At 48.1% G+C, this 69,257-nt stretch overlaps 5 protein-coding genes across 5 annotated transcripts in view; 1 reads left to right on the top strand and 4 right to left on the bottom strand.

Annotated features, from left to right (window-relative positions):
* Positions 1 to 946, bottom strand: part of GPHA2 (glycoprotein hormone subunit alpha 2) — a 2,788-nt gene extending 1,842 nt beyond the window's left edge. The window contains exon 1 of the mRNA XM_070951289.1: positions 853 to 946. Within this exon, the coding sequence (XP_070807390.1) occupies positions 853 to 946 (94 nt within the window). The remainder of the gene's footprint in view (positions 1 to 852) is intronic.
* A 26,604-nt stretch (positions 947 to 27,550) lies between these two features.
* LOC139321907 (RNA-binding protein 4-like) lies at positions 27,551 to 30,083 on the top strand. Its single transcript, XM_070950842.1, has 2 exons — positions 27,551 to 27,613; positions 29,108 to 30,083. The coding sequence occupies exon 2, from the start codon at positions 29,133 to 29,135 to the stop codon at positions 30,081 to 30,083; it is 951 nt and encodes a 316-aa protein (XP_070806943.1). The 5' UTR covers positions 27,551 to 27,613; positions 29,108 to 29,132.
* A 6,316-nt stretch (positions 30,084 to 36,399) lies between these two features.
* SNX15 (sorting nexin 15) lies at positions 36,400 to 51,786 on the bottom strand. The gene is made up of 9 exons (XM_070951516.1): positions 51,662 to 51,786; positions 51,008 to 51,043; positions 50,171 to 50,291; positions 49,496 to 49,611; positions 47,747 to 47,936; positions 46,509 to 46,664; positions 44,139 to 44,396; positions 40,456 to 40,511; positions 36,400 to 36,423 (listed from the first exon to the last, which is right to left on the bottom strand). The coding sequence occupies exons 1-9, from the start codon at positions 51,758 to 51,760 to the stop codon at positions 36,400 to 36,402; spliced, it is 1,056 nt and encodes a 351-aa protein (XP_070807617.1). The 5' UTR covers positions 51,761 to 51,786.
* A 4,102-nt stretch (positions 51,787 to 55,888) lies between these two features.
* On the bottom strand, positions 55,889 to 61,361 carry ARL2 (ARF like GTPase 2). The gene is made up of 5 exons (XM_070950352.1): positions 61,285 to 61,361; positions 60,196 to 60,306; positions 59,906 to 60,068; positions 58,331 to 58,411; positions 55,889 to 57,054 (listed from the first exon to the last, which is right to left on the bottom strand). The coding sequence occupies exons 1-5, from the start codon at positions 61,347 to 61,349 to the stop codon at positions 56,920 to 56,922; spliced, it is 555 nt and encodes a 184-aa protein (XP_070806453.1). The 5' UTR covers positions 61,350 to 61,361; the 3' UTR covers positions 55,889 to 56,919.
* A 2,910-nt stretch (positions 61,362 to 64,271) lies between these two features.
* Positions 64,272 to 68,147, bottom strand: SAC3D1 (SAC3 domain containing 1). The gene is made up of 2 exons (XM_070950797.1): positions 67,580 to 68,147; positions 64,272 to 66,096 (listed from the first exon to the last, which is right to left on the bottom strand). Exons 1-2 carry the CDS (start codon positions 68,145 to 68,147, stop codon positions 65,636 to 65,638), a joined length of 1,029 nt encoding a protein of 342 aa, XP_070806898.1. The 3' UTR covers positions 64,272 to 65,635.
* Between the last annotated feature and the right edge of the window lie 1,110 nt (positions 68,148 to 69,257).

The following is a 69,257-nucleotide window of genomic DNA, read 5'->3' as shown; positions in this document are numbered from 1 at the left end:
CAAAACATAAAACATCCATCATCCACTACAATTGCAAGCAGTGTGTCGTTCGGTTACAAATCTTTTGTGCTTTATCTCACATTCATACTACTTTCTCATATTATCAGTCTAATACAGACGTCTTCAAACATGGCCGCTTTAAGCTATGCTGGCTGGAGAATTCTGGGAGTTGAAGTCCACAAGTCTTAAAGCGGCCATGTTTGAAGACCTCTGATCTAATACATATCTTTATATTATTATTCTCATTTATCTTTCCTTTAACCATGGCATTTTCATTCCATTAAAATCATCTCCATCTATTATATTATAACATCCATTTCGCATTTCGCATTTAATTTCCATGTTTTATTATCTAGTCATTGATAAAATAAATCCCATATTTTATAATCCAAGATCTCGGTGCCTTCCACCGTGCCCTTAAAACCTTCTTTTTCCAGCAAGCCGGGCTGGCCTAACATTTTTTAAAATGTTTTTAATTGTTTGTTATTGTTTTTAATCATGGGGCCAAATTTATATATATATTTTTAATTGTATTTTAATGTTTGTAGTTTATGTTTTTACTTGGCTGTTCACCGCCCTGAGTCCTCAGGGAGAAGGGCGGTATACAAATTTAACAATAAATAAATAAATAATATTGTTTATCTTCCTGTTCTCTAATTTCAAATGTCAATTTGCTCATTTCAGCACATTCCGTGATTTTCCTAATAACTTCATCTTGTTTGGGTATTTCCTCGTTTTTCCAATGCAACTAGGTTGCAGCATCCGTGCTAATGTTTCTCCTTTATTGCTCCCTCTGTCTCTCTCTGTCTCTCTGTCTGTCTGTCCATTTGTCAATCCCCCCCTGAAGCTTACAGTGCAGGTGGCAACCGAGTCTTGCAGCTTTGGGAGCCCAGACTTCTGTGGCCAACAGGCAAGAGAAGACGGCGGCCCAGAAGAACCTCGGCATTTCTGTGGAACCTCTGAAAAATAGAAGTTCAGTAATTAGCAAAATTCGAAGGTGCGAAGCTGCAGCAATAAAGATCACCAAGCACCAGTGGTGGGTATCAAAATTTTGTACTACTGGTTCTGTGGGTGTGGTTTGGTGGGTGTGGCATGGTTTGGTGGGCGTGGCTTGGTGGGTGTGGCAGGGGAAGGATAATGTTAAGGAATTCGCAGAGTAACCCTTGAGTAGCAAGGGTGTGCACACGATTGAGAGTAGTTACGAAGAAACACAGATACACTGAATTGTGTTTACTTTCAGGAAATAGTAAAGCACAGTCCAATAAACAGTCCAGGTCAAACACATATAAAGCAGGAGATAGCAAAACAACAGTCCAGGGATAATCCAATAACAAAGTCTTCTTACCAGTCGTCGTAGTCATTCACAATAAACAGTTCTTCTGGATTTGCAAACAGTAGCATACAGAGATATCAGAGAGCAAGAACAGCAAAGAGAAACAAACCATGTTTCTAGCTCCCTCTTAAAGACATTGGCTACAGAGCTAACCAATCAGGACACTGTGATGCAATACAGCAGTCTTAAAGCTATATTGAGGGTTTATATATTGCCAACCCGACAAATTAGTTAATAGTCATTTCCTAACAGATACTATAAAATCTCCATTCCCTCCCCAATCCAGGGGAAGGTTACTGCAAAATCCCCATTTCCTCCCAATCAGCTGGGACTCGGGAGGCAGAGAATAAATGGGGGCGGGGCCAGTCAGAATTTTTACTACCGGTTCTCCGAACTACTCAAAATTTCCGCTACCGGTTCTCCAGAACTGGTCAGAACCTGCTGAAACCCACCTCTGCCAAGGACGTCTTATGTAGCAGTCAGAAGTGGAATTCAGCCGGTTCATACCAGTTCGGGCGAATTGGTAGCGGAGATCGTGGGTGGGGCCACCCCACCTGCCCAGGTTCTATGCCATCCTATTTAGGCACGGTTTTGAGGCCGGGCACATGCATGGAAGATGCACATGAGAGAGAAGTGCATGCGTGGAAAGCTGGGCGCATGCGCAAAAAGTGCATGCATGTGTGAAGCGAGCATGCCCGCGTGGGGCGAACCGGTAGCAACAAAATGTGAAACCCATCGCTGGTAGCAGGTTCATGCTTTTGATCAAAACCAGTAACATCGGGGTTCAAATTTCTACCCAGCCAGCATTTCTTAAGCTGAGCCAAGCTACCTTACAAGGTTGTTGTTTCTCCAGAAAAATTATTCAAATCTTACATTCTGAACTCAGATTCCCAAAACAGAAAAATTAACCACGATTGGTATTTGATTGTGTCTCCCTGGGGAAGCTGCAACCCTGCAAGGACTGGTCGTAAGTCTTTTTTCAGTTCCAACTTTGAAGGTCACTAAACAAATTATTGGAACTCGGAGATCATTCTCTACTCCCTGTTGTTATACTACCACGTTGCTTTCTTCTGGACCAGATTAGCAAATACAGTAGTGGCCAAAATTGTGGAAACTTTTTGGGAAAAGTGTATTTTTAAGGTTTGATGGATTTTTTTTTTTTTTGGAGTTTCAAGATAATCCTATTCCACTGCTGGAATGGCCTGGGAACAGCCCAGATCTGAACCCAATTGAAAATCTATGGACCCGACTAAAGAAACTGGTTAATCAGAAGCGACTCAGCAATAAAACCCAGTTAATAGAAGCCATCATTCAATCTTGGTTTCACATGATAACAGCTGCAGAACTCAAAGACTTGGTTCCCTCCATGGGAAGACGTTGTAAGGCTGTCATTCAGGCTAAAAGTTACCCAACGAAGGATTAACTGACATAGTGATAATTTCTCTATATCTCATTTTTTCTATGGTGATCGTTTTTGTATATCTTGTTTTTTCTACGTGTTTCACTTTTCTTCTTTATATTGTAACTGCTATTCTGATAGCAAATCCTTCATAAAAGTTATTGCATTACATTCTTGATTAAATTATCTTTCCATTGATATAGAATTTTATGGTACTACTCCAAAAAAAAGCGGTGTTATCAGCTAGTTTTAGAAAACATACTTTTCCCAAAAGGTTTCCACAATTTTGGCCATGACTGTAGAATTAAGGACAAAATTCCTGACAATTAACTCGTGGAACGTCTCTTGACTTCAGAAGTTATGGATGCTCCGTCACTGGAGGCTTTTCAGAAGAAACCGGACAGCCACCTGTTCAGAATGATATAGATACTCCTCGACTTAGAGCCACCATCGAGCCCAAAATTTCTGTTGCTCACCGAGACAGTTGTTAAGTGAATTTTCCCCGTTACAATTTTTCTCGCCACAGTTGTTAAGTAAGTGACACAGTGGTTACATAAATCTGGCTTTCCCCCCTTGGACTTTGCTTTTAGGAAGGTCGCAAAAAGGGGATCAGGTAACCTTGGGATGTTGCAACTGTCATAAATATGAGCCAGTTGCCGGGCGTCTGGATTTTGATTGTGTGTGTGTGTGTGTGTGACTGTGGGGACACTACTAATGGTTGAAAAACGGTCATAGCAGGGCTAGCATAAACATCTAAATTCTATGCCAAGGTCTTAGCAGATACACTAAGTTGACTCAATTTATTATTTACTGTTTATAAAAAAAATATATTATATGTATATGAAATCTTATTCTGTTCACCGCCCTGAGTCCTTCGGGAGAAGGGCGGTATAGAAATTCAATAAATAAATAAATAAGTCATTTTTTTCCCCCATGCTGCTGTAACTTTGAATGGTTGCTAGAGCTGTTGTAAATAGAGGACTTTCTGTATCTTCATTGTAAAGGTTGAAAAGCCAGGGAGATTGTAAACTCCGGAGGACCGCAAGGCTCAGTGACTAAGACACTGAGCTTGTCAATTGGAAAGGTTGGCAGTTCGGCGGTTCGAATCCCTAGTATAGGTCTCCTGGGTGAGCAGGGGGTTGGACTAGATGACCTCCAAGGTACCTTCCAACTCTGTTACTGATAGGCTGGTGCAATTAAAAAATTAATATTTACACACACACACACACACACAGAGTTAAACTCTTCTTTCCAAGTACCCTCACTGCACCCTTTTCTAAACTTTTTTAAAAGCAGGGTCTCTTCTGTTGTCCTGAATGAGATCTGCAAGGATAAAAATGCAGAATTACCGTATTTTCTTGGAGTATAAGACACACTTTTTTCTCCCCTAAAAGAGGGTGAAAATTTGGGTGCGTCTTATATACCGAATGTAGCCTTCCCCTCCCGCTGCCCCCCCCCCCAGAAAATGGGGCACACAGATGTGGCAATAGGCTATGGCAATCCCTGCAGCCTGAAACAGCTGATCTTTGGGAGGCCAATCCAACCGACAATCAGCTGCTTGTGTTAATCAGGCTGTGCTGAAGATGAAGATGAAACGGGCTGTTTGCTGCAAGGAGGCAAATTGCTGGGAGGCAGAGGCAGATTTTTTGTTCTTGTGCTAATCAGGCTGTGCTGAAAATGAAAATGAAACAGGCTGTTTGCTGTTTGCTGCAAGGAGACGAATTGCTGGGAGGCAGATTTTTTTTTTTCTTGTTTTCCTCCCCAAAAAAGGTAGGTGCGTCTTATAGTCTGCAGCGTCTTATACTCCGAAAAATACGGTAGGTATTTTTCGGCAGTTCGTGGGATTTAGCATCTGCTCGGATGCCTCCGTCTTCCCTTTGAAATCCCCTTCCCCAGCTGAGATCCCAAAGTCGATCTGCATTAGATCTCCAGCCAACGGGACCCCCAACTCTCTTTTAGCCACTTACCCGATTGCCTGAGCGGTCTGCAGTTTTCACCTGGTGGGCTGCAGCCGGTTTGTTCTCTTCAGCCGTCTACGTCTCAGCCCTCTGAGCTCCCCACCCACTCACCTCCCTCACTTGCTGCCTCTTCTCACCTGGGCCCAGCCTTCCCCTTCCTCCTCTCTCCACCCACTTCTCAACCAGCCCTTCACACCTGCCTGCCAGCTAAGATTCAGGGACTCTGAGTTTGAAATCTGGGGATTGATGCTAATAAGCCTCTGCGGCTCAGAGGAGTCAGAGGAATTTAGGAATCCTCTGTGGTTCAGAGGAATTTAGCTGGATCTTTGGAGAATTGATGGAAAAGAAATGTAATGCCCCATTTAGGGGCAGCTTTCCAATTTTCCTGCTGGCATATCTTTATTTTTACGCATTTATTTATTTGTCAAACATGTATAAGATAACAGATATAAGTATAAATATGATTATGAATCAGGGGTAAAATGCTACCGGTTCAGGCCCGGTTCGGGCGAAACGGTAGCGATAAAAACTACCGGTTTGATTGAATCAGTAGTTAAAAAAAAGCTATGAACTGACGATCACCTGTGCCGTGCGGTTTAGCTTTCCTAGAAAACAGGATTTCCTACTTTCTAACAAAGCTGAACCGTGCGCCACAGCTTGTCCCTCCACTCGCTATTCCACTTACCTTCCAAAGCCTCCTTTTGGCTCATACTGGTCCTCTTGAACTGGTAGCTTTTTAAACATGCAGTGTGCGTTTGGTGCGCACTGTGTGTGCGCATGCAGCACACATTTTGTGTGCATGCATGCATGTTTGGTGCACACTGCACATTTAATGCGCAGTGAGCGTTTGTGTGCACGCATGCATGTTTGGTGCACACTGCACATTTAATGCGCAGTGAGCGTTTGTGTGCACGCATGCATGTTTGGTGCACTGCACATTTAATGTGCAGTGAGCGTTTGTGTGCATGCATGCATAATGCGCAGTGAGCGTTTGTGTGCATGCACGCATGTTTGGGCCACACTACGCATTTAATGTGCAGTGAGCATTTGTGTGCATGCATGCATGTTTGGTGCGCTATATTAATTTAATGCACAGAGCGTTTGTGTGCATGCATGCATGTTTGGTGCACACTGCACATTTAATGCGCAGTAAGCGTTTGTGTGCATGCATGCATAATGCGCAGTGAGCATTTGTGTGCATGCATGCATGTTTGGTGCGCTATATGCATTTAATGCACAGAGCGTTTTTGTGCATGCATGCATGCATGTTTGGTGCGCACTGCACATTTAATGCGCAGTGAGCATTTGGTACGCATGCATGCATGTTTGGTGCACAGCACGCATGCACGCCCAGCGATCCGGTAGCAAACCGGTTCAGATTTTACCCCTCTTATGAATACATGGAATGGATATGTATAAATGGGGACTGTAGGACAAGGATGGAAGGCACGCTGGTGCGCTTATGCACGCCCCTTACAGACCTCTTAGGGATGGGGTGAGGTCAACAGTAGACAGCCTACACCCGTGATGGCGAACCTATGGCACGCGTGCCACAGGTGGCACACGGAGCCATAATTATGGGCACATGAGCATTGCCCTAGCTCAGCTCCAGTGTGCATGCGCACGCCGGCCAACTGATTTTTGGGCCTTCAGGGCCCACTGGAAGTTGGGAAACAGGCCATTTCCGGCCTCCAAAGGGCCTCCGGGTGGGGGGAGGCCGTTTTCACCCTCCCCAGGCTCCAAGAACACCTCTGGAGCCTGGGGAGGGTGAAAAACGGGCCTACCGGGCCCGCCGTGCCATCATGTGCCAAAAGTGGGGGGAATGCGGGGGGTCGCACGCGCATATGAAGGGGGTTGGGTGCATTGAATTATGGGTGTGGGCACGCACACGGGCGATACCACTGTGCTCCCCCCGCTTTTGGCACGCGATGGCAAAAAGGTTAGCCATCACTGTCCTACACCATTTTTGACAGAGGGCAGTCCAGTCTCTTCTTGGAACCTTCCAGTGAGGGAGCTCCCATAACTTAAGAAGCAGGAAACCAAACCTATTTTCTGAAGCACAGAAGACAAGAAACAACGGATGGAACCGAATCAAGCAAGCTAGAATTAAAGGAGAAACTTTCCTAACAGTGAGAACAATTAACCAGTGGAACAGCTTGCCACCAGAAACTGTGGGTGCTCCATCACTGGAGGCTTTTAAGAAAAGACTGGGCTTCCAGACTTGTCTGAAATGGTATAGGGCCGTGATGGCAAACCTTTTTGCCTTTGCATGCCAAAAGTGGGGGGAGTGCGGGGGGAGTCACATGCGTGCGTGCTCACCCCCACGCATGCACACATGATGCCCAGTTTGTCCTCCCCAGGCTCCAGAAGCTTTCTTGGAGCCTGGGGAGGGTGAAAACAGCCTTCCCCACCCCACCTGGAGGCCTTCCGGAGGCCGGAAACGGTCCATTTGCCGACTTCCGGTGGGACCGGAAGGCCTGTTTTTCGCTCTTCCCAGGGTCAGAGCCTTTCTAGGAACCTGGGGAGGGCAAAAACAGCCTTTCCCACTCCACTGGAGGCCCTCCAGAGGCCAGAAATGGCCCATTTGCTGACTTCCAGTGGGCCCAGAAGGCCCGAGAATCAGCTGGCCGGCGCATGCATGCGCGCTGGAGCTGAGCTAGGGCAACGCTCGCATGCCCACTAATATGGCTCCGTAAGCCACCTGTGGCACGCATGCCATAGATTCGCCCTCATGGGTATAGGTTTTCCTGCTTGAGCAGGGGGTTGGGCTAGAAGACCTCCAAGGTCCCTTCCGGCTGTATTCTGATTCTGATTCTTCAGCCCAGTCTTCCTGTTTCGCTATCTACTATGTAGGCCAGACCAGACCTGCTCTTTCCAGCTGACTGAGAGGAGACTAAACTGGGAGGGTTTTTTTGCCCCCAAATTAATCCTCCCTTTGTCTGTTTCAGCACGCAATCCAACTGGAAAAGTTGGAGAAAGGCTGATCTGCCAAGTCTCCATCGCCTAAAGGCAGAAGCTCAAAATCCGTCCTGCAGAACACTCTGTTCTTTCCGACACGTTTATTATAAATTCTGAATTGTGCATATGTCCAATTTGCGTGTGTGTGTGTGTGTGTGTGTGTGTGTGTGTGTGTGTGTATTTGCTGACTCATGTTGCAACCTCTGAGTCCTGTTCTTCCTTTTATTTTTTGGGAAGGAATAAGCTGGTCAGGGCAGGGAACTGGTTTTGAGCCCCCTCGTATCTCCCTAACAACCCTGTGAGGTAGGCTAGGGCTCGGTGGATAAGAAGATAGGCAGTGCCTGTTTTCATCCAGCCTTTTCAGCAGACAACCAGGTGCCTCTGGGGGTCTCACAAGATCAAGATGGAGCCCTATCCCTCCCCCATAATCTGGTAGTCATTTTCATAAAGTCCAGGTCACTTGTGACCTTTGCACCTACACTGGATTTGAACGTGGATTTTTTTCCCCATTTCCTGTTCTTCCTTTACCACAGGTTTCTTAATCTTAGCACTTTTATGATCTGCTTCAAGATGGGTGGACTTCAACTCCCAGAATTCCCCAGTTAGCATTCTTCAAGATGAATGGACTTCAACTCCCAGAATCCCCCAGCCACCATGCTCCAAAATGGGTGGACTTCAACTCCCAGAATTCCCCAGTTAGCATTCTTCAAGATGAATTGACTTCAACTCCCAGAATTCCCCAGCCATCTTGGCTTAAGTGTGAGGACTTCAACTCCCAGAATCCCCCAGCCACCATGCTTCAAAATGGGTGGGCTTCAACTCCCAGAATTCCCCAGTTAGCATACTTCAAGATGAATTGACTTCAACTCCCAGAATTCCCCAGCCATCTTGGCTTAAGTGTGAGGACTTCAACTCCCAGAATCCCCCAGCCATCTTGGCTTAAGTGTGAGGAATTCAACTCCCAGAATCCCCCAGCCACCATGTCTCAAAATGGGTGGACTTCAACTCCCAGAATCCCCCAGCCACCATGCCTCAATATGGGTGGACCTCAACTCCCAGAATCCCCCAGCCACCATGCTTCAAAATGGGTGGACTTCAAGTTACAGAATTCCTCAGTTACCATACTTCAAGATGAATGGACTTCAGTTCCCAGAATTCCCCAGCCATCTTGGTTTAAGTGTGAGGACTTCAACTCCCAGAATCCCCCAGCCATCTTGGTTTAAGTGTGAGGAATTCAGTTCCCAGAATCCCCCAGCCACCATGCCTCAAAATGGGTGGACTTCAACTCCCGGAATCCCCCAGCCACCATGCTTCAAAATGGATGGACTTCAAGTTACAGAATTCCCCAGTTAGCATACTTCAAGATGAATGGACTTCAATTCCCAGAATTCCCCAGCCATCTTGGCTTAAGTGTGAGGACTTCAACTCCCAGAATCCCACAGCCACCATGCTTTAAGCATGCTGGCTGGGGAATTCTGGGAGCTGAAGTCCACTCGCCTTAAAGCTGCCAAGATTGAGAAATCCCTGTTCTAAGCCATCACATTTGAAAAAAAAATGGGGTGTTGCTGCCGTAAAGAAACACCATGGCTTGATTTTCCATTTTTTTGTGAAAAGGATGACTTTATTTTTCCAAACTGAACGTTTAGCATGGCGGAGAGGGTGGCCCTGCCAAGGAAGACGGGCACAGGCAGATCGATGTGCCAAAAGGAAGTTTCGGAGCTCTCTTGAAAGCAGCCGCCTCTGGCAAAGAATGAGGAGTTTTTAATGGACCCACCCTTTTGAGAAAGCCTCAAAAAGATCAAGAAGATTAATGGAGTTTTGGCAATGTTTCCTGAGCCATTTAGCTACTCAGCGACCGCCTTGGAGTTTGGCAGAGAGAACCACAATTATTCCATCTCGGATAAGCCGTTTCCACCGTGCTCCATCGCGGGAACTTCCTAGAAGTCGTAATAACGGGCCCAAAAGCTTTCACTATCAATATTTTATTAGCAAGGAGGACATTGTGGGAAGTTCTCAGGTCCTTGGGCTGGTCTCCAAGCCAGGCAAAGTTGAGAAGGAAGGCTTCGGCCTAGCCCGATTAGGGTGGAAAGACAGTTGAAGGCCGCAAATCTTCAAGCGGGCTGGATGGAGAATTCTGGGAATCAAAACCCATCCACCATGTCATGCCCCTGACGGAGCCTGAATCTCTGGCAGATGAGCTGGAACTGGAGCCGACAGAGATCGAGGAGGTGGCTTTGTTGGCTTGGGAGGAAAATGGGGAGGAGCAGGGCCAGGCCAGGGCCTTTCAGGATTGCGATGGCTTGTAGGCAGGGAGAAAGGAGGGCAGGATAACGAAGAGAGGCTAAGCAGTGAACATGAGAAACAGGCGATGAGCAAGAACCACCCCTCCTGATCCCTGAGCACGGAGAGTGGAGAGAAGGCGAGAACAGCGCAGACTGACCCGACTACTCAGGAGGAGAGCGTCCCTCCTCTCTTCATAAGGCACACCTGGGGACTGAGACTTAAGGAGACACTGTGGGGAGGGGCACTGTCGGGAAGAAATGCTGAATTCCTGGAGTGTTGAGTGCCGACGTTTGAACTTTCCTGGATTCCTTGCATTCTTTCTGGATTTCTTGCCTTGCATTGTGGTGCTCACAGCATTGGGCTGGGCTATTTGCAGCCAGAGGCTGCTTGAGGTGTGTATGGGGGTTTGTCATCACTCTGCTCTGGGACTTGCCAGAAACGTGGGAGCATTTGGAGAAATTTGGAGCAATAAAGGGGCGGTTTGAACTGCCAGACTGCCTGTGTTGTCGTGGGCCAGGTCATCACACCATCTTGTGTGTGTGTGTGTGTGTGTATTGTGGGAATATGCATATCGGTTCTCCTTTGAGAGCTGAACGCAACGAAATTTCATTTTAATGTATGCTGATTAGTGTGCATTTAAAGTGACAGTAAAGTTTTATTCTACTCTATTTTAAAATAGAATATTTCAATTGCTTTAATGACCGCCACAAAACAATGTTCATAAAATTGGATCAGTCATATAGAGATGGTTCTCGACTTACAACAGTCCATTTAGTGACCATTCAAAGTTACCATGGCATTGAAAAATGTGACATTCGATCACTTTTCACAGTTACGACCTTCATATTTACGACGGTCGCAGTGTCCGGGGTCGTGCGATCCCCTTTTTGTGACAATGGGGAAGCCGGATTCATTTAACAACCACCATGTGACTAATTTATCAACTGCAGTGATTCACTTAACAACCGTGGCAAGAAATGTTGTAAAGCAGGACAAAACTCACTTAACAAATGTCTCGCTTAGCAACAGCAATGTTGGGCTCCAATGCGGTCGTACGTCGAGGACTAACTGTACTTTGCAGGGGGAGAAAATGATCTCATTTAGAAACGGAGGCCAGCTGGGTGGGGCATTTCTTAAATGGATTTTTTTCTTTCTCTGGTTTTTTTTCTTCCCTCTCTCTCTCTCTCTCTGTTTTGTTATTTTTTGGGAGGTTTTTTTTGCAAGGGGTTATCGAGACAAAGATGGGCGAGACCCCCAAGACGGAGAGATGGAAACAGCCTCCGAGGAAGGACTCAAAAAGCTTTTTGCAAATCTCATGCAGCTGCCAAGGATTCCTGGTTGGTTCTTTTTCTTTCTTTTTCCGAGCAAACAGAACATAGAACAAGAACTAAATATACCGTATTTTTCAGAGTATAAGACGCACTTTTTTCCCCCTTAAAAGGGGCTGAAAATTTAGGTGGGTCTTATACACCGAATGTAGCCCCGCCCACCCACTGGCCCCCACCTTTTGGCCTCTGCCTCGCAGCAGTTACCTCCTTGCAAGCAAACAGCAAGAAAAAACAGCTCCTTTCAGCTTCAGCACAGCCTAATTAGCACAAGTTGATTGGATCAGCCTCCTGACTCTCAGCTGATTTGCTCTCAGCTGTTTTGCTCAGGGCTCTGTTGCTTGCTGCAAAGAGGTAAATTGCTGAAGCAGATTTTTTTTCCCTTGTGCTAATCAAGCTATGCTGAAAACGAAAGTGAAAGTAAAGCAGGCTATTTGCTGTTTGCTGCAAGGAGGCAAAATTGCTAAGAGGCAGAGGGAGATTTCTTTTTCTTCTTTTCCTCACCAAAAAGGTAGGTGCGTCTTATACTCCGGTGCATCGTATACTCCGAAAAATACAGTATATCATTCTCTTCAGCGGTGGGTTTCAGAAATGCTTATCACCAGTTCGCCGAGCACACGCATTTTTACTTCATGCACACACCTTCGCGCTTGCGCCTGGATTCAAAACTGTGGCTAAATAGGACGGCATTACATCCGGGCAGGCCCCCCTGTACTCGCTGCTACCGATTCGCCCGAACTGATGTGAACTGCCAGAATACCACCTCTGATTCTCTTGCTTCGCTTTGAATTATTAGTTTATTTTCCTTTTTAATCATATATATATATATATATATATATATATATATATATATATATATATACATATATATATATATATATATATATATATATATATATATATATATATATATATATATAATTACTAGGGACGCGGTGGCTCAGTGGCTAAGATGCTGAGCTTGTCGATCAAAAGGTTGGCAGTTCAGCGGTTCGAATCCTTGGTGTGCTGCGTAACAGGGTGAGCTCCCGTGACTTCTCCCAGCTTCTGCCAACCTAGCAGTTCGAAAGCAGGTAAAAAAAATGCAAGTAGAAAAACAGGGACCACCTTTGGTGGGAAGGGAACAGCGTTCCGTGCGCCTTTGGCGTTGAGCCATGCCGGCCACATGACCACGGAGACGTCTCGGACAGCGCTGGCTCCTCGGCTTTGAAACGGAGATGAGCACCGCCCCCTAGAGTCACGAACAACTAGCATATATGTGCGAGGGGAACCTTTTACCTTTACCTATATATAGGATTGAAAACTAATAATTTGTATTATTATGAATAAATCATTCTCTTGCTTTGCTTTGAATTATTAGTTTATTTTCTTTTTAGGATGAAAAAGGAAAATAAACTAATAATTCAAAGCAAAGCAAGAGAATGAGAGAAACAAGAAACAACATGAATTTTTAAAGCATGACTTGTGATATTAAGGCGAAATGCAGACGTAAACACCATGTGTAGTATTTCTAACCAGAAATGCACAAAGTCCTTTGTTGACCACAATTCACAGCAGGCATCTCCTTTTCATACAAGGGATATTTGGAAGCCCTCATGGCTACATTCACAATAGCACACTAAACCTGGGCCGTTTTACGCAGAATTGGGTGCACCTGGCATATGGTATGAATTCAATCTCTTTGGTTAGGTTACGTTTCCATGTAAAACCTTAGTTTCTCTCATCAGGGGAAAGATGTTGTGGTAACTGTTGTGTCCCCCACCGCCGGACGAGGCCTCTGCGTCGGAGGCAGAGAGGGAGGTAAACAGCAATGAGGCAGAGGAACAGCTGGAGCCTGTTCCCAACATGCGCAGAGCTGTCAGAAAACAAGAACAGCTCAAAAAGCAGGGTCAACTTGGAAGTAAAACTACACCTTGGAGGTGATTGGCCCCTCCCATAGGAAACAAAAGAGGAGCGAACAGGGGAGGGGGCTTTTGCAGGAAACAATTCGGTCGGTCGGTCGGTTCAAGAGTGGGAAGTTCTGTTCGTGACTCTAAGAGACTCTGTGCCAAGTTTTGCCTTACTCTGCATTTGGAAACAAGTTACGTTAAAGTAGTAAAGTAATAAACAAAGTAATAAATAAAGTAAAAGTGGGTCCAACTAGATGATCACTGAAGGGCCCTCTTTGTTCTTAATATTGTAGAAGAGAAAATGCTTGCAATTGTATCCAGCACGTAGGCAAACACATTCCTTTCAAGTAGGATTTTGTACACCAAGGCCCCTCAGTTGTCACAGATAAAGACAGTCTGGTGATTTACATTTTGAAGGTCAGAGAGACGAGATGACCATATTATTGTTTCAACAAGAAGATAATTTGAATCTATGCTTCAGTAACTTCTAAGAAGAATTATAACTGTTTGGCAAAGATAGTAACAAACTCAGTAATTAAGGTATGTCATTTTGTGTAACAAATGTCTTGTGATAATAAGAAATGCTGACTTCACAGAGTCCTTTGTTTGAAACTGTATAAATGCTTTGAGCTGAAAATCATAGGTCGTTCAGACCTCCTTTTTTGGTAGCGATACCAGGTCTGATCCTTTATTGCAATAAATAAATAAACTGATTCTGTCTGCCCTGAAGGGATGGTTCTGAATTCCTTCTTCCACAACAACGTGGCAGCTTGCCAAGCGAGATAAGGTCTGTGTTGATAAACATTCCTTTGAAAAACTGTTTGGACAGGCCTTGCTGACTGTGAATGAAAGGGATTCACAGTCGTGTAAATAAAAGAGGTTTTGCCGGGATCACTTCCTGCTTCCTGCTTTTTAAGGGAGCCTAGGTCAGAACAGTTTAACACAACTCAGGTGGGAGTAAAGGACAAAATGCAAAACTCTTTGGCTGTGGAAGTTCTTTTTGTTATTTGTAGGCTGGGTTCACACAACCTGTAAGTAAGTGGGTTAGTAAGTTGTGGGAACCAAGCCTTGTCTCGTTGAGGCTGTGTGAGTTCATATGTCTTGTTCAACAACCATTTGTATCCTAGGTAGAGGCAGATATTTATCTCTCTGGCCGCAATGAGAATATGACTGCTGAATAAAACTCTGTATTGGTGACAAGAAGGGCATCCGGCCAGTAAAACACTCAGCTCCATTCAGTTGCCCAGACTCTCTACCTGGCAAGAGATTATGGGGTCGTGAAAAGAAGATGATGATGATTCAACGACCATTTGTGTACAGGTAGTCCTCAACTTACAAACCATTTTGCAACTGTTTGAAGTTACACTGGCACTGGGGGCAAAAAATAACTTATGACCAGTCCTCGCACTTACAACTGTTAGTATCCCCATTGTTGCATGATTACAATTCGGATAATTGACAACCGGCTGGTACGCATGACAGTTGCAGCATCCCGTGGCCATGGGGTCACCAGATTTGCAATCTTCCCAGCCAGATTCCAATAAGAAAGTCAATGGGGGAAGAGACGGATTCGCTTAACGACCATGCGATTCACTTAACAACGGCAGCAATTCACTTAACAACCAGGGCAAAAAAAAAATGTCATCAAAGGGTACAACTCACTTAACAAGCTTCTCGCTTGTTACCAAGTCCCAATTGTGCTTATAACTTGAGGATTACATGTAGACTGCATGAATCACTGCAGAAAAATATATTTTAATAACCTTGGCAACTTTAAGACAGGTGGACTTCAACTCCCAAAATTCCCATGCTGGCTGTGGAATTCTGGGAATTGAAGTCCACCCCTCTTAAACTCCCTCGGGTTGAGAAACACTGCTGGAGTAATACAGGTAGCTCTCAACTTACAACAGTTTGTTTAGTGACCCTTCAAAGTTGCAACGCCGCTGAAAAAAAGTGATTTATATGACCATTTTTCACACTTACGACCATCCCCATGGTCACATGCTCAAAATTCAGACGCTTGGCCACTGACTCATATTTATGACCATCGCAGAGTCCCCGGGGTCACCTGACCCCCTTTTACGACCTTCCGAAGAGCAAAGACACTGGGGCAACCAGTTTCGCTTAACAACTGCGGTGATTCACTTAACAACCGTGGCAGAAAAGGTCATAAAATGGGGTTTAAATGAGCGGTTCAAACTCATTTGACGGAATTTCTCACTTCACAACGTAGCTTCTGAGCTCAATTGTGGTCGTAAGGCTACCTGTAATGTTGACCAATCCGAGTTGTGGGTGTTGTTGTAATGAGGGGGGTTGGACTAGATGACCTACAAGGTCCCTTCCAACTTTGTTATTCTGTTAATCAAACCAAGCTGTGTGCCATATGTTGCGCCAAAGCTCCTTGGGTGGGTCACTCTCAGAAATCTTTATTCTCCTTAGGCCAGATCCTTTGAGGAAGGGAAGGGGGGGATCTGTTTTCCTCCGCATCCGTTAGGTCTCATCCTGAATTGTGTAGATCACCAGATCGTTACGGATCTGCCGACACCTCCGCTTACCCTGGAGCCATCCGGTGGCCAAGGCCACTTTGTGCTTGCGAAGTTTGTACAACAAAGTGACCAGATCCTGCTCCGTTTGCCCGAGGGATTTCAGACTGGATTGCATATTGCAGTGACGCCGAGGAGGAGAAGACGAATCCTGGGCCGGGATCCTACGCCAACCTCTGATCTGCAGATCAAAATAAACACGGAAGCAGACGCGGGCTTTAAATAACCACAGGATTTCAACGGGGGGTGGGGGGCGAGATGGATTATTTGTGGGTCGGGAAATCATCTTCCTTTTCTTGGCGTGTGGTCTGTACCAAACCATCCTATATTTTTTTTTTCCTTTTAATCTTTGGGCATTGCAGGTTTACAGATTAACAGAGTTGGAAGGGACCTTGTAGGTCATCTAGTCCAACCCCCTGCCCAGGCTGGAGAGACCCTACACCATTTCTGATAGATGGCAGTCCAGTCTCTTCTTGGAAGCCTCCAGGGATGAAGCTCCCACAACTTCTGAAGGCAGCTTCTGTTCCATGGGTTGATTGTTCTCACGGTCAGAAAATTCCTCCTTATTTCCAGGTTGAATCTCTCGTTGATCAGTTTCCCTCCATTATTCCTTATTCTGGCCTTCAGGTGCTTTGGAAAATAGTTTGACCCCCTTCCTCCTCTCTGGGGCAGCCCCTCAAATATTGGAAGATGCTCCCCTGGTCCTTCACTAGACTAGCCAGGCCCAGTTCCTGTAACCGTTCATATGTTTTAGCCTCCAGTCCCCTCATCATCCCTTCCAACATCCTTTTCAGTTCAATCATGATGGAAGGGACCTTGTAGGTCATCTAGTCCAACCCCACACCCAAGCAGGAGACCCTACACCATTTCTGACTGATGGCAGCCCAGTCTCTTCTGGAATGCCTTCAGTGATGAAGCTCCCACAACTTCTGAAGGCAACTTCTGTTCCATGGGTTGATGGTTCTCACTGTCAGAAAATTCCTCCTTATTTCCAGGTTGAATCTCTCCTTGATCAGTTTCCATCCATCATTCCTTGTTTGGCCTGCTTTGGAGAATAGCTTGACCCCCTTCCTCCTCTCTGTGGCAGCCCCTCAAATACTGGAAGATGCTATCCTGCCTCCCCTGGTCCTTCTCTTCACTAGACTAGCCAGGCCCAGTTCCTGCAACTGTTCTTCCTATGTTTTATCCTCCAGTCCCCTCATCATCCTGGTTTCTCTTCTCTGCAGATATTCTAGAGTCTCCACATCTTTTTTTATAGTGTGGTGACCAAGAGATTCAGCCTAGAAATAAGGAGGACTTTTCTGACGGTGAGAACAATCAACCCATGGAACAGAAGCTGCCTCAGAAGTTGTGGGAGCTTCATCACTGCCATCTGTCAGAAATGGTGGAAGGTTTCCTGCTTGGACAGTGGGTTGGACTAGATGACCTATAAGGTCCCTTCCAACTCTGTTACTCTGTAAAGAACAGAAGTTGCCTCAGACGTTGTGGGAGCTTCATCCCTGGAAGCTTTCAAGAAGAGATTGGACTGCCATTTGTCAGAAATGGTGTTGGGTCTCCTGCTTGGTGGGGATGGGGGTTGGACTAGATGACCTACAAGGTCCCTCCCAACTCTGTTAATCGGAAGGACTAGGGGTGACAGGATGGCAGTCTTCCAATGTTTGAGGGGCTGCCACAAATAAGAAGGGGGGTCAGGCTATTTTCGGTTACTAACAATGAACAGAATTCTTATTCTGTCCTCTTAAGCCCTGTCAGGATTGTTTCCCACTTGAATGATTACTTCCTGTAGGAGAGGATGTGTTCTGATCTGATCATGTTCCTTTGCTGGGTAATGAAACGTCTGCATGAAAACAGCCCAGCTCGGAGAGCACCAAGGGGCCACCACAGTTTAGCCCTGAGCTACAGAGAATCCGTACTACACCCCACGGAGAATGAGGTTGTGGAGCTTTTGTATACATCACACCTGTTCTTACAATGCCACTGACGAGACTCTCCTCTCCAGGGGATGATTATCCATCCATCTATCCACCCATCCCTCATCTACGTCTGTCTGTCTGTCTGTCTATCTATCTCTTATCTATCTATCTATCTATCTATCTATCTATCTATCTATCTATCTATCTATATCTATCTATCTATCTATCTATCTATCTATCTATCTATCTATCTCTATCTATCTTCAATCTGTCTGTCTCTCTCTCTCATCCACCCCTCCTCTCTCTCTTTCACTCTCTATCATCCGTCTGTCCATCTCTTATCTATCTATCTATCTATCTATCTATCTATCTATCTATCTATCTATCTATCTATCTATCTTCAATCTGTCTGTCTCTCATCCACCCCTCCTCTTTCTCTCTCTCTATCATCCGTGTGTCTATCTATCTTCCATCTATCTCTGTCTGTCTGTCTCTCATTCACCCCTCCTCTCTCTCTTTCTTTCTCTCTCTCTATCATCCATGTCTGTCTCTCTTTATATCTATCTGTCTGTCTGTCTGTCTGTCTGTCTGTCTGTCTGTCTGTCTGTCTATCTATCTATCTATCTATCATCTATCTATCTATCTTCAATCTGTCTGTCTCTCTCTCTCATCCACTCCTCCTCTCTCTCTTTCACTCTCTATCTATCATCCGTCTGCCCATCTCTTATCTATCTATCTATCTATCTATCTATCTATCTATCTATCTATCTATCTATCTATCTATCTTCAATCTGTCTGTCTCTCATCCACCCCTCCTCTTTCTCTCTCTCTATCATCCGTGTGTCTATCTATCTTCCATCTATCTCTGTCTGTCTGTCTCTCATTCACCCCTCCTCTCTCTCTTTCTTTCTCTCTATCATCCATGTCTCTGTCTCTCTTTATATCTATCTATCTGTCTGTCTGTCTGTCTGTCTGTCTGTCTGTCTGTCTATCTATCTATCTATCTATCTATCTATCTATCTATCTATCTATCTATGTATTTTCCATCTATCTGTCTGTCTCTCTCATCCACCCCTCCTCATCTATCAATCATCTATCTATCTATCTATCTATCTATCTATCTATCTATCTATCATCTATCTTTCATCTATCTTTCATCTATCTGCCTGTCTCTCTTTCATCCACCCCTCCTCTGTCTCTCTCTCTCTCCTTCATCCATCTTTCTGTCTGTCTGTCTGATCCATCCCACCCACCCACCTACCCCTCTCTTTCTTCCTTCCATCTGTCTGTCTGTCTGTCTGTATCATCCATCCATCCATCCATCCATCACCATGTCCTGTCCCAGGTGGGCCCCCATCTCTCCAGGGCCCCTGTCTCTCCCTCCCCAGGACTCACAGCAGCTTCCTTCGGCCTTGGGGGGCTGCACCACTCCCCAGTGAAATCGTCCAGGATCCAGACCAGCCCGTAAAAGCCCGCCAGCGTCAAGAACCACAGCAGCAGCCTTTGTCCCAGCACTTCGGAGGGGAGCTGCAAGTCTTGTTCGTCCTGAGGCCCCTCGTGGTTCTCATCTGAATTGCTCAGGACCAAGGTGGGACCCGTCCAGCCCAGCAGGCAGGAGAAGACCGCCTTGAGAAGGGAGCTGCCCTCCTGGAGAGCCATTCAGTCATGCTTGGCTCTGCTGGGCTCTCAGCTGGGTGTGGACTAGCCGTGACATCACAAACCCCTGCAGAGGTGAGCTACCAGGCCTCAACCCTGGCAACTTTAGGATGAATGGACTTCAACTCCCAGAATTCCCTAGTTCAGCATAAGTGGACTTCAACTCCCAGAATTCCCTAGCTAGCATGTGTGAACTTCAACTCCCAGAATTCCCTAGTCAGCATGTGTGGATTTCAACTCCCAGAATTCCCTAGCTAGTGTGTGTGTGAACTTCAACTCCCAGAATTCCCTAGTTCAGCATAGGTGGACTCCGACTCCCAGAATTTCCTAGTCAGCATGCGTGAACTTCAACTCCCAGAATTCCCTGGTTCAGCATAGGTGGACTTCAATTCCCAGAACTCCCTAGCTAACAATAAATGTTCTAACTGATTTGTGTTTTGTATTTTGTATTTTACCTTTGTTCCGAATAAAATAAAAGTTTTTTTTAAAAAATAGGCCAAGACAGACAAGCTGGTTATGCAAGAGACTTGGGGTGGGTAGCTTGTATGACACCCACCTACCCATTCTTTGGTGCTGGGGGTGCTGGAAACGAGTGCAGAGTTTCCCAATATGTGATTTGGGCGACCCAGAAAAATTCTGACCTGCTCCTTTGCAGCATATCACTGTCCAAATATGTCTAGACTTGTCTAAATTCTTCTAAAATCCTCTTCAGGTGCCTCTCCCAGAAGGCCAAGGGATAAAAATTAAAAAAATTGCAGCACGTGCCACGACTGACCCCAAAGATTGTCTTTCTCTGCACTACATGCACCACTTCCGGTCGCCATGATACCAAAAAATAAAAATAAAAATAAAAAATGCTGAGAATTCTAAGAGTGCAGAGAAGAGCAACCAAAATGATCAGGTATCTGGAGGCTAAACTGTATGATGAATGGTTGTGGGAACTGGGAATCTCTCATGAAGAGAAGGACCAGGGGAGACAGGATAGCTGTTAGGATATGGTGTAAACCTAACAAGTTGTCCAGGCAATATATGTGTGCTATAATTTTAAATGTATTCTGTAACTTTAAGATGTAATACTGAGTAATTGTACTGATGAGTCATTGTAACTGACTGCTGACTGACTGCTGACTGCAATTATCCTAATTTTACTGTTGAGTCATTGCACTGCTGCCTTCACTTATCCTAAGTGGATAATTACTAGTGTAAACTGTATATAAGGAGGAAGCCGAGCTATAGTCATTGTTGGACCTGCTCTCATCATTGCTTGACTTATTGCTTGACTTGCTGGTTGGAACTGTTATTGTCGTGTGTGAAGAAGTGGATGGATCTGCTACCATCGTGATTTGTTACCAGCAGTGAATTGCTGTTTATTACCTACTGCTTTTTGTATGGTAAGAAGATATCTATAACTTCGGATTGATTTGAATGGTAAAGACTTGGATTAACTAAAAGACTATGTAATTGTTTTTCACTACAAAGTAAAAGCTTTGTTTAACCAGTTTGTATGTATTGTATTCATTGCTCACAGTACCGTTTCTCTGTGCACTTACTCTGCTGGTTGGTAACACAACAATATCCTTAACAATAGCATCTTCCAATATTTGAGGGGCTGCGACAGAGAGGACGAAGGGGGTCAAGCTATTTTCCAAAAGCACCTGAAGGCCAGATAAGGAAGAATGGATGGAAACTAACCAAGGAGAGATTCAGTCTAGAAATAAGGAGGAATTTCCTGACTGTGAGAGCAATTAACCAGTGGAACAGCTTGCCACCAGAAGTTGTGGGAGCTTCACCACTGGAAACTTTCAAGAAGAGACTGGACTGCCATCTGTCAGAAATGGTGTAGGGTCTCCTGCTTGGGCAGGGGGTTGGACTAGATGACCTCCAAGGTTCCTTCCAACTCTATTATTCTACGGTCTATATATGATGAGTACAAAGTTCAACAAAAGGTGGATAATCCTGGCCCTTGCCTGGTTGAAGTTTTGTTAGCATCGACTTGGCTTTTGCAGTGCATCAACCCCGGTTTACAGTCTGACTTTGCATCACATGCAGAACCATGGTGAGGGGAGGGTGGGGCAGTGGTGGGTTTCAAAATTTTTTACTACCGGTTCTGTGGGTGTGGCTTGGTGGGCGTGGCAGAGGAAGGATACTGTAAAATCCCCATTTCCTCCCAATCAGCTGGGATTTGGGAGGCAGAGAATTGATGGGGGCAGGGCCAGTCAGAATTTTTACTACCGGTTCTCCGAACTACCCAAAATTTCTGCTACCAGTTCTCCAGAACTGGTCAGAACCTGCTGAAACCCACCTCTGGGAGAGGGGGCTCGAAATATGGCTAAAACCACTGGTGGGATTCAGCCAGTTCGCACCTAATCGGGAGAACCGGTTGTTAACTTTCTAAGCAGTTCAGAGAACCGGTTGTTGGAAGAAATCTTATTTTGGTTTCTTTTCCACTTTACAGGGTTAATCCTGTAAGGAATTACAACATTCTGGTGTTGTTTCTAGCCTAATCTTTATTGCCCTGCTTACAGAAACTGCCTCTCTGGTTAACCCTGATTACATTGTAACAGCTAAGGCGAAGTGCCCATCGATGTGAGTGACGTCGAGTTGGTCACGCCAATATAGTTGCATGACCACCGAGCTATGCCTACCCAGATGGTCATTAGGGCAGAGAACCGGTTGTTAAATTATTTGAATCCCATCACTGGCTAAAGCCAATCATGGCTTATCGGCAGCCGTCTGGAATGGGGTTTTAAGCCGATCCGCCAAGATGGACTAATCTGGTGCAGATAAGCCTAGAATCGTGACGTCAGGAGACCATTGGCGACCTGCCCACTTGCCCTGGTGCTATGCCATCCTATTTAGCCATGTTTTGTAAGCCACACACATGCATGAAGGCCGCACATACGTGTGAGCAAAATGCATGCACCGAAGGCGCGCCCGCGCGCTCACATTTTCGGTGCGCGGTGAACCCGTTGGTAAACTTACGTGAAACCCACTTCTGCAGCAGACTTCCCGTGTGTGCATCACAACCTCACAAGGTTGCTGTTTGGCGCCATCCACCCCCCCACCTCCGAGGGGCACTTGTAATCTGGACCGTACACAAGAGGGCACAATCTCGGCCAAGTGGTGCCCGTCCACTGTTAATACTTTTATTTCCCGTATCTAATCTCTTTTCCTGTAGCTCACTCTTCAACGATATCGTAGACAGCCAAATTGAAGGCTTTGCTGTTTTCTCGAACCCGCTGGCAGGCGGGGGATTTGCAGCCGTGGTGGCGGGTGACGAGGCCGGCCTTGTGGTTGCGGACTAAGGTCATGAGTCTGACCAGCTCCTGTTCCATCCGGGAGAAAGTCTGCAGGAGTCGGTTTTTCAGCTCGTCTGAATCAGCCAGGGCATCTCGCTGCTGCGGAAAGGGACAGGAGAATAGGAGAAAAACGGAGATTTATAGATAAACAGAGTTGGAAGGGACCTTGGAGGTCATCTAGTCCAACCACCACCCCCGCCCAAGCAGGAGACCCTACACCATTTCTGACAGATGGCAGTCCAGTCTCTTCTTGAAAGCCTCCAGTGACAAAGCTCCTACAACAATTTTCTTAATCCGGTGCAGTGGAGACCCAAAAGAGGCAAGCAACGGGCCTCCCTTGTTCTCGGGGATGCAGTGGTGTAGAACCGTGATGGCGAGCCTATGGCACGCGTGCCACAGGTGGCACGCTGAGCCATATCTGTGGGCACGTGAGCGTTGCCCTAGGTCAGCTCCAACGCACCAGCCAGTTGATTTTTGGGCCTTCCGGGCCCACTGGAAGTTGGGAAATTGGCTGTTTCTGGCCTCCAGAGGGCCTCCAGGGGGCTGAGGAAGGCTGTTTTTGCTCTCCCCGGGCTCCAAAAAAGCCTCTGGAGCCTGGGGAGGGTGAAAAACGGGCCTACTGGGCCCACCGGTAACCTTTTTGCCGTTGTGTGCCAAAAGTGGGGGAAGCACAGGGGGGGAGGGGTCGCGTGCACATGCACAGGGGGGTGGGATTTGGGGGGCATTGAATTATGGGTGTGGGCACACACATGTGCCACCCCCCCTGAACTCCCCCTGCTTTTGGCACATGACAGTGAAAAGGTTAACCAACACTGGTCTAGAATGATGTCTTTTTCAAATTCAGCGACTTTTTAAGCTGTGTGGACTTCTACTCCCAGAATTCTCCCACCTGTCACGCCAGGTAGGGAATTCTGGGAGTGGAAGTCCACAAGTCTTAAAAGTTGTCAAATTTGGGAGACCGGTTGTAGAACAGTGTTTTTTTTTTTTCCAAACTTGGTGACTTTAAGCTGTGCGGAGTTTAGCTCCCAGAATTCCTCCGGCTAGCTGGGGAATTCTGGGAATTGAAGTCCACACAGGTGAAAGTCGCCAGGTTTGGAAAAAACACCGTTGCAAAATTCATTCGAGATAGATAAGGAAAGTGTGTTTTTTAAGTGTGATTGTGAGAAAGGGAACATTGTTGCTTTACACAAGTGTTCAAAACCTCCTTGGTTTTCCTCATTTCATGGTCTACCACAACGGAATACTTGTAGTCCTCAATTTACGACCTCAATTGAGCCCAACTTTTCTGTCGTTAAGCGAGACATTTCTTCAGTGAATTTCGCCCCAGTTTTTTTGACCTTCCTTGCCACCGTTGTTAAGCGAATTGCTGCCGTTGTTAAAGTTAGTAACGCGGTTGTTAAGTGAATTTGACTTTGCTTGTCAGATCCCCTTTTTGCGACCTTCTGGCAAGCAAAGTCAACGAGGAAGCCAGATTCGCTTAACAACCGTGTTACTAACGTTAACAATGGCAGCGATCTGCTTAACGACAGTGGCAGGAAAGGTCACAAAATGGGGGAGCAAAGCTCACTTAACAATCGTCTCACTTAGCAACAGAAATTTTGGGCTCAATTACGGTCGTAAGTCGAGGACTGCCTACATTTATTTGTTTGCCGCCCCATCACACCTCACAGTGAATCCGGAGCGCTTCCCTACCCCTGATGGCCACAAACAGGGCCCAGGCAGCGCTTCCCCACCCAGGCCCTTCAAGTCTTGAGCGGGGGACGGGGTTGGACTAGATGATCTATAATTGTGATGGCGAACCTATGGCATGCGTGCCAGAGGTGGCACACAGAGCCCTCTCTGTGGGCATGCGTGCCGGTTGCCAGCTGTTCTTCTGGTTTCCAGCTAGTCTTTGCAGGCGCTGGAGCACCGAAAAACAGCCCAAAAAACGCTCAAAAAACAGGAAACCAGAAGAGCAGCTGGCGAAAAAACCGTTTTTTGGGGCAGTTTTCGGGTCGTTTTCAGGCCGGTTTTCAGGTTTGGCCCGAAAAATGGTCCCAAAAAATGGCCCAAAAAATGGCCTGAAAATGGGCCAAAAAGTGGCCTGAAAAAAGCCCCAAAAACAGCCCTGAAAAAAGCCCAAAAAACAGCCCTGAAAACGGCCCAAAAAATGGTCCGAAAAATGACCTGAAAAAAGCCCCAAAAAACAGCCTTGAAAATGGTCCAAAAATGGCCTGAAAAAGCCCAAAAAACGGCCTTGAAAACTGCCCCAAAAATGGCTTGAAAACGGCCTAAAAAACAGCCTGAAAATGGCCCCAAAAACGGCCCTGAAAACAGCTCAAAAATGTCCCCAAAACAGTCTGAAAACGGCCCAAAAAATGGCCTGAAAACGGCCCAAAAATGGCCTGAAAAAAGCCCCAAAAACAGCCCTGAAAAAAGCCCAAAAAACAGCCCTGAAAATGGCCCAAAAATGGTCCGAAAAATGACCTGAAAAAAGCCCCAAAAAACAGCCTTGAAAATGGTCCAAAAATGGCCTGAAAAAGCCCAAAAAACGGCCCTGAAAACGGCCCCAAAAATGGCTTGAAAACGGCCTAAAAAACAGCCTGAAAATGGCCCCAAAAACGGCCCTGAAAACAGCTCAAAAATGGCCCCAAAACAGTCTGAAAACGGCCCGAAAAACGGCCTGAAAACGGCCCGAAAAACGGCCTGAAAACGGCCCAAAAAACGGCCTGAAAAAAGCCCCCAAAACAGGCATGGACCTGCCGGCCAGCTGGTCTTCGGGTTTCCGGTGCTCCAGAATGCGCATATGCACGCACACGCACATGAGTTCCGGTTTCGGCACTAGGTGCCGAAAAGGTTCGCCGTCACTGACCTATAAGGTCCCTCTTCCAACTCTGTTAACCCGTGGAAGTCCTGGGCCCTTCACCTTGGAAGTTCTCCTGCCTTCTGGGCTTTGGTTCCTGGTGAGCAATTTTGTCGCCAGCGCCAGCACCAGTGCCACCACCATGGCCGAGCACACCGCCAACCACTCCCACACCAGGGAGAGGGGCCCTTCTGCATCCTGCCCACCGGCGATGCCTTGGTGCGCGGCTGAGCCTCCCTGGCACAGGCAGAAAAGGCAGAGGGGGCCACGCATGGTGGAGGCAGGAGTGCCCGAGTGGTGCCTGCAGCCCACCTGGATGATGGGCTGTGAAGTCACAGATGGGGCAGCAGCTTTATTGGTTAGCAGGCTGAGTGACTCTTGGAGGGGGGGGGGTCTATCCTGCCAACCTCATGGCTTGGGGGGGGGGGCGGGGTGTCTCCGGTTGGCTTTGCCTTATCCTGGAGAGAGCCCCTTTTTCTGAGTCACAATTCGGTTCGGCCCATTTCATTTACACGTGGCTCTATTACAGAAGAGAATAAGAGTTGGAAGGGACCTCGTGGGTCATCTAGTCCAACCCCCCTTCCAAGCAGGAGACCCCCCTACACCATTTCTGTCAGAGGGCAGTCCAGTCTCTTCTTGAAAGCCTCCAGGGATGAAGCTCCCACAACTTCTGAAGGCAACTTCTGTTCCATGGGTTGATGGTTCTCACTGTCAGAAAATTCCTCCTTATTTCCAGGTTGAATCTCTCCTTGTTCAGTTTCCATCCATTCTTCCTTGTCTGGCCTTCAGGTGCTTTGGAAAATAGCTTGACCCCCTTCCTCCTCTCTGGGGCAGCCCCTCAAATATTGGAAGATGCTCTCCTGTCTCCCCTGGTCCTTCTCTTCACTAGACCAGCCAGGCCCAGTTCCTGCAACCGTTCATCGTATGATTTAGTCCCTTTGTTTTATGTTTTAATCTTTGTTGCTCTTCCCTGCACTCTTTCTAGAGTCTCAAAGTGTTTTTTCTAGTGTGGTGACCAAAACTAGATTCCAACTGAGGTCTTATCAAGTCATTATAAAGTTCACTTTAACAGATTAACAGGGTTGGAAGGGACCGTGGAGGTCATCTAGCCCAACCCCCCACCCAACTAGGAGACCCTGCACCATTTCTGACAGAGGGTAGTCCAGTCTCTTTTTGAAAGCCTCCATGCCAAGTACTTAATAGATGAACAAAGTTGGAAGGGATCTTGTAGGTCATCTAGTCCAATCCCCAACCTCACCTAGCAGGAGACCCTACAGATGGCAGTCCAGTCTCTTCTTGAAAGCCTCCAGGGATGAAGCTCCCACAACTTCTGAAGGCAACTTCTGTTCCATGGGTTGATTGTTCTCACTGTCAGAAAATTCCTCCTCATTTCCAGGTTGAATCTCTCCTTGGTCAGTTCCCATCCATTCTTCCTTGTCTGGCTTTTGGGTTCCTTGGATAATAGCTGGACCCCCTTCCTCCTCTCTGGGGCAGCCCCTCAAATACTGGAAGATGCTCTCCTGTCTCCCCTGGTCCTTCTCCTCTCTAGACTAGCCATGCCAAGTGTTTAACAGATTGACAGAGTTGGAAGGGACCTTGGAGGTCATCTAGTCCAACCCACCACCCAACTAACATTTCTGACAAGTGGCAGTCCAGCCTCTTCTTGAAAGCTTCCCATTGCCCCCATCCCAGGTTGATGCAGCGGCCAAACCGAACCAAAAATCCGCCTTTCCTCTCCTTCCCTCCACTCCAGACCCCCCACTCAAAAGGGAGTCTCTCCTTGGGGGGGAGCATTGACACCCTCCCTTGCAAACCCCCCCACCCCACCCTTCTCCCCCTCCTCCTCCCCCCCCTCCCGCAGCCGCTCCCACGTGCACAACGCGCGTCCACTTCTGATCGTGAGAACGCCTCCTCGGCCTGGCTTAAAGGAGGGGGGGAGAAGGAGGAGGGGGGGGACGGGCCTGTCCTCGCCCACCCCTCACCTACCCCCCCCGAATCACGTGAGCCCGAAAGAGCCCAACATGGCGCAGTCTTAGGCAGCTTCACTGTAGCCCAAAGCCCGGCCGGGAGGTTAAGGCAGACGGAGGAGGGGAAGGAAGAAAAAAAGAGAGAGAAAGAAAGAAAGAAAGAGGGGAAAAAAAGGAAGGAGAGAGAGAGAGAAAGAGGAAAAAAAAGGGCGGGGGTCTTTGCATTGCACGAGGAGGAATCCAAGCAGGTGAGTTGGGGGGGGGTGGAAAGTGGGGAGGGGGGCTTCCATGCATTGATGCTGCAATGGTGCAAAAGGCCGCCCACCCACCCACCAATTCCCTCCGCCCCTCCCCTTTTTGCAAATGGTCCCACATCGGGCCTGGCGTCCTCCGGTGCAATCCCGACCTTGCAACCGAGCTTTGCTCCGGGGACTGCGGGACCCATCTTCCCCTTCCCCCCCCCCGCGCTGCATGCATCGCCCCCTCCCCTCTTTGCAATCGCCTCCTTTCCATCACCCCCCCCCCCCGCCGCCTTTCAAAGCAAAGTTGGAAAGCGTGGAGTAAGGGGTCTCGGCCCCTCCGGACAAGGCCGACTTGGGATCCCATCATCCTCAGCCAGGAGGGTGGGGGGGGAGGATGGATGGCCAAGCAGCTGGTGAGGAAGGGAGGGGGGAGGAGGAGGAGGACAAGAGGATGAGGTTGAAAAAAGCGGGGGAGGGGGAGCTGGGAGGGGAGGGAGGGACATCTGGGGAGGAGGGGGGGTCCTTGGGCTAAGTTGGACCCAGATGTGAAAGGGCTGTAAAATGGAGTCTGGCTTTTTGGGTTGAGGGTCAGGGTGATGACTCCCCGTCATTGGGATTCTGTATGTTATGGGCACACACACACACATAGTTGGTCTACTGCAGAGTCCCTCAATCTTGGCAAGTTGAAGTGGTGTGGACTTCGACTCCCAGCATTCCCCAGCCAGCAAGCTTTCAGATGGGTGGACTTCAACTCCCAGAATTCTCCAGCCAGCATGCTTTAAGATGGGTGGACTTCAGCTCCCAGAATCCCCCAGCCAGCATGCTTTAAGATGGATGGATTTCAACTCCCAGAATTCCTTAGGTAGCATGCTTTAAGATGGGTGGACTTCAGCTCCCAGAATTCCCCAGCCAGCATACTTTAAGATGGGTGGACTTCAGCTCCCAGAATTCCCCATCCAGCATCCTTTAAAGTGAGTGAACTTTACTCCCAGAATAGATGCTGCCATAATGGTTTGTAAGTCTGAGGACCAGTCATTTTTGGGGGGCTGTTGTAACTTCAGTCTGCTGAATGAATGGTTATAAGTCAAGGACTGCCTTTAATATGTGTAGTTACAGCTGATGATGATGGAACTGCATGGACTCATAGACAAGGTGCAGTTAAATGATAGATTGGATGATGGGCAGCTTCCTACAAGCCAATAAATGGGATGACACCAAAATGGCGTCTACCAGCTTGCGATAAAATGGGTTGGGAAAGGAATGGCCCAGTTCACACAACACAGGACTGAATTAACCCGTTTTCTCGGTTTGTACAACACCCTGAATAAGCCAAAAGAGACCAGTAGACCAAACGAAGGCAACACAACCACTCCTAACCAAGATCAAAACAAACCAGCTTTTGGTGGGGACAGTCTTGTTCAACTGACCAGAGATAAGTGTAATGTCTGAACGTCTTTGGATTCACTCTTTTCCTCCTCTTCTTCCTTCCTTTCTTCCAAGGGATTCCTGGCAGGTGGGGTCCACCATGGTCAAGATCTTTGTTGGGGGGCTTTCTCCTTTGGTCACAGCCGAAGAGCTGCGGAAGCTGTTTGAGCAGTACGGCCAAGTCAACGAGTGCGACATTTTGAAGAACTTTGCCTTCGTCCACATGGAGAAGGAAGATGAGGCCCACCAGGCCATCAGCACCCTGCACAAGAGCGAGTTCTACGGGACCCACTTGACGGTGGAATACGCCACCTCCAAGATCCGCAACGCCACCAAGATCTACGTGGGGAACGTCTCGGCCAAGGCCACCACCGCCCAAATCCGCCAACTCTTCGAGCGCTTCGGCAAAGTGGTGGAGTGCGACATTGTCAAGAACTTCGCCTTCGTCCACATGGCCAAAGAGCGGGAAGCCATGGACGCCATCTTGCACCTCAACGACACCCCGCTGGAGGATCAGAAAATTTTTGTCACCCTTTCCAAGAGTAATAGTTCCCTCCGGGCCACCAAAGGGGCCTCGGTGCCCACTCCGGCAACCCCGACATCCAGCTACTACTTCTCCAGGGGACGCGTGCCCACTGCACCGGCCACCTATTCGCCCTACTGTGCCCGTGGCTGGTACGATCGGGAGTACTGTGATCAGTACGCGTACGAGCTGTACGACCGAGCCCGAGCAGCGTATGACCGAGCCCTACCCTCGGCCCCAGCTGCCTACAGAGAAAGGAGCCCCGTGGGGCGGAGGACATCTACCCCTACTGCCGTAGTGGCCCAATACACTGACCCCTATGCTGCCGTGGCGGCTGCAGCGGCCGCCGCCGCCGCAATGGCTGCAGCGAACCAGACGTACAGCCAAGCCTACAGCCAACCTGGGTACGCCGCCGCTTCGGCTGCTGCGACGTACTCTCAGTACAGTCTAGGAACTGCCTACAATGTGGCGGAGTACTATGAGAGGTACGCCAGTGCTTACGCTGACCAGTACGCCCAGACGTTCTGAGGGCGCTGCACCCTTCCAGTTGTAAGTGTCCAGAGATGCTCAGTTGCATGGGGGTGCAGGGAAGGGAGCGAGGGAGGCGGGAAGAACGAGGGTTCCTGTTTTTGCGGGTAAAAAATAAAAGACGCGAAATCAGCACAGCTGATTTCCCAACCTTCCTGGTTTTGTGAACCAGAGTTTCCGTGCAAGTGGTGGGGCGAGCACGCGGGCGTGCACGAAACTCCATTTGTGGAAACGGCAGGCGCACACGTTCTCCGCTCGCGCAAATGCAGCGACGTGCGTTGCGTTTGCTTTCTGCACACGCAAATGGGGATGCGCGCACACGCCCACCTGCCACTCCTGCGTCCTGGTTCCAAACGGTTCAAGGCCCAGGAGTGGGCTGCGGCCCGGGAGTTGGGGACCTCTGATCTAGGAGTCAGTGCAGCAAAGGGCCCCACAAGGCAGTTTGTTTATACCTGCTTGTAGGTCTGCATTCGTGTCCATCCGCTTTTCCTGGAGGTGGGAAAGCAGGCTCTGTCTAGAACAGGGGTCTCTAACCTTGGCAACTTTAAGACTTGTGGACTTCAGGTCCCAGAATTCCTCAGCCAGCTTTGCTTTAAGACTTGTGGACTTCAACTCCCAGAAAGCTAGCTGAGGAATTCTGGGAGTTGAAGTCCACAAGTCTTAAAGTTGCCATGGTTGGAAAACCCTGGTCTAAAAGATATCACACTGCTATTTCAACCACTTCTCCCCAAGCCTGGGAGTCCTCGACGTACAACCCCAATCGAATCCCAAAATCCCACAACTAAGCAAGGCAGTTAAATGAGCTGTGCCCCATTTTACAACCATGTTGGCCACTGCCGTTGTTAAAAAAGAAATCATGCGGTCATTCAGTTGAAATTGGCTTTCCCCGTTGACTTTGCTCGTCGGAAGCCGGCTGGGAAGGTTGGAAATGGCGGTCATAAATACTCTACACAGGGTTCTCCAACCTTGGCAACTTTAAGCCTGGCAGACTTCAACTCCCAGAATTCCTCAGCCAGCAAAGCTTCGGCCCCATCGCAGTTTCGCAAGGCAGGGTTGGCGTGGCAGTTCTTCGACCGGATCTGGGAGTTCTCCCAAATTCTGGGAGTTGAAGTCCGCCAGGCTTAAAGTTGCCAAGGTTGGAGAACCCTGCTCTAAACCATCCTAAATATAGGCCGGATACTGTAACCGTCATATCTGTAACCATCATAAATACAGGCCAGATGCCAAGAGCTGGGATTTTGATCACGGGACTCTGGGGATGCTGCAACGGGCGTGTGAAAACTGGTCATAAGTCAGGTTTTTTTCAGTGCCCTTGTAACGTTCGAACGGTCACTAAAGGAGTGGTTGTAAGTTGTGAGAACAGGTCCTGGCTGGGGAGCAGTGTAGTTCATTTGTTTCTAGAAGACCCTAGATCCATGATTGCAAACTTACGGCACGGATGCCACAGGTGGCACACAGAGCCATATCAGTGGGCACGCGAGCATTGCCGTAGCTCAGCTCCAGTATGCATGTGTGCGCTGGCCAGCAGATTTTTGGGCCTTCCGGTCCCGCCGGAAGTTGGGAAATGGGCTGTTTCCCGCCTCCGGAGGGCCTCTGGGGTGGGTGGGAAGGCCGTTTTTGCCCTCCCCAGGCTCCTAGAAAGCCTCTGGAGCCTGGGGAGGGTGAAAAAACGGGCCCACGGTACCATCACATGTTAAAAGTGGGGGGGAGGTGTGCGCACATGTGTGGGGCGCATTGAATTATGGGCGACCTCCACGCGCTCCCCCCGCTTTTGGCACGTGATGGCAAAAGGTTAGTTATCACTGCCCTACATTCTCCCCTCTTGTTCTTCCCCCCCTGTGGTATCCCACAAGCAACCAGGCAGACAGGTACAATTTCTGGGGTCGATACGGGTGTCGTGCGATTCCTAACGTACCCCTTAAACTATGTAGATTTCTTTGCAGGCTCTTCCTGGGCAGACTCGGAGCGATGCCTCCTGGCCGACCAGCTGAGCACTGACTTCCAAGGTTGGTGATGCTGCATTTTGTGTGTCCCTCCCTTTCCTTCCCCCCACCCACCTCCCCATCTCCTTTCTCTTCCTTTCCTTTTTTCCTCCCTCCCCCCCCGGCCCACGTTTCGATCCGATCCGGTCGAAGAACTGCCACGCCAACCCCGCCTTGCGAAACTGCGATGGGGCCGAAGACGGTGTTGTCCGTTGTCTTGGTTTTTTCCGAACTCTTCCCTTCCGGCCTGGAATGCCGCACAACCTTTGCACACAACGGCTCCCCCCTTCCGCCAGCTCCAATCTTTGCTTGCTGTGTGTTTTGCGTGCTAAGCTTCGATTCCCTGCCGCCACCGCCGCCGCCGCCACGATGCCGGCCTCTCTAAACCAGGCTTTTGGGTTTTTTTTTTTTTTTGCTTTGCTATATTCTTGGGTGCTCCCTGGTTTGATCGATATCGTTTCTTTTTTTTTTTTTTCCCCGTTGATTTGTTCTCGTTTTAATTTTGTAAAACCGGTTAAAACAAAATGGGGTTGTTGGCAGCAATTTGTTCGCTTCCCTCTCCCGCTGGTTTTTGAGATGTGAACGATTAAACGGCTTTCACAGAACCTCTCGCGTCCGCCTCGTCAAAATGCGCGTTGCAATCGCCCCTTCCTCGCCTCCTCGATCCGACTTCACCTCTACCGCCTGCTGCCCACTCCTTGTCTGCATGGGACGGAAGGATCCGGATTTGGGCCGCGTGGTGCACACACCTTTTGCGTGCTCCCACCGCCTCCGCCGCCTTCCTCCCCCCCCCTTCGCTTTCCAGAAAGACGGCCCTCTGCACCACCGCCTCCTTTCCCGCCAGGGGGATGCTCTCGCCACTAACCCTCCCTCCCCGGCCGTGAAAGTCAGCCGAACCGTTGCGCAATCCGAAGCCGTGGTCTTGTGTGAATTGCCGGATTCCGTCGCTTTTGGCTTTGAGACTAACCGAACACTGGCAGGCCACTGATGCTGTTTAACCCTGTTCCCCCCCCTCCCCCTCATTGATTTCTCTTTCTCTGTGGACAGCTGTTTCTGGAAGAAGCCAGGAATTTTGGAGGGCCCCCCCCATCTTCCAAGCAGGGAGAGCTGATCCGAAACCACCCGGCGCCTTATGATCTGCTGACAAGAAGCTGCTTCATCTACCCAAGGGAAAAATATCCTGTCCTTCTGTCACATTCTTAAAATAGGCATCGGAAAACACAGAACATGGTGTTCTGAAAATGGCCGTTCTCGGGTTCTTGATGTTCTCGGAGAACACCACAATCCAACGGTTCAGTTCTGAGTTACAGATCTTCCCCCAACAGTTGGGATGGCTGGTTTTGCATCCTGTATCCATCCTCGCCCTTCCCAAATCCATTATGAGCCACGGTGGCGCAGTGGTTAGAGTGCGGTACTGCAGGCTACTTCTGCTGGCTGCCTGCAATTTGGCAATTTGAATCTCGCCGGGCTCAAGGTTGACTCAGCCTTCCATCCTTCCGAGGTGGGTAAAATGAGGACCCGGATTGTTGGGGGAGTAATATGCTGACTCTGTAAACCGCTTAGAGAGGGCTGTAAAACACTGTGAAGCGGGATATAAGTCTAAGTGCTATTTTCCTTCCTTCCTTCCTTCCTTCCTTCCTTCCTTCCTTCCTTCCTTCCTTCCTTCCTTCCTTCCTTCCTTCCTTCCTTCCTTCCTTCCTTCCTTCCTTCCCCAGTTGTCAAATGCAGTATTGCAGGCTAACTCTGCCAACTGCCAGCAGTTCGATCCTGACCAGCTCAAGGTTGACTCAGCCTTCCATCCTTCCGAGGTCGGTAAAATGAGGAGACCCAGATTGTTGGGGGCAAGAGGCTGACTCTGTAAGCCGCTTAGAGAGGGCTGGAAAGGCACTGTAAAGCGGTATATAAGTCTATTAAAAAAATCCGGCCAAATGGGAGAAACAGGTAGTCCTTGCTTTATGACCAAACTTGAGTCAGTCCAGCATATGTTACTAAGTGAGAGAGGGCTTCAAGTGAATTTTGTCCTGTTACAATCTTTCTTGCCGCAGCCTTTAAAGGAATCCCTGCTTTTGTTAAATTAGCAACGTTAGTTGTTAAATAAATCTGGTTTCCCTGTTCCCCGTTGACTTGGGGATCGCCTGACCCTGGGACAGACACTGCAACAACTGTCATAAGTCCATGCCAGTTGCCAAGCCTCCGGATTTGGATCACATGACCATAAGGGACCCTAAGTCACTTTTTCCAGTGCCGTTGTAACTTAGAACGGTCACGAGGCGAATGGTCGCAAGTTGGAAGACAACCTGCAGGTTGGAGATCCAGACAGGCTGACCGACAGCTGGCTTGGAATTCTGGGAACCAAAGTCTCAAACTTCTGGACTCCTTTCAGAGGACAGGAAGCTGGTTTATAGTGCAAAATGGTTTCTACCCCTTCCTTCCTTGAGAGAAATGCAACCTCCACTATGGCGCTTTGGGAAAGATGGCTCTGTGTTTTTCAGGCGTCAGCTGCTGAATCACAACCTTTTTGGTGGGTAGGGGACCCGGACTGGCATTAAGGGAAGGAAGAAGCAGGAATTTGTTGTGGCCTGCCAGCGGATTCGGACAGTGAGGAGGTTGGGGAGGAAAATGGGCCAGTCCTGGAGTCTGGGGAAGGCTCTGATGAGAGCTCTGCGTCGGAGGCAGAGAGGGAGCCAGGGCCGTCTGACAGTTATCAGCTACCTTCAGAGTCAGACATCAGTGAGGCAGAAGAACAGCTGGAGCCTGTTCCCAGTGTGCGCATGCGCAGAGTTGCCAGACGAAGGGAACAGCTAAAGAACAAGGGTCGACTCAGGAGTAAAGCCACAGATGGACGATGAAGGGCCCCTCCCAGAGGGAATAAAAGAAGAGCGAAAGGGGAGTGGAGTTTGCAGGAGGCAATTAGTTCGTTTAATTGGTTCATGACTCTTCGAGACTCCTTGCCAAGTTTTGAATCGGCCTGGCAACTCTCCAAGCCAGATAAGGTCTGTGACTGTAAATTCTCCCTTGAAAGACTTTGCTGGATGTGAATGAGAGGATTATTAATAAAATAACTTAATAAAAAGGGGTTTTTGTCGGGACAAGGAGTCTGCTTCATGCTCTTGGGAAGCCTAGGTCAGAACAGAATTGGGGAGGGGAGCTGTATTTGTTTATTTTATTAAATATACTGTTTCCCCAAAAATATGACCTACCCTGAAAGTAAGTCCTAGCTCGATTTTTACATATGCGCTCAATATAAGCCCTACCCCCAAAATTTATTATTTATTTATTTTATTTTATTTCTATACCGCCCTTCTCCTGCGGGACTCAGGGCGGTGTACAGCCAAGATAAAACATTGCATAAATAAATAAATAAATAAAATAAATAAATACCCCCAAAATAAGTGCAAGAGGTAGGGCAAGGCGCATGGGTAAAAATGAAGCTAGGGTGGGGATGGGGGGTTGGAGCTCCCCTACTTACTGGGTCTTGCACACTCTGACACTGTCTCGACTTGCAGTCCTATTGTGGCCACTTGCCGTCGTTTGCGCGCGTCGCCCCTGGTCTCTGTTTTGCCGTCATGCCTTCCGGAAGGCTCTCTGCAGCCAAGAAACGGGCTCCGGATGGACATGACGGCGCCTCCCCAGCCTCCGTTTCGTGGTCAGAGGCCTTACAGAAAACCCTCTGCAGCCGATAACAGAGCTCTGGATCGATTCGGAAGAAGTGGGCTGGCAGCGGGCTCCTTCTGGGCGGAGCTTTTGGTGCCGCTGCCCCCAGGTAAGTCAGTAATTAGACCCTCCGAAAATAAGACCTAGTGTCTTTTTTGGTGGCAAAAATAAATAAATAAAAGAATTTTAATCCTCACTGTTTTTGCATCCTATATCCATCCTCGCCCTTCCCAAATCCATTATGAGCCACCATGGTGCAGTGGTTAGACTGTGGTACTGCAGGCTACTTCTGCTGACTGCCGGCTGCCTGTAATTTGGCAGTTCGGATCTCACCAGGCTCAAGGCTGACTCAGCCTTCCGTCCTTCCGAGATGGGTTTTTCTGCCTCATTCTTCTAAATCTAACGGTGGTGTTTTTTAGCTAACTTTGCATTGATGGTGCAACTCTTCCCAATGTCCCTTTTATTATTTGATTTTCCTTTTAAGTTTTATATTATTTGGATGCTTCTTCCCATCATTTGGAAACGATCGGCACATGATCCCTCCCCGAAAAGAGGACGCAACGGGAAGACAGACATCGTGTCATCGGCTAGAAGACTAGGCCATGAAAAACAGGATGTAAACAAACCAGGTAAAAGGCTCCAGACAATCTAATAAACCTGGTTACATGAATGGATGGCTTTCATTTCTGTCTTTTGGCCTTACTCTGTTTGGAAAACACAACCCATACATAGAACATTAACAGAATAACAGTTGGAAGGGACCTCGTAGGTCATCTAGTCCAACCCCCCCGCCCAAGCAGGAGACCCTACACCACTTCTGACAGGTGGCAGTCCAATCTCTTCTTGGAAGCTTCCAGGAATGAAGCTCCCACAACTTCTGAGGCAACTTCTGTTCTTTACAGATTAACAGAGTTGGAAGGGACCTCGTAGGTCATCTAGTCCCGTGATGGCGAACGTTTGGCACGCGTGCCACAAGTGGCACAAGGAGCCATGTCGCCTTGGCACGCCAGCTCAGCTCCGGTGCGCGTGCGTCGGAGTCTCTGGAGGGCTGGGGACAGCAAAAAAGTCATTTCCTGTCTAACCAGAAGTTGGGAAATGGGCCGAGGGGGTGGGGAAGGCTGTTTTCGCCCTCCCCAGATGCAGAGAGAGGATCTGGAGCCAGGTGAGAAAGAAAAGCGGGCCTACCAGGCCACCATGTGCTAGGAGTGGGGGGAAGGGGGGTCGTATGCGCAGGGCGAGGAGCATAGAATTATGGGTGTGGGCATACGTGTACGCGAACCTCCCCCGTCCCCCCCCCTTCTTGGCACGTGATGGCAAAAAGGTTAGTCATCACTGATCTAGTCCAACCTTCTGCTCAAGCAGGAGATTCTACACCATTTCTGACAAAATGGCAGTCCAGTTTCTTCTTGAAAGCTTGCAGGGATTGATAATACGATTAAATATGGGTATGATAAGGTTCTTCCAATTGTGCAAACCCACAATTCATATTAACCAGGTTACTTGTGTTGTGTGGCTACAACCAGTGAATGTAAAGAACACCTCGGTTCATCAGGAAGATACTCGCTCCCAGACTCTTCCTGGCAAGACATTTTCCAAAGTTCATTTTTGTCTTTCAAGCAGTTGAAGGAGGTTGGGGAAAAAAATGCAGAAATGCATGGCCGGCTGGGGAATTCTGGGAGTTGAAGTTCCCCGGTCTTCCAAGTTGCCAAGTTTGAACCCAAGGTGAACTTCAGCATCCTCAAAAGAGATTATTTTTCTGTACTCTGTCATTTTCTTCCTGCAGGTCTTGGAAACTTCAGACTTTTCGTAGTTTTATCTTCTCTGAAGATAGCGAGGGTTAATCTGGGATGTTTTGCGCCAGTGGTGAAATCCAATTTTTTTTACTATCGGTTCTGTGGGCGTGGCTTAGTGGGCGTGGTGTGACTTGGTGGGCGTGGCAGAGGAAGGATATTGCAAAATCTCCATTCCCTCCCCACTCCAGGGGAAGGATACTGCAAAATCCCCATTCCCTCCTCACTCCTGGGAGAAGGATACTGCAAAATCTCCATCCCCTCCCCATTCCTGGGGGAAGGATATTGCAAAATCCCCATTCCCACCCCACTCTGGGGCCAGCCAGAGGTGGTATTTGCCAGTTCTCTGAGCTACTCAAAATTTCTGCTACCGGTTCTCCAGAACCTGCTGGATTTCACCTGTTTTGCGCCCTGGGGATTGTAGTCCTCATGATTCTGATTTAAAAAGTGTTTTGGTTTGAATAGAAACCATTGGTTCTGTACCAGCTACTAAGAAGGGGGTCAAAAGTGAGGAGGAGCAGGCAACCTTAGATTTAATTTTAATTAGAAGTAGATACCCTGGAACCAGTTGGATCGTTTTAAAGATATTTCCTTACTTAAACGGAAAAACAGAACGACCATAGCCAGCCCAAAACAGTGGAAACGGAAACGACTTCCGACTTCCTGCTGGCTTCCCCAGTGACTTTCCTTGAAAGAAACTGGCAGGGACCATTGGAAATGAAAATCACACGACTGTGGCATTGAAGTGGCTGCAACTTTGCCAGATTTCAATCCCATAGGAATCCCGGGTGCCGGATTTTGGATGCATTCTGTAAATTAGTCCATTTGGGGTTGGTTCGTTCAAAAACGGTTGCTGTAGGATGCACCGTTTTGCCCAATTGAGGGTGACAAGCAGGCACAAGAGTTTTAGTACAGGGAATCCTCGACTTACAACCACAACGGAGCCCAAAATTTAAGTGAGACGTTTGTTAAAGTGAGTTTTGCCCCATTTTACGGCCTTTCTTGCCATCGTCGTTAAATGAATCACCGCAGTTGTCAAATTAGTCACACGGTTGTTCAGTGAATCTGGCTTCCCCGTTGACGTCGCTTGTCCGAAGGTCGCAAAAGGGAGTCGCTTGACACTGTAACCGTCGTAAATATGAGTCACTTAGCAGGGATCTGGATTTTGGTCATATCACCATGGGGAATGCAGCAAAGGTCTCAAATGTGAAAAAATATCGTCATTTTTTTTGGGGGGTGCCGTTGTTGCTTCGGTCAGTAATGAATTGTTGTAAGTCAAGGACTGGGAGAAACATTGAGGTGTCCGAGGCCAATTCTGCTTAGGGCAGAATGAGATTCTATCATCATCATCATCATCTTCGTTTAACGACCCTATAATCCCTTGCGGGGTGGAGTCAACTGAATGGAACTAGCAGAGTGTTTTACTGGCCGGATGCCTTTCTTGTTGCCAGTGCGGAGTTTTCTTCAGCAGATATATTCTCATTGTTCGATCCTAGGTAGAGGCAGATATTTCTCTCTCTGGGCACAATGAGCATTTATCTGCTGAATATAACTCCACATTGGAGACAGGAAGGGCATCTGGCCAGTAAACACTCCGCTCCATTCAGTTGCCCAGATTCCACCTCGCAAGGGATTATGGGTCATTAAAAGATGATGATGATGACTAAATAAATGATTGCAAATCGAGAAGTACCTTTATGTAACTTGCTATTGCATTAATTTTCTCCACCGTGGCAACTTTACGATGGGTGAATTTCAACTCCCAGAATTCTCCAGCTAGCCAGAGGAATGCTGGGAGTTGAAGTCTGCACAACTTATCGAGTTTGAAAAAACACTGTTCTAGAACAGGATTCTCCAACGTTTGCAACTTTAAGACTTGTGGACTTCAATTCCCAGCATTCCCCAGCCGGTGTGACTGACTGGGGAATTCTGGGAGTTGAAGTCCACCTTCTTAAAGTTGCCAAGGTTAAGAAACACTTCATTAAGCATTATTAAGCTTTATTGAAAATAGTTTGAGGATTATACTGAAAAAATTGGGTGGCTCTGACTAGCCACCTTCTCCAACCGAGTTCCCTCAAATATGCTGAGTCTGCAACTTTCAGAATCCTCACACCGCCATGGAGTTGTGTGAATCCGATACAACAGGTACAAGGAAATATTATGCAGTAGTGGCCAAAACTATGGAAACCTTTTGGGAAAAGTGTATTTTCTAAAACTAGCTAATTACACCACTTTTTTTTGTAGTACCATAAAATTATATATCAATGGAAAGATAATTTAATCAAGAAGGTAATGCAATAACTTTTATGAAGGATTTGCTATCAGAATAGCAGTTACAGTATAAAGAAGAAAAGTGAAACAAGATATACAAAAATGATCACCATAGAAAAAAATGAGATATAGAGAAATTATCACTATGTCAGTTAATACTTTGTTGGGTAACCTTTAGCATGAATGACGGCCTTACAACGTCTTTCCATGGAGGGAACCAAGTCTTTGAGTTCTGCAGCTGTTATCATGTGAAACCAAGATCGAATGATGGCTTCTATTAACTGTGTTTTATTGCTGGGTTGCTTTTGACTAACCAGTTTCTTTAGTCGGCTCCATAGATTTTCAATGGGGTGAAGGTCTGGGCTATTCCCAGGCCATTCCAGCAGTGGAATAGGATTATCATGAAACTCCAAAAAAAGTGGTGTTATTAGCCATCAAACCTCAAAAACACACTTTTCCCAAAAGGTTTCCACAATTTTGGCCACTACTGTAATTTATCCCAACACTGTTTAGCAATGGGAGTTCCAGTCGTAATTTGTGGTTGTAAATCCAGGACTATCTGTAGATTAAAAAGTATGAAAACGACCCAAGGAATCTTGTTAAAAATGTAATTAATTAATAAATTAAATTAATTAATTAAAATTTTATTAGCATAAAATTTGGTAACAGGCACACCTGGGTTGTAAGACCACAAATGAATTGGAGAAGCTGGATTTGCACCATCTGTGAAGCTGTAAAGAAAAATAATTCCACATAAAATTAACCGAATTTAGCGCATTACACAAACGAAGCAGAGATTTAGTGCTTGTCTGAGCTTATACAGGTAGTTCTCGACTTACAACAGTCCATATTTAATGACCGTTTGAAGTTACAACGGCACTGAAAAAAGTGACTTATGACCAGTTTTCACACTTACGCCCGTATCCCTGTGGTCACATGATCAAAATAAAGACGCTTGGCAACTGGCATGTACTTATGACGGTTGCCATGTCCCGGGGGGTCACGGGACTTTGACCAGCAAAGTCAAGGGAGAAATCAGATTACTAACTTACCATCTTACCATTCGCTTAACGACTGTGGCAAGAAAAGTCGTAAAATGGGGTGTAAAAACTCACTTAGCGACTGCCTCGCTTAGCAACAGAAATGCTGAGCTCCATTGTGGTCATAAGTTGAGGACTACCTGTAACCGGTATTTCTTAGAGTAATCATTAATTGCCATTCGTTAATCATTCATTCATTCAAATTGAAGAGAAATTTGGTCCCAATCACCATTAAATTGTAAACTTTCCCTCCACGTCCGATCTTTGATTTGAAATTCCGAGGATTATCATCCTGAATTCCACTTTTTTTGGCCCAAGCACGGGGAGAACCAAGCATAGTGTAATCTTCAAGAGATAAAACAGCTTGGAATTTGGGCAGGGGGTGTCCCAACACACTTGGGGGAGGCAACCGAGCAGTCGTGAGCGCTGCATGCATGCAGAAAAAGGAGCCGTTTGAAGGTAAGTAAAACAGCGAGGGGGGGAACAGCTCTGCCGCCCGATTTAAATCCGCTAGAAAGCGGAATTTCCTGCTTTCTAGGGAATATAAATCATGTGGCACAGCTGATTGTCGGAAATACTCATTTGGACGAACTGGTAGGGCTTTTTTTTGCTACCGGTTCGTGCGAACTGGTGCGAACCGGTAGCATTTCACCCCTGCAACTGAGTCGCCTTAAACCGTAAGACGGGCAGCAAAGAAATTTGACAATCAAATAAATAAATAAATGAACTGGAAAAGTAAACATAAAGGCTGGAAGCGTTCCGGGTAAAAATATGCAGAATTATTTCTCTCCCTGGACCAAACATTTCAGACCTCTTTATTCTCTTGCCTTCCGTTTTTTGGGGAGGGGGGGGTATTCCGTTTTGGGGGGAAGATATTTCTGCTCAATGATCTCAGAATATTTTCATCATTGAGAGAGAGAGAATATTTTCTCTCTCTCTCTCTCTCTCTCTGGGATGGTGTCGCTGTGGACGTCCACAGAAATTACTGGACAATCGACACGGATTCACAGCCAGCTCAAGAAACGAAGGCACTTCTAAAGAGGAGTTGCAAAAAAAAAAAAAATAATAATAATAATAAAGAATTCCTTCTCTAGATGTTTGGCTCTGCATTCATACAACTCGCTAATCTTGTTCCCCTGCTTGGATAAAGCCTGCCTGCTTGAAGTTTTTAACACGCAGGGACTTTGGCAAAACCTCTGAAGTGGAATCAACTGAAACTGGAATTTCCACATTCAGACAACTGTGTAAACCGAAGCCCTTTCGGACAACCTCGACTCCCCCTCACCCCTTTCTCAGCCCTCCCTGAAGGGAAGAGAAAGTCCCCAAAGTTATTTTTCGCCCAGGTTTAACGTTCAGAATCTGGGATTGAGGGCGGAGGAGGATTGGAAAAGGCCCAAACGCAGAACGGTAGGAAATAAATACAAGCGACTCGCGGCGGAATTGGAAGTCACAGTTCCAGATGCTTCAAATGTTGCTGGAAGATTTCTTCGGCCCTCTGGAGGTATTCCGCCGTCTTCTTCTTCACCGCTTCCCTGCGGGCTGGATTGGTATCGCCTGCGAACGGGAAGACATATTGGATGTCTTTTTGGTGGCTCTCACTTGGATCCCAGAATCATCATCATCATCTTTTAACAACCCCATAATTCCTCGAAGGGCGGAGTCTGGGCAACTAAATGGAGCTGAGTGTTTTACTGGACGGATGCCCTTCCTGTCGCCAATGCGGAGTTATATTCAGCAGATAAATTCTCATTGTGTCCAGAGAGAGAAATATCTGCCTCTACCTAGGATTGAACTCACAGCCTCCTGATTGTGAGGCGAGAGCTCCCTCTCTAGGCCACCCCACCACTCACTTGGACCCTGGAATCCGGGCAGCAAAAAAGCCCCCAAAATGTCAAACAGCAGCTCGAAGCATTTAGCAGAGTACAGGTAGTCCTCGGCTTACAACCACCATTGAGTCCAAAATGTAGGTTGTTAAATGAGACATCTGTTAAGTGAGTTTTGCCCCTTTTTTTATGACTTTCCTTGCCATCTTTTGCCAAGCGAATCGTTGCAGCCGTTTAAATTAGGAACACAGTCGTAACCGGTTTGTTAAGTGAATCCGGCCTCCCCATCGACTTTGCTTGTCAGACAGTCGCAAAAAGAGATCACGTGACCCCCTGGGACACAGCGACCGTCATAAATGTGAGTCGGCTGTCGGGCATCCAAATGTAAATCACGTGACAACTGTGGGGATGTTACAACGGTCTTCCTTTGTGTGAAAAATGGTCCTTTTTTTAGTGCCGTTGTAACTTCGGTCACTAAGTGAACTGTTGTAAGTCGAGGACTACCTGTTACAGGCGACCAGCTTCGAAGAACTGCCATCTCCTGGCCTAGCATCAATGGCTGCTTTCACACCACACACTCAAACCAGGATTGGTAAAAGACACAACAGCTACTCTTGCACAACACAATAAACCTGGTTAAGTGTTGACCATAGTTAATGATATTTTTTCCTTAGGTTTGCCTATTGCACCAACTCAGCCTGTTGGTTCAGTATCCATATTCACACATCACGCTGTTGTGGCCCGTCAGCGGCCTGTGCAGCTAGGAGCTGATTCTGCCAGTGAGGAGGCTGCTGTGGTGCTCCGCCAGCAGCCTGTGCAGCTGGCACTCGAGTCGGACAGTGAGGAGGCTGGAGAAGATGTGGTGCCAGAGGTGGGGATTCAGCCAGGGCCTTCAGAACCTCCAGAAGCTTCCATGGGTGAAGAGGAAGAAGAGGAGGAGCCTCTTCTCGATGCACGGGCGCGCAGAGCTGCCAAAAGGCAGGAGTGGCTCCTCAGGAGGAGGTCTCCTAGAGAGTAAGGCTTGGGGCTAATTGGCCACTCCCTTAGCCTATTTAAGGAGGAACGCCGATTGAAGCAATTTGCAGGGAACAACTTTGTTCACATACCTTCATGTCTTGTCTTGCTTATCTTATCAACTTCCTGCAAATTGCTTCTGGGCATTCTGCCAACCACAGTACGCTTTCAGTATTATTCTTTGAATTCTTGGCGGCTGTTAATGCAGTTAATTAACAGCTGTTGTTGTAAAAAACTGGTTTATTTAGTAAACTAAAGTTTAAAAGGACTTTGTGTGTGCTGCCTTCTTTGGGGTCCGTAGCTGGGGCAGAACATCACACTCAGACCGGGACTGCTACAAGACGGAGCAGCCAAGAACAGTTGCTACCTGGATTAAACTTTGGTTCCAGTTGGGCTCAGCGCTTCTCCAGGGACCAAACTTCTCTCCAGATTGGAAAAAATCCCAGAAGCCGAAGAGACCCACCTACTCAACTCAACGTACCTTGCAGACCCTGAAGGAGCAAGTCAACTCCGCTACGGTAGCCGCGAAACGCCCCCTGGTAGTCCTTGGATGCTTCGCACAACACAGCTTGCCGGATCCTCTCCGTCGCTTGGGGCAGATACCTGCCGGGATCTAATGTGGTACCTTCTGTCTCGAGATTCTGTGTCGTGTCCACGCTGAGCAGGAGTTCCGGTTTGGTCCCTGAGGCCTCCAGAGAAGCCAGACCTTCTCCGTGGGAGAGACCGGTGGCAGTAGAAGCTGGATCAGAAGGAAAAGAACAGATGGGAAGATGCTCAACTGGCTAGAGAAGGAGATGGCCAGAAGATCAACAAAGATGGTGAATGATCTGGAGGCTAAATTATATGAGGAACGGTTGAGGGAACGAGGTATGTCTAGTCCAGGGGCCTCCAAACTTGGCAGCTTTTAAGACTTGTGGTCTTCAGCTCCCAGAATTCCCCAGCTAGGATGGGGAGTGTCAACTCGCAAAGCATCCCTGGCTTCTTCGGGGGGGATGGAAAACCGGCGAAATGTCACAGCAGCCAAAGACAGATGCACATTCCATGCTTATCTCTCTCAAGGCTGTATCCCAGAGTTACCTACAGCAACCGAGGGGAGTGACCTCTACAAACCTCGAAATTGCTCTGTTGGCGAATGTGATTGATGACACGCCCTGTGGGGAGGGGGGAAACAGGGTCATAATTGGAGCGTAAATTATGTAGGGTCAGAGCTGGCTTGCTATCGTGAGTCTCCAGCCAAGCTTCAAAAGAAATCCAATTATTAGGAGCTTCATGTCGGCACATTCCCAAGTGCCTCCTTTAACGACTCTCATTCCATAACTAATTCAAGGTAGAGTCGGGGTGGCTGGATGGAGCTGAGCATTGTGGTGGCCTAGTGGTGAAGCTAATCGCCTCCCATTCAGAAGGTTGAGAGTTCAATCCTAGGTAGTGGCAGATGTTTCTCCCCGGGCGCAGTCCAATTCTGGGAGTTGAAGTCCACAAGTCTTAAAAGTTACCATGTTTGGAGACCCTGCTGGTTAGTCTAACAAAGAGACAATTGGGGGGGGGGAACATAATGGACATGTCTTCCAATTCTTGAGGGGCTGTCACAGAAAAGAGGGGATTGACTTAATCTCCAAACCACCTGAGGCCAGGACAAAATTAACGGATGGAAACTTATCACGGCAAGGTCCAACCTAGAACTAAAGGGAAATTTCCCGACAGTGAGAACAATTAACCAGTGGAACAGCTTGCCACAGGGGTAAAATGCACTTACCTTTCCTACCGGCTCGCTACCCGCACGCTGTCATCAACACATGCACTCGCTTCACTCACGCGTGTGCCATTGTCTGCGCATACGCAAAGCCTTTTGCACATGCTCAGAGGGTCAAAACCGGGACATGATGACGTCCTGGTTTTGGGGGGGGGGGGGGTTTGGAGCCTCCTCCCGCCGCTGCTACCGGCTCGCCGAACCACCTGCCACCAGCGCTACCGACTTGCACGAACCGGATAGAGCCAGCTGCATTTCACCACTGGTGCTCCATCACTGGAGGCTTTCAAAAATAGATCGGACAAACATTTGGCTAGGATGGTGTAAGGTTTTTCCTGCCTTGGAGGTTGGGCTAGAAGACCTCTGAGGTCCCTTCCACACCTGGGATTCTATGTTCCATGGGGAGATTCCCCCCTTATCCGTGTCTTGGCTCACAGACCACCATGCCTGCACATGGAGACGTACTGTTGGTGGATCTTCATCTCCCTAGCTACTGTTCTGACCTAGGCTTCCTTAGAAAGTATACAGCACAGTCTTCGTCCCGGCAAACCTCTTGAATTCAGACGGCTGTGAATTATTGTCATTCCCAGTCCGACAGGCTTCTCAAAACAGTCTTTCAGGGGAATGTTTATAAACACCCACCTCATCTCCTTTGGAATGCTGCCAGAAAACTAATTGCCAAATGCAGGACAAGGCCAAACTTAGCACAGAGTCAAACAGAGCTTTTACTGACCAGATGAACTCATTGCTTCCTGCAAAAGCTCACGTCCCGTTCGCTCCTCTTTTATGTCTTGTGGGAGGGGCCAATCATCTCCAAGCCTTACTCCCGAGTCGACCCTGTTTTCTTAATTGTTCCTGTCTTCTGGCAGCTCTGCGCATGTGCACACTGGGAACAGGCTCTCGCTGTTTTTCTGCCTCGCTGATGTCAGACTCCAGAGGCAGCAAAGAACTACCAGACGGCCTTGGCCCCCTCTCTGCCTCCGACGCAGAGCCCTCATCAGAGCCTTCCCCAGACTCCAGGACTGGCCCACGTTCCTCCCCAACCTCCTCATTGTCTGACTCTGCTGCCAGCTCTGCTGGCCGCTGGTGGGCCACAACACCTACCATTTTTGGAGAAGGGGTCAAAGAGGGCTAATTCTTGGACCGATAAGAGGCAGTGAGAAGGTGAGTCGTTCTTGGCTTCTTCTTCCTCGTCTTCCTCCCGGAAGGCAAAGAGGGCATCCAGATCTTCCTCTTGTTCCACAGCGTCCGAGGCCCCCTCTGTGGTAGAAGCATCAGTCAGTAGAAGCAACAGCAGCGCAACCTTCTAGTAAACTCCTCATCTACTAGGGAGATTATGGAACCGTAAGATTAGGTCCCCAAACGGCTGCAGGCATGCGATTCATCAGACCGAAATGTCGGCAGCTTTAAGATGGGTGGACTTCAACTCCCAGAATTCACCAGGCAGGAAGAAGGCAGAAAAAAGAAAAAGGAAGGGGAAGGAAAGGAGAGAAGGAAGGAGAAAAAGAATGAAGGGAGAGCAGGAAGGAAGGAAGGGAGGGGAAGGAAGGAAGGGGAAGGAAAGGAGAGAAGGAAGGAGAAAAAGAATGAAGAGAGAGCAGGGAGGGAGAGAGGGAAAGGAAAGAAGAGAAGGAAGGCAGAAAAAAGAAAAGGAAGGGAGAGAGAGAGAGAAGAAAAGAGAAGGAAAGGAGAGAAGGAAGGAGAAAAGAAAGAAGGGAGAGCAGGAAGGAAGGAAGATAAATAGAAGGAAGGCAGGAAAGAAGGAAAAAAGAAGGAAGGAAGGAAGGTGAAAAGAACGAACGGAGAGCAGGAAGGAAGGTAGAGAAAGAAAAAAGGCGGGAAAGAAGGAAAAAGGAAAGAAGGAAGGGGAAGGAAAGGAGAGAAGGAAGGGAAAAAAAGGAAAAGGAAGGGAGAGAGAAGGAAGGAAGGGGAAGGAAAGGAGAGAAGGAAGGAGAAAAGAATGAAGGGAGACCAGGAAGAAAAGAAGGAAGATAGATAGAAAAAAGGCAGGAAAGAAGGAAAGAAGGAAGGAAGGAAGGAAGGAGAAAAGAACGAATGGAGAGCAGGAAGGAAGGAAGGTAGATAGAGCAAGAAGGAAGGCAGAAAAGAAGGAAAAAGGAAGGAAGGCAGGTAAGAAGGAAAAAAGGAAGGAAGGGGAAGGAAAGGAGAGAAGGAGAAAAAAGGAAAAGGGAGAGAGAAGGAAGGAGAGAAGAAAGGAAAAAGAAAGGCAGAAAAAAGGAACAAAGGGAGACAGAAGCTGGGAGGGAGTGAGTGAGGAAGGAAGGAAGGAAGTGCTATTTCAACCTTTCTCATATTGGAATCAAGAGCCTTAAAGGGGGTACCTTGGTTCTCCATTTGGGGCTTAGAGACGCCATCTTTGCTGGCCGGCTCCGGATACAGCAGTAGCCCATCATCCTGAACCAGCCCCAGGGCCTCCTCACCCTGCTCGACTCCAGCCGTGGGCACCGGGATGAGAGGGAGGGGCAGCGAAGGCAACTCCCATCGCCTGGGACTGCTCTGGCCCTCTCCGCCCTGTAAGGACAAAGCAAGCCACTACTTTCACACAACCCAGGGAACCGAGGCACTGAGTTTGCCACCTTCTGGATTTGGGCACCAAGGGGAGTCAAAACTATGGGTAGTCCTCGCCTTGCGACCGTAGTTGAGCCTGGAATTATGACCATAAGCCATTGCGGCTGTAAGTCGGGAGAGATCATGTCACCAGACCTGATTTTTAAAAAAAATAATAATATTTTTTGCAGTGGTCACTAAGTGAATGTACAGTTGTTAAGTGAATCCATTCTCCGTAATGGGATTTTTGTGGGGTTTTTTTGCAGGAAAGCGGAAATAAAAAGAAATGCAAATTGATTGGGCTAAGCATGTTGCATCAGCTTTTTGGTAGAAAATTCAACGGTTGAGTACAGGGTATCAAACCGTATCCTGGTTTAATCCTGGTTTAATTCTCACCCCAGGAAACTTTCAGGTATGCGTGGACTTCAACTCCCAGAATTCCCTTTGAACTGTATGCACGTCAGTTGCCCCGGGGGGAATTCTGGGCGTTGAAGTACACGTACTTTAGGATTCATCAGATGGGGAAACCCTGAGTTTAAATGCAGAGGAGGTATTCAGCAGGTTCTGGAGAACCGGTAGAGGAAATTTTGAGTAGTTCGGAGAACCGGCTGGCCCCAGAGTGGGGTGGGAATGGAGGTTTTGCAATATCCTTCCCCTGGAGTGGGGAGGGAATGGAGATTTTGCAGTGTCCTTCCCCCTGGAGTTGGGAGGGAATGGGGTTTTGCAGTATCCTTCCCCTGGAGCGGGGAGGGAATGGGGATTTTGCAGTGTCCTTCCCCCTGGAGTGGGGAGGGAATGGAGATTTTGCAGTATCCTTCCCCTGGAGCGGGGAGGGAATGGAGATTTTGCAGTATCCTTCCCCTGGAGCGGGGAGGGAATGGAGATTTTGCAGTATCCTTCCCCTGCCACGCCCACCATTCGAAGCTACGAAGGCGCTGAAAAAAGTGACTTACGACCATCTTTCACACTTATGACCGTGGCAGCATCCCCAGGGATTTACATCCAGCTGCTTGACAACTGTCTCATAGTTATGACGGTTGCAGTATCCTGGGGGGGGGGTGGTCACGCGATCTCCTTTTGCGACTTTCTGACGAGCAAAGTCAACGAGGGAAGCCGGATTCACTTAACGACCAGGTGACTCACTTTAACAGCAGCAGTGATTAACAGACGTGGCAAGAAAGGTTGCAGAATGGGACAAAACTCACCGAACAAAGGTCTCACTTAGTGTCATAAATTCTGGGCTCGGTTGAGGTCGTAAGTGGAGGACCACCCTGTATTTATTTATTCATTATGAAATTTATTTGCTACCCGTCTCGGGTCCCAGCGACTCTGGGCGGCTTTTATAGAGTAAAAATTCAGGATTAAGGACCCGCTATAAACTTTGCCACCCAAAGCAGAGTCCCTGGCAAACCACGATTGTACAATGCACAGTCAGCCCCCCCCTCCTTCCCCACCCAACGTGGCTCTTGTTCGCTGAGCTGCCACGGGTCCAAAATAAACGCAGAATAAATAAATGAAGATACCCGGAAGAATTCCTTCAGCTGGGGGCTGTTATTTAACGCCGGGATAGGTATGGTGAAGTGGAGCATGTCTTCCGCTGCTTTTCGCCGCTCTTCAATCACCTCGGGCTCAAATCGGCCTGCGGAAGATTTGGGAGCAAGGTTTGAGAGATTCCTAAATGGCTGGGTGACGCGGGTGGCTCAGTGGCTAAGACACTGAGCTTGTCGATCGAAAAGTCGGCAGTTCAGAGGTTCGAATCCCTAGTGCCGCGTAACGGGGTGAGCTCCCGTGACTTGTCCCAGCTTCTGCCAACCTAGCAGTTCGAAAGCAAGTAAAAAATGCAAGTAGAAAAATAGGGACCACCTTTGATGGGAAGGTAACCAGGTTCCATGCGCCTTTGGCGTTGAGTCATGCCGGCCACATTACCACGGAGACGTCTTCGGACAGCGCTGGATCTTCGGCTTTGAAACGGAGACGAGCACCGGCCCCTAGAGTCAGGAACGACTAACACATATGTGCGACGGGAACCTTTACCTTTACCTTAATGGCTGGGGATTAGCGGCACTGTAATCCCCGGGAAGACAGCCGGTTGGGGGGAAAAGGGGAGGAAGGGAGCTGAACGGCTCCCCCAAAATCTGGTGATTTTTCCCCCCCCCCCCGGGCTGCAAAACCGGGCGAGGGGTCGTTCGTGGACTCACCGAAGACCTGAGCCCGCGGGAAAGCGGGGAAATCCTCCATGCGCCGGAAGAGGTTGCGATGGGTGTACGCCAGGTCGGCGTGCAGCTTCTTAAAGTCGCTGTATCTCTTCCAGACCACGATCTGCGGGATGCGAAGCGATTCAGACAACGGGGCAGTGTGGTGTTTCTAGATGTCGGCAATTTTCAGACGGGCGGACTTCAACTCCCAGAATTCCCCTGCCGGCATGTGGAGTCCATTTCATGCCGGCTGGGGAATTCTGGGAGTTGAAGTCCGCCCATCTTCAAGGTGCTAAGATTGGAGAAAACACCATTATCGTGCATCAGCCAGATCTCGTTTCTACACACACACACACCCCTTAAGGTATAAGAACCTCTTTTTCAACAATCTACCTCACAGGGCTGTTGTGACGGAAGAATATAGAATAATAGGGTTAGAAGGGAGCTTGGAGGTCTTCTAGTCCAACCCCCTGCCTGTGATAGGAGATTTGCAACTGACCCTGATCAGTGTCCTTGGAGAATTGGCAACCACAAACCCCGGAAAATGGCTGCTTGAGGCATCCACTAAGGGTGTTGTGTGTGAATCCAGCTGCTAAGCTCCTCCACCAGCCCACCGATCTTGGGACAGTGTGTTGTGCGAAGGGTTACTCCTGCCTCATAGCCTGACTAGGTGGCTCAGTGGCTAAGACGCTAAGCTTATCGATCAGAAAGGTCGGCCGTTCGGCGGTTCGAATCCCTAGTACAGGTGAGCAGGGGGTTGGACTAGATGACCTCCAAGGTGCCTTCCAACTCTGTTATTGTTACTGCCTTCCCCCTTGGCAGGCTGGGTCCTTCACGTACCTCCTTGGTGTCATCCGGATTCGCCTTTGAGACAAACTGGAAGGGGAAAAAAAAAAAAAAGAGAGAGATAAAACAGGAGGACAAAAAGTCAAATCGGCGCCTTTGCCAAGTTTTGCCTTCCCTGATGGTTGAAGAATGCCAGAGGCGCCAGGGAGTGGCGGTGGCACAGAGCAGGATGCCAGCTCCAAAGCAAGCTCCCTCCTGCATGTCCAGATGCTCTCTGGGGGGCCCCCAGCAATTGCAACCCCAGCAATTTCCCCCCCCCCTCTCAACCTCCCCACTGGCAGCCCCATTGCACCGCCTGGCGGTGCATCCACATTACACACATATTAAACACTCACACCTCTGCCAAGGGACAGGCTGGGGAGGGAGGAGGAGGGAAAGCAGCCCCCAACCCTTTTTGCAAAAAAAAAAAAAAATCAAATAAATAAATGCAAAAGGGAAAACCAGCTCCTCTCTGGTTCTCCCTCCTCTCTGCTCCCGGCTCTCTGCACATGCTCCTGAAACTATTTTCTCCTTTTTTTTTTTTTTTGCCTCTCTGGCTGCTGCTGCAACCCCCCCCCCCCCCACATTTGCATGCTTTTGGGGAGGGGGACCCCCCACCCTGCCTGGGGAGGAGGGTGGGGGGCTCCTCCTTGCAAACCCCTTCCTCACTTTAGCCGTGACTTTGTACTCGGTGTAGCCTTTGGGGTGGCTGCGGGGGTCGCTGACCGCGTAGGAGCGATGAAACTCCTCCTTCGCCCGACGGGACATCCCGGGAGCCTTTTTGGGCGACGCGGCCCCTTTAAATCCAGGGCTGGGGCCGAAGAGGAGGAAAAAAGTCCGCGCGCTGCCCGAAGGGGGGGGGGTTGTCCTGCAGGGCGCATGCGCATCCAAACCCTGCGTTTCCTCTCTACGGCGCTAATCCAAGGGAGCGTCTGCAAAGGACAACCCTGCGAGTTCGGCGTTTAGGGATCGTGAGCCAAGTTCCCGATTGGGCAAAAAAAGGCGAATGAGGATCGTTTTCTTTCCCCAACCTGGCGCCCCCTCAGGGGAATCTTGCAAAAGACCACTCCCCGAATTCCAACGCATTGGGGGAGGGGGAGGAGGGGGGAAAAGCTGGGAAGTTGGGCTTTCCACCTCCATCCCCAGCTGCAGAGTTTTACAGATTAATAAATTCTTTCTTTCTTTCTTTCTTTCTTTCTTTCTTTCTTTCTTTCTTTCTTTCTTTCTTTCTTTCTTTCTTTCTTTCTTTCTTTCTTTTTCTTTCTTTCTTTCTTTTCCTTTCTTTCTTTCTCTCTCTTTCTTTCTCCTTCCTTCCTTCCGTTCTTCTGTCTTTCCAATTTTCCATCTCTCTTTTTTCTCTTCTCTTTCTTTCTCTTTCTTTCTTTCTCCTTCCTTCCTTCCGTTCTTCTGTCTTTCCAATTTTCCATCTCTCACTTTTTTTCTCTTCTTTCTTTCTTTCTTTCTTTCTCTCCCTCGTCTTTCTTTCTTCCTTTCTTTCTTTCTTTCTTCATTCCTCCCTTCCTTCCTTCCTTCCTTCCTTCCTTCCTTTCTTTCTTTCTTTCTTTCTTTTTTTCTTTCTTTCTTTCTTTCTTTCTTTCTTTCTTTTTTGTATTTATATGCCGCCCTTCTCCAGAAGGACTCAGGGCAGCGAACACAAGTTAAAAAATGTACAACAAAATCCCATTTTAAACCAAATTAACTAATAAATAATCAATCCCAGAATCAGAGTCAGCCTATTTGCTTGAACAGCCAAGTCTTCAGGTCCCGACGGAAGGAGTGGAGATCAGGAGCTGTCCGGCTCCTTGGGGTATTGGGACCTTGGAGGTCATCTAGTCCAACCCCCCACGCAAGCTTGAGCTCGAGTTTCTCAAACTTTAACCTTGGGGGGGGGATATCGACTCCCAGAATTCCCCAGATTGTGGAGGGGGGGGGGCAGGAAGGATGCAAATCTTGAAAAGGAATAAATAAATGCAGGGAATCCTCGATTTACGACCGCCGTTGAGCCCCAAAACGCCTGCCGCTAAGCGATTAGTGAGCTGTGACCTGTTTTACGACACTTTCTTGCCACCATTGTTAAGTGAGTCGCTGTGGTTGTTGAAGATTAGGAACACGGTTGTTAAGTGAATCTGGCTTCCCACACTGGCTTTGCTTGTCAGGAGGCCGCAAACGGGGATCACAGTACCACGGGATATGGCAGTAAATAGAAGTCATTTGCCAAGTGTCCAAGTTTTGATCATATGACCTGCAGCGGTCGTAAGTGTGAAAAACAGTCAAGTCGTTTTCCTAGTGCCGTGTTAATTTGGAATGGTTACTAAATGGTCGCTAAATGAATTGTTGTAAATTGAGGACCATCTGTATGCCAAACCCACCATGGAAGAGGTGGATCACTCTATGCTGGCTGGGGGATTCTGGGAGTTGAAGTCCACCCTTCTTAAAGCATGCTGGCTGGGGAATTCTGGGAGTTGAAGTCCATCCATCTTCAAGTGTGCGAAGTTGAGAAACACCCATCTAGAGATTGCCAAGCTGGAAAAAGCTGGCTTATTCCAACCTGCACCCACATCTCTTTTATTAAGGAACAGGGGAAGAACTTTTGAAATAGAAAATATGTTTTCCTGCTTCTGGGATTGAATAAGCGGATTTCTTGCCCTCTGCAAAGTGGTATTATGGGTTATTTCAATGTTCTTAAGAACCTGGGGACAGTTATGCAACATGGAAAAAGATTATTTTTACAATAATAAACAAAGCAAATAATGAAACCCACACGCTGGCCTTCAGATTCAAATACCAAATAAACAAAACTGATCAGTTGGCTGATGTGGATGAAATTCAGAAGCTGTTCCCAGTAATTTTTCTGAATAATAATAATAATAATAATAATAATAATACATCCAGAAAAGTGAAGAACCAATGATTAAGGAAGTAAATAAAGGAGGCCTTTTAAAGACAACTAAAACAAAAGCAGAATATAAGAAAGAAGTAATTGAGCAGCGAGCTGAAAATTGGAAAAGCAAAGCTCTGCATGGCCAATACTTGAAAAGTATTGAAGGCAAAGCTGACCAGAAACTAACTTGGAACTGGTTAAGATCAGGAATACTGAAAAAAGAAACAGAAAGCTTTATTTTGGCAGCTCAAGAACAAGCCCTAGCCACAAACCGCATGAAGGCAAAAATTCAACATGTTACCACCAACAGCAAATGCCGCCTCTGCAATGAGAAAGAGGAGACAGTCGACCACCTGATCAGTGGGTGCAGCAAAATTTCACAAACTGACTACCTACAACGCCATGACCGTGTTGCTTAAAATCATTCACTGGAAATTGTGCCAGAAGTTTGGATTTGAGTACAGCAAAAACCACTGGGAACATCAGGTTGAGAAAGTGTTAGAGAATGAGAAACTCAAGATCTTGTGGGACTTTAGGATTCAGACTGACAGGCACTTGGTCCACAACACACCTGACATAACAATAGTTGAAAAGAAAAAAGTATGGTTCATTGACATTGCAATACCTGGTGATGCACGGATTGAAGATAAGCAGCAAGAAAAAATCACAAAGTACCGGGACTTACAAATTGAAGTTGAGCGACTGTGGAAAAAGAAATCGTGTGTTGTCCCGATTGTAATTGGAGCCCTCGGAGCAATACCCAAAGGGCTACCCCGCTATTTAGAAATCCTAAATTTGCCGGACTTGAACATTTTGACTCTACAAAAGACCACCTTACTCGGAACAGCTTACATCCTCCGACGATACCTTAACAGTTCCTAGGTCCTTGGTTAGGACTCGAGCTGCTGAGCTATTAACCAGCCTCAAAGGCTGTGAATCTCACTAAAGATTAACCAATAATAATACCATTAGCACCATTTTTAAATGTTCAGTTGACTGAGTTTCATGTTTAATGAATAAAATAAAAATAATAACAACAATAACAATACATCAAGAAATTGCAGCTACCTGCAATAACCCCAGCGGAACTGCAAAAAACTGCGCTACTCGGAACATCATATATTTTAAGAAGGTACTTGGTTGATACCTAGGATGCTGGCAGCAACCCGTATCAACCATTAGCACCAACTAATCGTGTTTGTGACACCTTTTGAAATGTTTTGTGAAATGACTGAGTTTCACGTTTAATGAATAAGAGATAATAATAATAATAATGCTGGTTTAAAATTTCCCTCTCCCTCCTAAACTTATATGGACTTCCTGCAGTGGTGAAATCTAAAATTTGTTACTACCGGTTCTGTGGGTGTGGCTTGGTGGGGGGGGGGGTAATGTGACTGGATGGGCGTGGCTAATTTTTTTTTTTAACTTTTAAAACCATTTTTTCTACCTCTTCGGCCGAAGAGGTGGTAAAAAAATGCTTTTAAAAGCCTCTGATGATCCCAGCTGAGTTGCCTGATCGGCAGAGGCTTTTTTTTTCTTTTAAAACCATTTTTTCTACTTCTTCGGCTGAAGAGGTTATAGAAAAAATGCTTTTAAAAGCCTCTGACGATCCCAGCTGAGCCGCGCGATCGTCAGAGGCTTTTTTTTTTTTTTTACTTTTAAAAGCATTTTTTCTACCTCTTCAGCCGAAGAGGTGGTTAAAAAATGCTTTTAAAAGCCTCTGATAATCCCAGCTGAGTTGCCTGATCGGCAGAGGCTTTTTTTTTCTTTTAAAACCATTTTTTCTACCTCTTCGGCCAAAGAGGTTATAGAAAAAATGCTTTTAAAAGCCTCTGACGATCCCAGCTGAGCCGCGCGATCATAAGAGGCTTTTTTTTTAACTTTTAAAAGCATTTTTTCAGCCGAAGAGGTTGCAGAAAAAAAATGCTTTTAAAAGCCTCTGACGATCCCAGCTGAGCCGTGCGATCATCAGAGGCTTTTTTTTTTACTTTTAAAAGCATTTTTTCGGCCAAAGAGGTTGTAGAAAAAATGTGTTTAAAAATAAAAATAAAAAATCCTCTGATGATCGCGCGGCTCAGCTGGACATGGGGGGGGCAGGGATTTTTGCTACCGGTTCTCCGAACCACCCGCCACCATCGCTACCAGATCAAGCGGTCCAGTCCGAACCGGGAGCATTTCCTGGACTTCCTGTTTCGTCCAAGGATGCTTAATACGCGATGGTTAAATCCATTTTTAGACTAGAAAGCAACAGGCCAGCTTTGCAATCAGGTGGCCAACCTAACCACGAAAGAACTAACCGACTAAAGAAACAACCAGGTTTTTAGGAGCATGAATCTAATCCTTCCCAAACCAGTTGTGGGAACGTAGCCCAACCTGGTTAAGCATGTGCAAACCTCGAACCCAGAACAGCGAAAAGACCCCAGCCACACACAAGCCGACTCCAAAACCGACTCTCTTTAAAACAGCCACAGCTTTATTGGTCTGCTCTTAACACAATCCCGTGCGGAGAAGGGGGAGATAACAGAAAAACCATGGATTTCTCGCCTACCCTACCCCCACCCCCGCCAGCCACAGGATGGATGCCACGGGCCACACCAAATGTGGGTGCAAACACTGATTTTTGCAATGGGTGTGGTTTCAATTGGACCCAGATCCAGGGCCAAAGATGGGCCTTTTAAGCATTGGTCAAAATACAGTCTTTAAATTGATGTTTTTCAACCTGGAAGATGGGTGGACTTCAACTCCCAGAATTCCTCCGTTTCTCAACCTGGGCAGCTTGAAGATAGGTGGACTTCAACTCCCAGATTTGGAAAATTCTGGGAGTTGAGCTGGCTAGGGAATTCTGGGAGCGGAAGTCCACCCAACTGGCTGGGGAATTCTGGGAGCTGAACTCCATCCAACTGGCTGGGGAATTCTGGGAGCTGAAGTCCATCCAGCTGGCTGGGGAATTCTGGGAGCTGAAGTCCACCCAGCTGGCTGGGGAACTCTGGGAGTTGAAACCCCCCATCTTCCAGTGCCCAAGATTGAAAAACACTGTTAGAGCCTCTCAATCCGCGGTGAATATCCGGCTTGAGATGTCGTCCAACAGCCAATCGATGCCCGCCAGAAGATTTTCCCCGGTGTAAGCACTGCAACCTCGGATGCACCAATGGTGGGTTTGGATGCTGTCGAGATCCAGGGCCTGGGGAGGAAGCAAAGAGAAAAATGAAAAAAAAATCACCTTCCATGCAAGGGTCTCCTGTTGTCTGGATGTTGTGGCCTGTCGGTCACCGGCCCCTCCAGCAGCCGAATCAGAGGAGGAGGAAGTGAGGGAGTCAAGGTCGGCATCAAGGCAACCTGAGAGCTCCGAGGGGGAAGCGGGAATGGAGCTGGCAGAGAGAGGTAGATAGAGGTGGAGCCTGGGCCGTCCGTCAGCCCTCAGATGGAGAGTCAACAGCCCCCAGGTCTGGAGGTGGCTGATGAGGAAGAGGAGGAACAGCTGGGTCCAGTGCCTGATGCACAGAAGGCAGAGGAGAGGAGAGCAGTGGAAATCTATTGGCCGGTCCTTGGGACAGAAGAGCAACTTCTGCTAGCGAAGGCCCACCTTAGCTCTAGGGATAAAAGGCAGGAGCAGAGATGAATAGATGCGGCACACAACTATTCATCTCCCTGCCGGACGGACTTGTTAACCTGCGGTGAGAGAGAAACTTTTTGCCGGGGCTGCCGGCGCTCCTAATTAAAGGAATCATTGATTTAACTTCAGAGGGTTTGTCGTGTTTGGGGAGCTGGCTCAGATCGCTGGAGATATTTTTTTTTTGTTGTTCTGTGTTTTTTCCCCACACCACTAATAAACCACTGAACTGCAATTTAGCAACATAAACATATTAAACCATATTGTTCCTATCAGGGGTGATATGTAAAATTTGTTACTACCGGTTCTGTCGGCGTGGTTTGGTGTGTGTGTGTGGGGGTAATGTGACTGGGTGGGCGTGGCCAACTTTTTTTTTTTTTTTTAACTTTTCAAAGCATTTTTTTCTAATGCTTTGAAAAGCCTCTCTGCCGATCAGGCAACTCAGCTGGGATCGTCAGAGGTTTTTAAAGGCATTTTTTTTTTACCACCTCTTCAGCCAAGAGGTTGCAGAAAAAAAATGCTTTGAAAAGCCTCTGACGATCCCAGCTGAGCCGCGCGATCATCAGAGGCTTTTTTTTTTTTTACTTTTAAAAGCATTTTTTCTACAACGTATTCGGCTGAAAAAAATGCATTGCAGAAAAAAATGCTTTGAAAAGCCTCTGATGATTCTAGCTGAGTCGCGGGATCATCAGAGGCTTTTACTTCTTTTACTTTTAAAAGCATTTTTTCGGCTGAAGAGGTTTGTAGAAAAAATGCTTTTAGAAGTAAAAAAAAAAAAAAAGGCCTCTGATGATTGGGCAAACCGATTGAATAAATAAATACACAAACAACCTGCCATAGTCCTTACCTCCTGGATGGCGCTGGGACTTAACGCACCCGGCAGGTCCTGCTTATTGGCAAAGATGAGAAGCGTGGCACCAGACAAACGCTGTACAGAGAGAAAGAGGAAAAAAACCCAAACAATAAATTTGCCAAATCTTCTCACTACAGGGGGCAGCACACCAAATGCCAATTTTTGGGAATTGCAGTCCTAAGTCCTAAAGCGTTGCTGGGGAAACGTGATCACTTTAAGATGGGTGGACTTCAACTCCCAGAATCCCCCAGCTGGTATAGAAAGTAGAACAGCTCCAAAACTTGCTGGGTTGGGCCACAATGAAGCAGCAGCCCAATCCCGAATAGGTTTCTTCGACGGGGTCTCGGCAGATGCTCTCAGTCTTGCTGGAGTTGATTGGGACTGGATGGGAGACCACAAGGAAATCACAGGGATGACGACGATGACGATGACAGGGGATCGGAGACTACATTGCCAAGAATATTATTTTTTTGATACTTTATGTATTTGTATCCCTTTATTCTTTTTACAAATAACTCAAAGGGGAAAACATACCCAACGCATCTTCCTCCTCCTATTTTCCCCACAACAACAACCCTGTGAGGTGGGCTGGGCTGAGAGAGAAGGACTGGCGGGAATACAACTCACCAGTTGTATTTAAGGCGGGACTAGAACTCAGTGTCTCCTGGTGGTTGGCCGAAATTCACCCTCTCGGCCTTCATGATTAAGGCGGTACTAGAACTCACCATCTCCTGGTGATTGGCCCAAAATCACCCTATTGGCTTTCATGATTAAGGCAAGACTAGAACTCCCAGTCTCCTGGTGATTGGCCCAACGTCACCCTGTCGGCTTTCATGTCTAAGGTGGGACTAGAACTCCCAGTCTCCTGGTGATTGGCCCAACGTCACCCTGTCAGCTTTCATGTCTAAGGTGGGACTAGAACTCACTGTCTCCTGGTGATTGGCCCAACGTCACCCAACTGGCTTTCATGTCTAAGGTGGGACTAGAACTCACTGTCTCCTGGTGATTGGCCGAAATTCACCCTCTCGGCCTTCATGATTAAAGTGGTACTAGAACTCACCATCTCCTGGTGATTGGCCCAAAATCACCCTATTGGCTTTCATGATTAAGGCAAGACTAGAACTCCCAGTCTCCGGGTGATTGGCCCAACGTCACCCTGTCGGTTTTCATGTCTAAGGTGGGACTAGAACTCACCGTCTCCTGGTGATTGGCCCAAAGTCACCCTGTCGGCTTTCATGATTAAGGCAAGACTAGAACTCCCAGTCTCCCGCTATCTAGCCTGATGTCTTCCCGAAATAAAACTGGTTACAAATATAAGTTACATTTATATCTATGAAGAGACTAGGAGTCTGGGAGTTGAAGTCCACATCTCTTAAAAGTTCCCACGGTGGAGAAACACCCCTCCAGATGTTTTAGGGAATCCGCCCCAGAATTCCCAGAGTTCTCTGCCCTGGCCAAGGAATTCTGGGAGCGGACGTCTCCAAGACGCTGGAAGGCATGCAATGCCCCCCCCCCATTCCAGAGGAAGCCGCCCCTTCCCTCCCACCGAACCCCGACGAGGTTGCCCACCTCCTCCACCAGGAGGGTCTCCAACTCCTTCTTGCAGTCCTCCATTCGCTGGTGGTCAGCGCTGTCCACCACCCAGATGAGCCCGTCGGTGCTCTCAAAATAGTTGCGCCAGTAGGAGCGCAGGGACTTCTGGCCCCCCACGTCCCAGATGTTCAGCTTGAACCTGTGGGGAGGGGGAGAGAGAGAGAGAGAGAGAGGCATGGCGGAGATGGGAGAGGCAGGCTAAAGGGGAAGGAGAAGCGGGGAGGAGGAGGAGGAGGAGGAGGAGGGGAAGGTGCCAGAATCCTCACCCGCGATGCTCCAGGGTCTTGATGTTGAAGCCCAGCGTGGGCGAGATGGTGTCGATCTCATCCCCGTTGAACTTTTTCAGGATGGTGGTTTTGCCGGCGTTGTCCAGGCCCCTCAGGGCAGGCCGAGTCAAGGGCAAAACGGGGTTCCAAAGCAGGACCCCGTGAGAGGAAAGGTGCCAAGCTCCCAGCACAGGAAGACTGCAGGGCGGGGAAAGGCACGCCTCCCTAACAGATTGACAGAGCTGGGAAGGGACCTTGGAGGTCATCTAGTCCAACCCCGCCCAAGCAGGAGACCCTACACCATTTATTAACAGATTAAGAGAAAAACAGAGCTGGGAAGGGACCTTGTGGGTCATCTAGTCCAGCCCCCAGCCCAAACAGGAGAGTTTACACCATTAACAGATTAACAGGAAGGGACCGTGGAGGTCATCTAGTCCAACCCCCAGTCCAAGCAGGAGACCCCCACACCATTTATTAACAGATTAACAGAAAAACAGAGCTAGGAAGGGATCTTGGAGGTCATCTAGTCCAGCCACCAGCCCAAACAGGAGAGTTTACACCATTAACAGATTAACTGAGTTGGAAGGGACCTTGTAGGTTATCTAGTCCAGCCCCCAGCCCAAGCAGGAGACCCCCACACCACTTATTAACAGATTAACCAAAAAACAGAGCTGGGAAGGGACCTTGGAGGTCATCTAGTCCAGCCCCTAGCCCAAGTAGAAGACCCTACCCCATTTGTGACAGTCTCTTTTGGAAAGCTTCCAGTGACGAAGCTGTCTCTTCCCCAGCATTTCTGCGCCTCTAAACCTAAGGGGCGAGCATCCCTGGGAAGCCCAAAGCATGCAGAGATGGAGCCCAAAGCACTCTGCCCATGCACAAGGGCACTCTTGACCAGGCGAGTGGGGAGATGGGAAGGCTGTGCCTGGGGAGGGAGGGAGGGAGGGAGGGAGCCCAGCCCAAAGCAGCTTCTCTTTCCTGGGATGCAAAAGTCACCCCCCCCCCTCCCGCCTTTCCCATCCTCAGGCCCCCCCCAATCCTGGCTTCCCCCCATTTGCTCCTTTTTTTCTCTCTCTCCTGGCGGAAGGATACAGCATCAGCAGCCGCAGCTCCCGTTCCTTCTGCCGCATTTTCTTCAAGATGCTCAGCAGCCCCATCGCCCGCGCGGAAGCCTCTGCCCGCGCTCGCTCCGCCCACCGCCGGGATTACACACGCGCGTGGCTCCGCCCCCTCCGAACTCCGCCTCCGCCAATCAGAAAGGCCGGAGGGGGAGGGGAGGGGCGATTCCGGCTGTAGAAGAATATAGGGGGGTGTGTGGAAATGTAAAATATACACTTCCGGCTCTCAATCGCAATTCTGCTGGTTCCTGCGGGGCAGGCCAGAAGACGGCGGCCGAAGGGACTTGGTGTGTGTATGAAGCAATTATTGTATAGAATGCACACACACGGTTTTGTAGAGGCTTTGTGTAGATGGCAAGCAAAGAGATTGAACAAAATAACAAAGGGACCCTTAGAGGTCTTCTAGTCCAACCCCCCCACAAGCAGAATTTATACATTACGAGAAAAGTTATGTATGTTATGTATGTATATTTCCATGTGTGTGTGTCATATATATGTATATGTATATGTATATGTATATGTATATGTATATGTATATGTATATGTATATGTATATGTATATGTATATATAAACACACATAAATTAAGAAGACAAACACACATATATACATATACATATACATACATACATACATACATACATACATACATACATACATACACATACATACATACATACATATATATATATATATATATATATATATAAAAGGAAGAAACAGCTGCGATCACACATTGCTCCTAGAAGCACGAAGCTGAAAACACCAGCCTGAAGATGACGAATGAGACTTCGTCGAAACGTCGCCAAGACACTTCCAATTTTACGCAGGATAAAACCCGAATAACCAAAGACCTACATACAAACACCCGCGAAAACCTCAGAAAACATATATGTGTGTGTGTGTGTGTGTGTGTGTGTGTGTGTGTCTTTTTCGTAGGCTTTTATGTGCATATTCTTTCTAGCCAGGTTTTATATATATAGTTATGTATGTATAGTTATATATACTAGTCATTTGTGTTGAGTACTGTCTAAACAAAGTTTTCGGTCTACTCAGAAGTAAAAGCTTTCTATCAAATTAATTTGATATTTTCAAATGGGTGGAAAGATTTTAATGAGGTTTAGTCAGGTTTTTTCCATCAAATCTGTGCACCTTTCACTTCAAAAAGGAACCTGAAGTCGAATCTGCCCACAAGTGTGACCTCACCCCTTTTCTCCCCGTGGCCATTCAACGATGAGTCCCGCCCTCTTCCGGGTAGAGAAGACCAATCGCCAAGCCGGAAGATTGTCAAAGCTACCTCAACGTAGATCGCCGAAACTTTAAAGAGATACGTGCTGTGGCATTGAGAGTTTAAAAAGATGATTTTTATTTTTTTTTTTTGCCGGGGAGAAGGGATTATAGACCCAAATTAGGAAGAAGAAAAAAAAAATCTCAGTTCTGTCTAAATTCGTTTTGTGACGTTTAATTTAATGCAAAAAAAGCAAACAGAGATGTCTGCTTATGAATTTTTTTTTAGAAAAGGCACCCAAGTTGGTTTACATTTAAAATCACCCAATTGCAAAAGGTGCGTCCTATACTCCAAAAAATACAGTATGTGAAAAACTGGTTAGAAGTCACTTTTTTTTCAGTGTTATTATAACTTTGAATAGTCACTAAAAGAATTCTTGTAAGTTTAGAACTACCTTATATTGATTACTTACTTTCCAGGTCATTTTTCTCAGCATTATTTTGGGTTTTATCACAATTGATGGGCAGCGTGTTCTTAGCCTGCCTACATATTCTGTTCTCTCTGCACATCTGAGCCAGTTTGTTCCATCTCATTCACCCACGAGAGATTGAGACAGCAGACACTAAAAATCTGAATATGACGTGTTCTATGGAGGCATTGCCCTAAATCAGGGGTCAGCAACCTGCAGCTCTGGAGCCGCATGTGACTCTTTCACCCCTCTGCTGCGGCTCCGTCACTCAAAATATGCGTCACAACCGCCAATGTGTGACACCCGATTTATTGAGTTTTTCAACCCCCGGTAGGCCAACCATGGATAAATCCAACAAAAGAAAAGTTTCAGAAGAAAAAAGAATGTTTACTTCAACTACATAGGCTAGTTTTGTGGCCGCTCAAGAAATAGTCAGGCACGGGAAAGGTTTTTGTGGCTCCCGGTGTTTTCTTTTCTGTGGGAAACAAGTCCAAATGGCTCTTTGGGTGTTTAAGGTTCCAGACCCCTGTCCTAAATTGACTAGCTTGGCCATCCTGGTCGGTGGTGAAATCCAATTTTTTTTTTACTACCGGTTCTGTGGGCATGGCTTGGTGGGCGTGGTGTGGCTTGGTGGGCGTGGCAGGGGAAGGATACTGCAAAATCTCCATTCCCACCCCACTCCAGGGGAAGGATACTGCAAAATCCCCATTCCCACCCCACGGGAAGGATACTGCAAAATCCCCATTCCCACCCCACTCCAGGGGAAGGATACTGCAAAGTCTCCATTCCCACTCCACTCCAGGGGAAGGATACTGCAAAATCCCCATTTCCTCTCCACTCTGGGGCCAGCCAGAGGTGGTGTTTGCTGTTTCTCCGAACTACTCAACATTTCCACTACCGGTTCTCTGAATTGCTCAAAATTTCCGCTACCGGTTCTCCAGAACCTGCTGGATTTCACCCCTGATCCTGGTCCTTGGTGCCTTTCAGATGTGCTTGTTGGAAATGTTGGCACCTGTAAGACCCACTGTGGAGTGTGTCAGACTGAGGACCCAGACAGAACCAACCGTACCTCTTTTGATGAATGCAAGAAACAGGTGGAAGGGAGTAAATGGGTATTTTATTTAATGTAGCACATTTTAAAAGACTCGGTTCCTTCCTTTTTAGGGAAATAATAAATATTCCAGAGAAAGGAGACTCTGGAAACGGAAGTGGTCTCTTTTAAGGGTGGTTTCGTTCCATTAAAAAAAAAAAACTGAGGCAGAGTGTTCCACAGGCAATGTTTTTATTTGGTTTGCAACTGAAGTCTCTTCTACTGACCTCTTGAAGGGAAAAAACCCCGTAACACAGAATGCTCAAACACCATTTGTGTGAAGCGTTGAATAGCATCAAAGGTTTGAAAGAATTACAGAATTGGAAGGGACCTCGGAGGCTATCTAGTCCAACCCCCTGCTCAAGCAGGAAGGAGACCCTCAACCACGTTCGAGAAATAGCTCTCCAAAAGTTTTGAACCTGGGGAAACCTCCTCCAAACAGCAGCTGCCACCTGTTTTTTCTTCTTTCAGAATTAAGAAACATTTTTCCAGCTGTGGATACTTTTAACTACAGCTGGCCAGTGAAGGATGCTGGGAGTTGTAGTTCATCAGCACCAGTGATGCAGCCATGGAAAGGCTGATGAAATACGTTTTCCCAGGTTCCCCACCACTGAACTGCTGGGGAAGTGCAGCCACATCTGGAAAACCTGAACAAGAGAGTAGCCCAATCCTATGTTTTGCACGATTATTCCAGTGTGATAAATAGCATTCACAACAAATAAAAGCACCGATATGTCTCTGTAATACAATGTTATTCAACCTCTGCAAATTTAAGATGGGTGGACTTCAACTCCCAAAACTCCCCAGCGTAAATCATGCTAGCTGGGGAATTCTGGGAGTTGAAGTCCTTATACTTAAAGCTTGCTGGCGGGGGAATTCTGGGAGTTAAAATCCACCCATCTTAAAGGTTGCTGGCTGGGGAATTCTGGGAGTTGAAGTTCAGCCCTCTTAATGCATGCTAGCTGGGGAATTCTGGGAGTTGAAGTCCATATGCTTAAAGCTTGCTGGCTGGGGAATTCTGGGAGTTGAAGTCCTTATACTTAAAGCTTGCTGGCTGGGGAATTCTGGGAGTTGAAGTCCATATGCTTAAAGCTTGCTGGCTGGGGAATTCTGGGAGTTGAAGTCCATATGCTTAAAACTTGCTGGCTGGGGAATTCTGGGAGTTGAAGTTCAGCCCTCTTAATGCATGCTAGCTGGGAATTCTGGGAGTTGAAGTCCTTATACTTAAAGCTTGCACGCTGGGGAATTCTGGGAGTTAAAATACGCCCATCTTAAACCTGCAGAGGTTGAAAAAGACTGCTCTAATACAAGCAGCAAATGCTGGTTACCCGTATAAGCAGAACAAGGAGGCACAATAGAGACGCTGTAAACAACCATCACGACTTGCTGCCAGCAGCATCCCTGACGAGCTAGCTTTCTACATACAGGGAAGAGATTTGCAAACCCGCAGCCAGCCGATTTCAAGGCAGATTCTTCTTTCGTGCATGAAAACGAGACTCACGGCCACCCACAACGCAGCGTGAAACCCCCTATCCCGCCTCAGCTGCAGACCCTCTCCGAGAGATCCAACAGTGTCCCCTTCCACTTCCCGTCCACGAGGAGAAGGGAAGTCCGGTTTTCCAACGGTGCGGAATCCCTGAAGGAGCCTTTCTGGAAGACGACGCTGCCCTCGATCACGGTCAAGCCGTGTGCCCGGCATAAATCAGCGGCCTCTTCCGGGCTGTCGATAGCCAACAGGTGGATCAGCCGGCCCAGGGGATACCGGCAGTTCTTTGCATTGAAACCGTGGCTGAAAGTGAGCAAGGCCAGGCGCCGAGTCTTGGCCAGGTGCGGGTGGAGGGCGCAGCTGGGGAGGTAAGGGAGCTGCCGGGCCAGGCGAAAGAAACGGGCAAAATTGCGTTCCAGGAAAGTCCAGTGGATGGCGAGGGCGGTCTTGAGTTCAGGAGACGCTCGGATATCGTCGGACAGCTGGAGGACCTGCCAGAGGGCATCTGGGGAGCCTGGGGGAGGAAGGAAGAAACAGAGATAAGACAAAAAAAAAAAAAGTGGGGGGGACAGTAATCCCTAACTTGACTTAAGACCATAACTGAGCCCAACGTTTCTGTTGTTAAGTGAGACCTTTGTCTTTTAAATGCAGGTGGACTGCTAAATCTTGTCCTGATGGGTTTTTGTTCTCCTATGTTGTGCCATGCGTTTATGAAGTGGTTGTTTTGTTTCCCCAATGTACAGAACTGCACATGGCTCACTGCGTTGTACTGCATATACCACGTTGCTCTTTTTGTCTCTGGGTGTGTTTTCCAGTATTTGAGGGACAACCACAAAGAAGAGTATGTGTGTGTGTGTGTGTGGGGGTTCAGCCTATTCTCCAAAGCACCAGAAGGCAGGACAAGAAGCAACGCATGGAAACTAATCAAGGAGAGAAGCAACCTGGAATTAAGGAGAAACTTTCTGACAGTGAGGACAATTAACCAGTGGAACAGCTTGCCACCAGAAGTTGTGGGGGCTTCATTGATGGAGGTTTTTAAGAAGAGACCAGACAGTCACTTGTCTGAAATGGTTGGTGTCTCCTGCTTGAGCAGGTGGCTGGACTAGAAGACCTCCAAGGTCCCTTCCAACTCCATTCTGATTAATTAATTGATTGATTGATTGATTTTGAAATGATGTAGATTCTCCTGCTTGAGCAGGTGGCTGGACTAAGGCCTCCAAGGTCCCTTCCAGCTCTGATTGAGATTGTATAGGGCAAACCTATGGCACGTGTGCCACAGGTGGCACCCGGAGCCATATCGGTGGGCAGACAAGCGTTGCCCTAGCTCACCTCCGTCACGAATGCACGGGCCAGCCAGCTGATTTTTGGGCCTTCCGGGCCCACTGAAAGTCGGGAAACGGGTCGTTACCGGCCTCCGGAGGGCCTCCAGAGGGGTGGGGAAGGCTGTTTTCGCCCTCCCCAGGCGCCAAGAAAGCCTCTGGAACCTGGGGAGGGTGGAAAACGGGCCTACCAGGCCCACTGTGCCATCACATGCCAAAAGCCTAAGGAGTGGGTGGTGGTGGTGGTACCTGCATGCGTGGGGGGGGGGCGCGCGGGGTGCATTGAATTATGGGTGTGTGCCCCCCCTGCGGTCCCCCCACTTTTGGCACGCGATGGCAAAATGGTTAGCCATCACTGGTAGAGTCTGGTGTTTGAGCTGGACTAGAAGACGTCCAAGATCCCTTCCAACTCCATTCTGGCTGATTTGATCATAGGAAGTTTTTAAGAAGAAATTAGACAATCATTTGTCTGAAATCGTGCTTGAGCAGAGGGCTGGACTAGAGGACCTCCAAGGTCCCTCCCAGCTCTATTCCATCCTTGGGGGTGGAGAAGCTTCACCTCCTAGGCATGCTGGTCCATGGGCAACCCCTTTTTTCTGGCATCCTTCCCCCCCCACACACTTTCAGATCCAACCCCCACCCCCAAAACCCCAGGACTACCAGCCCCATCGGGCTCACCCAGGTGGTAGAGCAAGAAGAGCGCTTGGAAGCGAGGCTGGGCAGGATGCGCGCCGGGCCGGCGGTAGGCGCGGCGCAGGGCGGCGAAGGTCTCGCGCAGCTGCCCGTCGTGCAGGTGAGGGTCGAAGCGGGCGGGCGCCTGGTTGCAAAGCCGGGCACCGGCGTGGAGCAGGTAAAGCAAAGCGCGCTCCAGCAAGGCGGCGCAAGGGGCGGCAGGCGGGCGTTGCAAAGCCAGATCCAACCGGACGGCGCGCAGCCGGTCGGCCACGAAGGCGCAGCGCTCCGCCGGGGAAACCTGGCTGGCTTCGGCCACCGATGGGCTCAGCAGGTGATGCACCGTGGCCAGGAGCACCGGCGGCGGGCGGAGGTCGCCAGGAGGCGGGGGAGCCTGGCCGGCCGCCGGGCGGGAGAACTCCTTCACCGCCCGCGCAGGGTCCGGCTGGCGATCCAAATCCAGCTCCAGCCGGTGCAGCCGCTTCTGGCGACGCCGACGGGAGAATTCCCCAGCCGGGCACATGTCTTTGCAAAGGGCCGGCCGCGGAGGACCCTCCGCTTCGTCTTCGTTCATGGCCGGAATCCACGCAGGGTGGTGGGCAGGGACGATCCCGAGGAGAGGCTGGCCTCGCCGCGCTTTGCCCGCCTTCCTGGAGGCTGGTTCTCGCCTTTGCGCCCGCGGGCGCCCGGTTGCAAATGGCCCCGAGCCCCGGGCTAATTTTTTTTTTTCCCCAGTTAGTGCCTTTTTTGGAGTGGATCGCGCTTCTTCCACGCTGATCCCTGCAGGAGGACCGATTTTCCCACGCCGGGGACACCCCAGTCTGGTTGCGCAAGTCCGTTCGGGGGGATCCTAAGGCCGTAGGATGGCGCGCATTTTGCCATATTTTCTTTTTTTTTTTTAAATTCTTCCTTTCTGGAAAGGAAGTGAATTTAACCCAGGTGTGAAAGGAGAAGGAGCAGCAACAGCAGCAGGTCCCTTTCCACGTGCAAGCCGGGGATGATGGGGTTTGTAGTCCCGGGAAGGCGTGGTTTAAGCGGACCTTCGCGGCGACTTTGGATAAAGGGGGGGGGAGGCGGGAAGAGGCGCAAAAGGGAAATGCTTTGCGACAGTGCAGGGTGGCGTCTTAAAGCTGGAGCGGGGGAACCTTGGAGATAATAATAACAGATTAACAGAGTTGGAAGGGAGCTTGGAGGTCATCTAGTCCAACCCCCCTCCTGGAAGCAGGAGACCCATCCCGAAAATGCATTGCAAAAATCCCCTTGTTGCAATTTCCTATTTAGCAAAAGCTGGAAAAAAATTAGCAGTAATAACTCTTAGTTGGCTTCCCCAAACGGGCAAAAAAAAATTGCAAAAAGGATCTTCGAAGCGAGTGTCGCGATCTGCGCTTGTATATCTCTATTAGTTTTATAGCTCTACGTGGCTCTCCCGGCTTTGGCCAATCGCCTGCTCCTTCCCAGAAAGGGGCGGGTCTTCAGAGTGAATGCTTTGCAAAGGGGAAGGGGGATTTGTGGTCAATCCCGACTTCGGGTTCTCGTTGGAAACAGGCTGGTTGATTCTGGAGATGTTTAAAAATATATCCAGATCTGCTTTTTTAATATCCTCTTTCTGAGGTTTTTTTTTTAAATTTAAAAAAAAATTAATATGATTAAAGTTCTTCTATATGTTGCATGGGGTGTCGTAAGT

Source organism: Pituophis catenifer, unplaced genomic scaffold, assembly GCF_029215685.1.
Source record: "Pituophis catenifer annectens isolate HBS135680 unplaced genomic scaffold, rPitCat1.0.hap2 SCAF_10, whole genome shotgun sequence".
Lineage (NCBI taxonomy): Eukaryota > Metazoa > Chordata > Lepidosauria > Squamata > Colubridae > Pituophis > Pituophis catenifer.
This window is presented reverse-complemented; position numbering and strand designations above follow the sequence as displayed.

Coding starts and splice junctions, on each gene's coding strand:
- LOC139321907 (XM_070950842.1), top strand. CDS start 29,133: ATGGTCAAGATCTTTGTTGGGGGGCTTTCTCCTTTGGTCACAGCCGAA.
- SNX15 (XM_070951516.1), bottom strand. CDS start 51,760: ATGTCCCGTCGGGCGAAGGAGGAGTTTCATCGCTCCTACGCGGTCAGC. Junction 50,292..51,007: donor ATCCGGATGACACCAAGGAG/GTACGTGAAGGA, acceptor CGCATCCCGCAG/ATCGTGGTCTGGAAGAGATA. Junction 44,397..46,508: donor TGACCCCTTCTCCAAAAATG/GTAGGTGTTGTG, acceptor CTTCTGATCCAG/CTTCTACTGCCACCGGTCTC.
- ARL2 (XM_070950352.1), bottom strand. CDS start 61,349: ATGGGGCTGCTGAGCATCTTGAAGAAAATGCGGCAGAAGGAACGGGAG. Junction 58,412..59,905: donor AGACCCTCCTGGTGGAGGAG/GTGGGCAACCTC, acceptor CTCTCTGTACAG/CGTTTGTCTGGTGCCACGCT. Junction 57,055..58,330: donor GTCCCAGCGCCATCCAGGAG/GTAAGGACTATG, acceptor CTTCCTCCCCAG/GCCCTGGATCTCGACAGCAT.
- SAC3D1 (XM_070950797.1), bottom strand. CDS start 68,147: ATGAACGAAGACGAAGCGGAGGGTCCTCCGCGGCCGGCCCTTTGCAAA. Junction 66,097..67,579: donor CTTCTTGCTCTACCACCTGG/GTGAGCCCGATG, acceptor TTCCTCCCCCAG/GCTCCCCAGATGCCCTCTGG.